Here is a 72,089-nt window from a genome sequence, read left to right as displayed (position 1 = left end):
AGTGGGTGCGTTACTTCTAGCCATCAGTTTGCACTCCAGCACTCAGCAGATAATGTAATGTTGTTATGTATAATCCTGCACTGTTCTTTTCACACAGTACATTAAACCAATCTAGCTTGCAGTTCTGTCTTGCATGCACTTTGTCAATATTAGGGCCTAGGGGTCATATTTGACACATATTCATACAACCGTAGACAGAAAGCAACCTTGTGACAGTTCAGGAATGGGTAAGGGCATGTATATACCATACTTTGATTATTTCTGTAGAATCCAGTATTTTCCTAGCACACAAACAGTCATCTACAGAGGCCACAGCATTGGTCACTGTGAACCATCTCTGTAAGGAAATGGCCATTGTCACACTTGGTAATATGCATTAGCTCAAGAGCACTCCATTTCCTTTAACTCAAGATGCGTATCTACAGAGTACCACAGACGTCTTCACTCAGACCCACTCATTGTGTACTTGTACAAACTCCTCTGTCAATATTCATTCAGACCCAGCTCGCACATTGATGGCACCCAGATCATACATTGGCTCTCAGAAGACACTAACATCACCACCATTTGTTACATCCTGCCATTTATATACATGACTACCTATATTTTAGAGTAATGGCTGTTTCTGAACCTCACAAGACAGTAGTGAGGATATTTTTTAACAAGTATATACCTTGGTTATCCACATGACTAAGCTCACACACCTCACCCTTTAACCATCTGAGAAACCTGCCCCTCATCCAGCACATCTACCCCACCCTAACACTTCCGAATTCCCTATTTCATCTTCACCTGCTTTGACATATTTTGCATAGTGTGATTTATTGTTCTTATGACTCCCTTCTGACACCTGTTAGACCATCACCCAGACCCTCATCAGATGTTTATGACCCAAAGAACAAAAGGTCAAGGCCTAAAGACTTGCACTAGTATGTATGTACTTCCATTAATTTAAGCAAAATGGGTAGTGCAGGAGCTGGGAACCTGACCTTCCTAATTCCCTGGACTTCCAAGGCAATGATGGCTATGACTTTGTATTGTATTTTAAATGAATGATCGTCTGTCCAACAATCGAATAAAGAAGAAAACAAATATTTTCATGTATAAATTTGGAGCTTCATATATTTTCTTTGGGGGATTTGTTTATGTTTGTGAATAAGATTGAACTTGTGAATACTTAATTTACGATATATATTATGAATAGATAATATGGAGGTATGTGCTGAACCTCATCAAATGTTGACTGTAGCACCAATGCCCTCTACCAAGGCTACTCTGCGCAGCTGCTACACAAATGGTGATACACTTGGGACCTTTGGAGAAATGGATAAATTAGGATTATGATTGGTTATCTATGATTGGCATATTTGATTTACTGGTAAGTCACTAGTAGAGTGCATTGAGTGTGCACAGGGCCTGCAAATCAAATGCTACTAGCAGGCTTAATGCTAGGAGCTCTGACCTGCCAGGAGTGGCCTACTCCAATTCTGGGCCTCTGGAGGTTGTCCCTGTTGCTGGGAGCTGTAAAAGCTTGAAGAAACCAAAGAAATAGAAACATCACCCTTCCAGTGGCTGTTTTTTCAGTGCAATACTGTTAAGCGGGTGAAATTCCCACACTCTTCCACTGTGCAGCCTAAGAATCGATGCAGCGCCTGCAGCGCCTAAGAAATATGCTGCATGCCGAGTCCTGTGCGCCGGTCTCTGAAGTGCGAGATCACCGCACTGATTCAGACGGAGGCTCTGCTGAGCTGCTGAAAGAACTGATGCATCGTGGGAACGTGGCTGAAGAAATCGACGCAGCGCCTCTTTGCTGCCGCTGAATCAACCTCCAATGCATACTGGATTTCCACACATAACACCTGTGCGGCACGTTCTTTGACGCATCACCTGCAGACTAGAAACATCTTGGAATCGATGCATCACTTTCCCCTACAGTCTGGATTCATCGCATCACTTCTCCTGTGTGCAGCAGAACTGTTGCATCCCATTCCCAGAGACTCAGGAACTAATGCATTGCTGTGTTTTCTGGTACTTCCCTCCTCTGTGGCTGTTTTGCCTTGTAGATTTTGACACATTTGAGGTACATTGTGTAAAAGTCAAGAATTCATAGTTTTCTATGGACAGAATTGCTTGAAACCTTTTAAAAATCATATTTTGAATTCTGTATGTTGGATTTTTTGTTGATTTGGTCTAGTTTGGTTTAGATAAAGATATTTTATTTTTCCAAACTGGTGTGGGGTCCATTTGTAGTTTTTTCACTGTGTTACTTTGTGTCTTGGTGCAAATACCGCTCATGCCAACTAACATAATTCAAGGCACATGCATTACACAATTCCAATTATACATTTTTCTACAACTTCAAATCATACAACAATGGTGAATATCTTGTTCTTCTCCTTATTCTTTATTTTCTTTCTAGCCTTCTGCCAATGCATTTCGTCTCTGTGGGAATGTATCCCTTACGACTTCCTCAGGGCTACAAGATACCAAATGTAACTGCGGTGTCATATACACAAAAGGACTTGATGTCCATATTCATTAATTCAATCACCCAGTGCAAAGGCATAATAAAGCATGCCAATTAAATGAGTTTTGAATAGTGACATTCTCCACCTCCACCTCATTTACATTACCACAGAGTATTCAAAGCAGTGTGAGTCATCACCCTTATAGCTTTACTCCAAGCTCTAGTATACAATACATTTTATCAAAACATTCTTTAACCAATTATTTTCTCAATTTTTTTACACTGATTCCGCGAACTAGCAACCGTTTCACAAAGCCCCACCAGCCTATCCTTTATGTTACTAAATATATATTTCTGACAGTATTCATTCCCTGTTTTTAAAGCTTGGCACCCCTGTATTTGACCACCTGTCACCAGCCCTCATGCGACCATAACCAAACAAAAAAATGTACCTTACAGCTTTTTTTGGGTGCCCCAGAATCAGGAACCCTATTGAGTCAGAAGGAGAGCACAGGATATCAGCACAAGGTCAGTTTCCGTACCGAGGATAACAACGATTTAAGTTTTGCAACAGTCTTATGTGCAACTTATATATGTCTCTGGGCTTACCTCCTACTAAACGAGTATAATCTGAAGAAAGCGCAGCCCACTCAGTCACTCCACACGTCCAATTAATTTTGTATCTCCTCTGCAATCTCCTTGAGTATTCACAAATATCTGAATAGCCACCAACACAAAGAAAACAATCGCCAATATAACCTACTCCTATTGTGTACGCCTCACAGTACCATCTATGTTGTTAACTCTGTATTTCCTAACTTTCAACTACTCACCTAAAATAATATGTTCCCATTCTGAAATCTCCTAAATCACTCATTACTGGACGGGGGGACTAATCATCTCCTCCCGATTCCCGCACTCCGTATCTCATGTACTCTTGCAAAGTAATGAATAATGTAAATTGCCCCTCTTGGTTGTCCATGCCATACAAACAAATTCTTAGTGCTCCCACTTCCCTTCCTTACCATGAAAATCTTCTGTTGCCTCAGTGTAACGCCTCCTCAGCCCAAATACATGTGTCGAGTTCAAAATCCTGCTGCCTCTTAATCTATTTCTGGTATAAACACTGACGTTGGACTACACAACTCCTTACCACACATGTGGGCGCCATCTTACAGTAACATCAATCACCCTTACTCAGCTTCTCCTCTCAGTTTTTAATTAAGTATTTAACCTTAATAATGTTTTTCCAGTTAATTCAATTCATTAAGTCTTTATTGCGATTTTTCATCATAAAAGACAAACATTTCTAAAAATAAAACAGTTTTAAATCATTTATAAAATACACCCTCATACTCTAAATCTAAAACTTATACCACAACAACAATAATTAATAAGGTAATATATATATAAGACATGTTAAAAGAGTTCTTAAAAAAGCATTAAATATGTTATTTGGCAAAAAGGCTTAATCTTCATCAGTTAATTCACAAACGTTAATCAACTTATAAACCACAAAATACATTAATATTCAGGCTATATCTGCTACTAAAGGGTCCCATATTCCATCACTGACCATCTATTTTGCCCCCCCCCATTTTATTGCGTAAGGCCCATGCCCAGCTCATAAACTTTGTTACACCAATTACGACAAGGTTTTTAGTGTCTGATTTCAGTATTCCCTTAGCAACCATTGCCGATCTTGTATTCAGAGTCAAGCATACTGGTTTCAACCAAACACTCCTCGGCTGGTGATAAACAGGGCATACAAATAAGAAATGGTCAATGCTTTCACTAAAATCGAAGCAAAATATGCATTTATCGCTACTTGCCGAATTCCATTTGCTTGTAAACCACCGTAGAGGTAATGTACCTATTCTAAACTGGTGGCACAATTTACGGTCATGAGGCTTTGTAATAAGATCCCAGTATTCTTCCATGAAAGTTTCATCCTTTAATTCAAGAAAATCTCTTGACAGCGACTGGGAGATATGAGAAGAGAATCTCTTGTATTTACCTACCTCCCAGCAAGCTGCTCTACAGGACATTTTCGGGTGAAATTGTGCAACATCTGGGTGGTCCCATAAATTCTTCATCCCCATGTCAGCCAACAAGAGCCTTATTGCAGACAACCATAGGATCTTATATGATCTACTCAACCCCCTCACTTCTAATAGAGCCTGAGCGTACAATGAGTGTTCCGGGGTGGTCCATAGACACCTCTAAAAAGCAATTGGTCTGTAGCGTGCTACGTCTGCAAGTGCGTGACAGCCAAGGTCAAGAAACAGTGGTAAGAGTGGGGACGATTACGGCAAACCTATTATCAATCTCATAAACTTATTTTGGGCTAAAGAAAGTGGAGATAAATTTCTAAAACCCCAAATTTCAGCACGATATAATAAGGCTGGACTAATTTTAGTTGTATATATCTTTACAATAGGGGCTATAGTTTTAATTAAGGACAACCCATGCTCCTTAACCAAGGCACCGGCCAACTGGGCATGCTTTAAAGCTAGCATTTCAACTTGGGGCTTCCAACTTAATTTGTCATTAAATGTAAGACGCAAGTAGGTAAAGACATCTGTCTGCTCCAGTAAGGCGCCGTCCATATAAACGCTCGCCTTAACTGGCTTGGACCTGTGGAGCACCATAAACTTGGTCTTTCCTACATTGACCAACAGCTCATGTTCACGGCTGTTAAAACTTAGGCTGCAACGTCAACATTATCGGCGCCATCTTGCCCCCTTTCGAACCCATTCGTGCGCGTAAGCGGCAGCCATTTTGAGTACCATGGCCTCTCTGCCCCTCGCTGATAGCCAGCGCGTCTCTCTCTCTCCCTCCTAACCTCGCAAGCATCCCCCACACGCTGACAACCCCCACTCTCACATGCCTTGGGTCATAAACCCCTCTTCAGTGCAGCTCTTTCTCGGAACCCCATCCTGTTCCCAGCACGACACCTCCCTTCATTCCTCTCATGGTCCCGGGTCCTTTGATAAAACCCCCTTTTCCTGTGTGCCCGTTTGTCTTCCTCGTTCCCAGGCCGCCACCTGGCCCTGCGGATACTGTTTATTGCCCCCCCCTGTACAGTAGGAAGCTTCCCCCATCAAAGGACCCTCGAGCTGATCAAAGCCCCCACCCTATGAGATCCGATCAACCCCACACATTCCGTGAATCGGCGGAATATCCAGCTGCGCGATAATCATCACCTGTTGTGACCGGGGTGGGGACTCCAACTGTAAATGTGTGTGGGAACGGGCCTGAAGGGGGGATTCCGAGGATGTCTTTCCGTACATCAAAGGGTTGACAGAGATGTGTTTCATACAATAAAGCAATAAACTCGTGTATAAGAGGCCAGGCCTCAGAGATGCGGGGAGAGCACCTCGAGAAGATACCCTGTTGTCTGATTTGATGTGTTCTGCTCCGTCGGAATAAAACTTCAGTTCCCTGCCTTCCAGTCTCCAGCGCCTGCCTCTTTGTTTGGTAACTTGAGTGGGTATAGAGGCGTTTAACGCCGGGCAACTCCGAAAAAGGTCATCGGCCCTACCTTTTTCCACAATTGGCGTCCCAAACGTGGGGCCCATCAGCGACTCGTGGATCCAGTGGGAGAGGTCCTGACGACAGAGTGAACGACTGCAACGATCGGGAGTGCACCTGTCCGATAGACCCTCGTCTGACAGCCGATCATCCGAACTTCACTGGTTCCGAACAGACCTCTCTCGAGTGATCTACGGTCCTGACTGGGAACCATCAGGAGTGCCGCAAGGATCACGAAGAATAGAGGACGATCGGGCGCTGGATTCGGAAGACAAGAAACTGTCCATGCGGTCCGGGTAAGGTCGTGTAAACACGACGAATTGCGAAATGATTGTTTGATTGTTTGGAAAATACTAGTATTACTCTTTTGTTGATTTGTTTGGAGATTCACTGTCTGCAAACGGAGAAACAACAGGCTCTCTCTCTTTGCAAGCAGTGAAGGATAGGTAACGCAGACTTTTGTCCCCATTGTAATCCGTCGTGCCTATCTTCCTCCCCCACTGATTGATTGTTTGGCCCGAACTGCTGTTCGTGGATTGTTCTCTGGAGATTCTCTGTCTGCAAACAGGGAAGAACAGGTTCTCTCTTTGCAGGTAGTGAAAAGGTAGGTAACGCAGACTTTTGTCCCCGTTGTAACCCGTTGTGCCTACTTATTCTCCCCATTGATTGTTTGATTGACCGAACATTGACTGTTCAATATTGGTTCTTTTTGAGGTATTCACCGCCTGCAAACAACGTAGAATAGAAATATTCTGCCTAGTCTTTGCACGCAGTGATAAGATAGGTAGTGCAGACTTTTGTCCCCGTTGTAATCCGTCATGCCTGTCTTCTCCCCACTGATTGGTAGCCTGTTTAGCCCGGACCGCTTATTAGAAATGAACCATCCGGCTCCACTGGAAGGCACCCCTAATAAGGACATGTTCATGAAGCATGGACTGATCGCTATAGCTTATAGCAAGCTGTGGCATAAATATACGAAAAAGGATCGAGAAAGTCAGTGGCCACTGATAGGATCCTTTGATGAGGATAAAATAAGCACGCTAGAAACAGCCCTTGGTAAACACAATTCAGAAAAGGGGGTGGTGATGAACAGAGTGTCTGAATTAAGCAGACCACTCTTACCCAGTCCAAAGATCAGGGCTTGATCCATCACCGTTATTTATCTCACTGCCCCATCCCAGCTCAGAACCTGGCTATATGCAAATCAGTCTGTCCCTGGCCCAGTGTATCATGGGAACAGGGCAGACTAAACTACCAAGCCAATTCTTCACCAGAAAGGAGACAAGCTACCGGGGACCGGTTTCTGGCATTTCAGCCGTCTTCGGCCCGGCTTGCTTGAATCCTGATGGAGCAGTGAGAAAGGGACTCATGTCTGAGTATACCCTGCCACACCTATAGTGGCCAAAAACGATTCAGAAAAGGGGGTGGTGATGAACAGAGTGTCTGAATTAAGCAGACCACTCTTACCCAGTCCAAAGATCAGGGCTTGATCCATCACCGTTATTTATCTCACTGCCCCATCCCAGCTCAGAACCTGGCTATATGCAAATCAGTCTGTCCCTGGCCCAGTGTATCATGGGAACAGGGCAGACTAAACTACCAAGCCAATTCTTCACCAGAAAGGAGACAAGCTACCGGGGACCGGTTTCTGGCATTTCAGCCGTCTTCGGCCCGGCTTGCTTGAATCCTGATGGAGCAGTGAGAAAGGGACTCATGTCTGAGTATACCCTGCCACACCTATAGTGGCCAAAAACGATTCAGAAAAGTGGGTGGTGATGAACAGAGTGTCTGAATTAAGCAGACCACTCTTACCCAGTCCAAAGATCAGGGCTTGATCCATCACCGTTATTTATCTCACTGCCCCATCCCAGCTCAGAACCTGGCTATATGCAAATCAGTCTGTCCCTGGCCCCCCTTGTTGTAAATATTTTTGTCCACCCTAAGCGTGGAAGGGTATTCTCAGATGTGAGACCCTTGCTCATTGCACCATCAGGATTCAAGCAAACCGGGCCGAAGACGGCTGTAATGCCAGAAACCGGTCCCCGGGAGCTTGTTTCCTTCCCAGTGTAAGAATTGGCTTTTGTAGTTTGGTTTGCCCTGTTCCCATCATGCACTGGGACAGGAACAGACTAATTTGCATACAGCCAGGTTCTGAAACTGGGATGGTGCAGTGAGCTAAAAAACGGTGTTGGATCTAGCCCTGATCTCTTGACTGGGTGAGAGCTTTCTGCTTAATTCAGAGACTCTGTCCCTCACCACCCCTTGTTGTAAATATTTTTGTCCACCCTAAGCGTGGAAGGGTATTCTCAGATGTGAGACCCTTGCTCATTGCACCATCAGGATTCAAGCAAACCGGGCCGAAGACGGCTGTAATGCCAGAAACCGGTCCCCGGGAGCTTGTTTCCTTCCCAGTGTAAGAATTGGCTTTTGTAGTTTGGTTTGCCCTGTTCCCATCATGCACTGGGACAGGAACAGACTAATTTGCATACAGCCAGGTTCTGAAACTGGGATGGTGCAGTGAGCTAAAAAACGGTGTTGGATCTAGCCCTGATCCCTTGACTGGGTGAGAGCTTTCTGCTTAATTCAGAGACTCTGTCCCTCACCACCCCTTGTTGTAAATATTTTTGTCCACCCTAAGCGTGGAAGGGTATTCTCAGATGTGAGACCCTTGCTCATTGCACCATCAGGATTCAAGCAAACCGGGCCGAAGACGGCTGTAATGCCAGAAACCGGTCCCCGGGAGCTTGTTTCCTTCCCAGTGTAAGAATTGGCTTTTGTAGTTTGGTTTGCCCTGTTCCCATCATGCACTGGGACAGGAACAGACTAATTTGCATACAGCCAGGTTCTGAAACTGGGATGGTGCAGTGAGCTAAAAAACGGTGTTGGATCTAGCCCTGATCTCTTGACTGGGTGAGAGCTTTCTGCTTAATTCAGAGACTCTGTCCCTCACCACCCCTTGTTGTAAATATTTTTGTCCACCCTAAGCGTGGAAGGGTATTCTCAGATGTGAGACCCTTGCTCATTGCACCATCAGGATTCAAGCAAACCGGGCCGAAGACGGCTGTAATGCCAGAAACCGGTCCCCGGGAGCTTGTTTCCTTCCCAGTGTAAGAATTGGCTTTTGTAGTTTGGTTTGCCCTGTTCCCATCATGCACTGGGACAGGAACAGACTAATTTGCATACAGCCAGGTTCTGAAACTGGGATGGTGCAGTGAGCTAAAAAACGGTGTTGGATCTAGCCCTGATCTCTTGACTGGGTGAGAGCTTTCTGCTTAATTCAGAGACTCTGTCCCTCACCACCCCTTGTTGTAAATATTTTTGTCCACCCTAAGCGTGGAAGGGTATTCTCAGATGTGAGACCCTTGCTCATTGCACCATCAGGATTCAAGCAAACCGGGCCGAAGACGGCTGTAATGCCAGAAACCGGTCCCCGGGAGCTTGTTTCCTTCCCAGTGTAAGAATTGGCTTTTGTAGTTTGGTTTGCCCTGTTCCCATCATGCACTGGGACAGGAACAGACTAATTTGCATACAGCCAGGTTCTGAAACTGGGATGGTGCAGTGAGCTAAAAAATGGTGTTGGATCTAGCCCTGATCTCTTGACTGGGTGAGAGCTTTCTGCTTAATTCAGAGACTCTGTCCCTCACCACCCCTTGTTGTAAATACTTGGTAAACACAAGACAACGCCCACTATGCTTGATAGTCTCGGCATGTGGCGCAAAGAAACCAAACAACGTAAAAAGAGAACTGAGAGTAGGTTGGGAAAAGAGCTGCGAAAAGCAGCCCACCTAGCTGCTCAGAAACTAGAAGAAGAGATTAAGGAAAGAGAGGAAGCCAAACAGAAACTAGAGATGGAAACATCAAGCCAGTGTCCGGTTAGAACACCCTCCACGCTCTATCCTGAATTACCCTTGAAACAGCGAGCCAGCGATGATCTGCTGTTAGGTCCTCCGATCATCTACATGCCCCCTCCATATGCCCCTTCCCAACCCTTAGCACAGCACCCACCACCCCTAAGCACAGGCGAGAGTAGCACCAGAGCTTTGGCCCCCGTGGCCTCTGTGCCGGCCGAACCCCTTGTATTAGGTACAGCACAAGCGACAGTGTTAAGTGACCCAGAGACCCGGAAGGCTGATTCTGCAAGAACGAATAGATTAAGCAAGGATGAGCGAGCAGGGATTGACAAGGTAGTGAGGACATTAGTAGAAAGAAAGGAAAGTGAAGAGCACGTCACGGACATGTTCAACACGTATACAGGGAGCCACAGACGACATTTTACCGTACGACTGTGTTACCATATCTTGAATGCATACGAGGACCGATATCAAGAAAAGGGTCCTGAGAGCCTTACGACTCTATACAGAAAGGTCGATATCGGGGATGAGAGTGAGTGTGATGTGACGAACCTCCTTATGCGTACGCTTGAGGTTTTCCGCCACCTCACTGAACAAGAATCAGAAACTAAACCCCCGACACCCGTAGCAACCGAACCCCAAACTGAGCGAGCTAGCACCATGATGCCAATTAGAGAGGCTGCTCCCTACTGGGTTCCTCCACGAGGTCTAGGAACTCACGATGACGTCAACCACAAAGATGCAAGAGGGAGGGTAGTGTATAATTGGGTCTACCAACCATGGGATCGGCAGGATATTCTGACGTTCCGAAAATCTCTGCCTGATTTACGTAAAAACCCCACTGCCTTCTATACTGAATTAGGTACAGCCCTAGGTTCAACGATCATGACCCTGGCTGATATCGATTTGTTTTTCGGGCTATGTCTCCCAGCTGATGTGTGGAAGCAAATCCGGAAAGTCGACCACCTTGAGCTGTTCGGACATACCTGGTCACAACTCGACGACATAGATAAGCAACGAGAGCCTGGACAGAAACCCTTGAAATCCATTTTAGACCTCCCAGATAAGATCGTACAGAAATTGAAAACCCTGATTCCAGAAAAGAAAGTGGACTGGTCGATAGTAACGGCTTGTCGTCAGAAACCCCAGGAGGATGTATCGGAATACTTCTCCCGGTTTGAAACGGTGTTCTCCGATTACAGCGGCCAGGACATGACCACTGCAACCGAACACCATCTGTTTGTCCAAAATTACGTTAAAGGTTTGTCACCGGAGGTCTCCCAGAAACTGCAGGCCAGCGAGAGTAGTTGGGCTGCCTCCAAACCTGCGGCTATCCTCCAGATGGCCCAATATTACGAACACCAGAAAAACGAAAACGATAGAGCAACAGAGAAAAAGAAGAAAGACTTAAAAGAGAGGGTGATGATTGCACAATTGCAAGGGGTGACTATAGGACAAGAGCAATACAAAGGAAGCTATCAGACGAATGTCCCTAAGAACGCACCTCCTAAAGACCGCACCTCGACACCCCACATTGGACGTACAGACATTAGAGAGGACCAGTGCACTTTCTGTAAAGGATTCGGCCATTGGAAATCCCAGTGCCCGGTTCTTTCAGAGATGAACAGAAATAGGGACCCCAAGGACGTAGTGGGTGGACCAAGAAATAGAGGGCAGCAACGGGGGCCCACAAATGACATGACTAACGATAGATCAAACAGACCGAATACATTTGACCGACCCAGACAGAATCAGTACCAACAGTCTGACTGCGACGATGCCCACGACTTTGCATAGGACTGCCAAGGGCAAGGGAGGGATCCAGTCGAGCTCTATGTTGACCAGCAAGGTCCTTATGTCACTGCTAAGGTCCTGGGTACAAGGTCTCCATTTCTGGTAGACACTGGCGCAACACGTAGTGCGTTATCTAAACGACTGATTCCAAGGGCACCCTTGTCTGGCTCACTTGTGACATCGATAGGTTTCGATGGAATGCCCTCCACTAACCCTTTGTCCGCTCCCATCCCCTTCGACTTAGAAAACAATTCCACTGACACAACGTTTTTGCTCTCCTCCAATACTCCTGACGCCATTATGGGACTTGACTTACTGAAACACTTCCGAGCGACCATTAGATGTTCCCAAGACGGAGTTCGAGTTTTCCTGTACAACAACCCCATTCTGCTTAGACATTGCCCCTCCCGACGCATGTTTTCTATCAATGACGCTGACACATCCCTGCTTGACACTCTGCCTCCATATCTGTGGGCCAAGGCTGATTCGGACGTAGGGCGCATGATGATTGACCCAGTGTACATTACTGTCCGACCAGACGCAACACTCCCAAAACCTCCACAATATCGGATATCGCCTGAGAGCGAGAAGGCATTGGTAAAGATTATTCAGTCACTGATAGACGCAGGAGTGGTAGAGGAAGTGGTTAGCAACGTTTGCAACAGTCCTATCTTGCCCATCATCAAGAAACAAGGAGAGGGGGATGAGAAAGCATACCGCTTTATCATCGACCTTCGAGAGATCAACAAAGTGGTTGTACCCCAGTACCCCGTGGTCTCCGACATCACCACTATCCTGACCTTGATTCCTTCCACTGCCCCCACCTTCACTGTCATTGACCTCAAAAACGCATTTTTCTCTATCCCCATCCACCCAGACAGCCGATATCTCTTCGGCTTCACCCTAAAAGCCCGCTCATATAGGTTCTGCCGAACACCCCAAGGCTACACTGAAAGCCCCAGTATCTACAGTCAGGCCCTCAAGAGACAACTGGATCAGGTCCAGTTACCTGATGGAGTGGTGTTAGTACAATACGTCGATGACATCCTTTTGGCGGCCGACACCACTCCACTGGCAGTCACAGCCACCATTCAACTCCTGCACTTCCTTGCGGAAAATGGCCACAAGGTCTCCAAAAAGAAGTTGCAATTCTGCCAACCCCAGGTCACTTACTTAGGCCACCTCCTGTCCAAAGACGGAAGGAAACTTACTCCCGACCGGATCCAAACCATTCTTGAAACCCCTGTCCCCAAGACTCAGAAACAGGTCCGCTCCCGACTAGGCCTCACCTCTTTCTGCCGACAGTGGTTACCAAACTTCAGCCTCATTGTGAAACCGCTGCTTTCTCTGCTAGCTAAAGATGTCCCCTTCCCACTCCCTTGGACTCCTGACTGCCAAACCTCCTTCACGGAATACGAGATGCCCTTTGTTCGGCCCCTGTCCTAGGTACCCCCGACTACACAAAGCCCTTCTCCCTCTACACTCACGAAAGGGAGGGGTGCGCTTTATCTGTCCTAACCCAGTCCATTGGCCCAAAGCAACGACCGTGCGCTTACTTCTCTGCCACTCTTGACCCTGTAGCCAGAGCCTTACCTGCCTGCCTTCGAGCTGTAGCTGCCGCTGCTATCTCTATCCGACAGAGTGAGGGGATCGTGCTCTCGAATTCCCTCACGGTACTAGTACCCCATGCAGTTGACACCTTCCTGAACCAAACCAAGACGCAACACCTGACGAGTGCACGACTGACTGGATACGAGCTGACTTTGCTTGCACCCCATATCACCCTGAAAAGATGCACCACGCTGAACCCAGCAACTTTGCTACCCCTACCAGAGAACGATCCCAATGTGCCCCCTGTACACGACTGTATGACTCTCACGGACGAACAGACTAGAAGTAGGGTTGACCTCAGAGACACGGCTTTTCCTGACCCTGACGGAGAGCTGTGGGTGGACGGCTCTTGCATCAAACTCCCCGATGGCACCACTTCAGCTGCCTACGCAGTCACCACGGCTCGAACCGTAGTCGAGACAGCCCGCATCACACAACGATCTGCCCAGGCAGCGGAACTGATTGCCCTGACACGAGCATGCATCCTAGCAGCAGGTACCACAGCGAACATTTACACCGACAGCCAGTATGCCTTCGGGGTGGTTCACCATTTTGGGCTCCTTTGGAAGGAAAGGGGATTCTTGACCTAACACGGCACCCCTATCTTGCATGGAGATTTAGTCTCCGCCTTGATCGAAGCTGTCCTTCTCCCCAAAAGACTTGCGGTCATCAAATGCCAGGCACACAAGAAAGTGACAGACATTATTGGACAGGGAAATGCACTAGCGGACCTCACTGCTCGAACGACAGCTGAAAATAGGACGACAACACGCATGTATGTGACCAGGTCACAAGCAGAAAAATGGACCGACGCTAGGGACACTATTAGGGATATTCAAATGGCTAGCACACAACGCGAACTGACTGAATGGGCACGGGTGGGATTAAAGGACGATGAAGGCTGCTGGCGGACAAAAGACGCAAACAAATGGTTGTTACCTGACTCATACCTGATTCCCATACTGACTATGGCACACTCCCCTGCTCACATAGGATCAGCCCCCATGATTGAACTTGTCTCCAGAGTTTGGCATCACGGACTCCGCCAAACGTCTGGTCCAACAATGCCTGATATGCCTGCAACATAACCCTGGGAAAGGAACTGTGGTCCCCCGGGGAGGGTTTGGGGTTCCCAATCACCCATTTGAAGTCCTACAGATGGACTACATCCAACTAGACAGATGCCAAGGCCTGAAATATGTGCTTGTAGTGGTGTGTGCATTTAGCAAGTGGGTGGAGGCATACCCAACCCGTGATAACACTGCTATGGCCACTGCAAAAGTACTGCTAAAAGAATTCTTCCCTCGCTACGGCCTTTGTCGAATTTTATGGAGCGACAATGGCCCCCACTTCATAGCCGAAGTCATCCAGCTCATCTTAAAGGGGCTGGGTATCACACAAAAGTTCCACGCAGTCTTCCACCCCCAGTCTGCTGGATTGGTCGAGCGACACAATGCCACACAGAAGTTAAAATTAGCCAAGATAGTGGCTACCACGCGACTGAAATGGCCAGACGCTCTCCCACTGGCATTGCTATCAATGCGTTCCACCCCCACCAAACACCACCTGACACCATACGAGGTCGTTTTCAGCCGGCCCATGAGCGTCTGGTCTGCGCCTAAACCAACCTCCATTCATGACGTCCCGGACGTCCTAATGTCTGATTATTTGTACAAGTTAACTGAAACTCTGTCTGTCATTCATCAGCAGGTGCAGCAGGCCATCCCCGATGCTTCCAGGGGTCCGGGCCACGACATCCAACCGGGGGACTATGTACTAGTCCAGAATTTTCAGCGGGAGAAGAGTTTGGAACCCCGGTGGACGGGCCCCTGGCAAGTGCTGATCACCACCCGGACGGCGCTTCGAGTGGAGGGGAAACGGCACTGGCTGCACGCACACCACTGTAAGAAGGTCTCCTCGACCCTGGCCACGACAGAAAACATCGACAACCAAGAAGAGCTCCTGAACAAGGATCGACCATCACTGAACTGCTATCCTGACACCGAGGCACTTGAACTTGCCAAATTCTCTGATCCCACTGTGCCAACCAGGGAAGGGTATTTCCTGCGTCGAAAGGAGGGAGCTTCGGCTAAGTAGACCACGGACTGAGTTAAATCTCAGAACGGTGACCTAAACGCTACCAAGGGTTACCCGGAGAGAAGCTAAATAAAGTCTGTGGTTCTGCCCGCTACCGAGCACCTTGAAGATGATGGAAGCGCCAGATAAGAAGATGATGGAAGCAACAGGAAATACCCATTACAGGAACCCAAAGACTGACAATATGCACAAATCAAAGACAATCGCCTTCTTCATTGTCTTCCTCTTTTGCCTCCTCCTTATGACTTCCTTCTGGATCCTGGAAGAGAGCATGCCTGCCCATCAGATACTGTTAACCACTGCACAGCCTACCACCATGAAAGAACATTATTTGATCTCACTATCTCCTCAACTCAGAGAAAGGCGAAAGGAGTTCTGGAACAACTCTTTTGTGCAGCTACTTCACCAGCACAATCTCGCCACCAATGCCACCAACTGCTGGATCTGTGGGTTGCTACCCCACGCCACTGGACACTCGATACCTTTCATCCCTTCACCCTTCTCAATTCACGGCTCCTGCCTTGCTTGGCTGATCCTCCTGCAAGAAAGCTATAAAGACAATGCCACCTCCAGCAAAACCATGACGCACTTCTTTCATGAGGTCTGGCGAAACAAAACAAAGACACACTTCTGCCCGCAGACCTCCAACGACTCAATCCACATGGACATCCCTACTAAAGAACGAATTGAAATGCAGGTGTTCAACAATCCAACCAGACCCACCTTCTCCTACCTGCAGAAACGAACGGCTGCCACTCTGACTGTAGCCCTGTCAGTCATCAACGTCACCGGCCACATGTGCATAGAAGGGCTTGGGACACAGCTGGTAGGCCGCAGCACCTGCCGTTTCACTAGAACTTTGGACTCCACCGATCCACCTTCCTTTGTATCCTCTCCAAATATGTATTTCGTTTGTGGCACAAAGGCTTACACCTGGCTCCCCAAAGGCTGGGGGGGCACGTGTTTCATCTCCTTCATTCTTCCTCCGACCTATGTGGCCCCAGCAAACCACCATAGACAAAAGCGAGCCAAGGATATTGAACAAGCCGACTCAACAGGAGCACAGTTCCTCGATGCTATGAAGGGACTTGTTCCACTCTGGGGCCCGATGGCAAACAGCCGTGCCATCTGACATCTGACTCAGGCAGTCGAGACAACAATGAACATCACAGCTGGTATTCTTGCTAATAACACCGCCGAACTTCAAGCGGTCCGCCTGGTGGCTCTCCAGAACCGCCTGGTTCTAGATGTGGTTCTTGCGGACCGTGGTGGAGCATGCCGCATCATTGGGTCCAGCTGTTGTACATATATACCGGACAATTCACCCTCAGTATACAAGGCCATCGAACACCTCCACAGACTCTCTTCAGAAGTCCACCAGGAACAGGAAGAATGGTCGCTTGGTGGTTGGTTCTGGAACACCGTTAAGAACTGGGGCTGGAGACTGTTTACGATTATCCTGATTCCTGTAGTTGTTATATGTGGGTTGTGCTTAGGAATCCAATGCCTGCCGCCTTTGTGTTCCTTATGTATGAATTGTATTTGCCCTAAGACTGTGGACTTTGGAAATGAACGCATGGGAGCATTATATGATGCCGAGGTTAGGAATTTGATGAAGATTGACATTGAGTAGGCAAGTTGGCTAGATATGTTGAAAAGGGAGGACTGTTAAGACTTAGGCTGCAACGTCAACATTATCGGCGCCATCTTGCCCCCTTTCGAGCCCATTCGTGCGCGTAAGTGGCAGTTATTTTGAGTACCATGGCCTCTCTGCCCCTCGCTGATAGCCAGCGCGTCTCTCTCTCTCCCTCCTAACCTCGCAAGCATCCCCCGCACGCTGACAACCCCCACTCTCACATGCCTTGGGTCATAAACCCCTCTTCAGTGCAGCTCTGCCTCGGAACCCCATCCCGTTCCCAGCACGACACCTCCCTTCATTCCTCTCATGGTCCCGGGTCCTTTGATAAAACCCCCTTTTCCTGTGTGCCCGTTTGTCTTCCTCGTTCCCAGGCCGCCACCTGGCCCTGCGGATACTGTTTATTGCCCCCCCCCCTGTACAGTAGGAAGCTTCCCCCATCAAAGGACCCTCGAGCTGATCAAAGCCCCCACCCTATGAGATCCGATCAACCCCACACATTCCGTGAATCGGCGGAATATCCAGCTGCGCGATAATCATCACCTGTTGTGACCGGGGTGGGGACTCCAACTGTAAATGTGTGTGGGAACGGGCCTGAAGGGGGGATTCCGAGGATGTCTTTCCATACATCAAAGGGTTGACAGAGATGTGTTTCATACAATAAAGCAATAAACTCGTGTATAAGAGGCCAGGCCTCAGAGATGCGGGGAGAGCACCTCGAGAAGATACCCTGTTGTCTGATTTGATGTGTTCTGCTCCGTCAGAATAAAACTTCTGTTCCCTGCCTTCCAGTCTCCAGCGCCTGCCTCTTTGTTTGGTAACTTGAGTGGGTATAGAGGCGTTTAACGCCGGGCAACTCCGAAAAAGGTCATCGGCCCTACCTTTTTCCACACGGCAGAACACCTCAAAACGAGACAGTGCCCGCTGTAATTCCTGTCTCGTTTTGAGGTGTCGTCCACAAACATGAGCAGTGGAACTTTCATGCCAACTTATATTGGTGCATCAGTTGGGTGGTTTTTAAAAGTACTGGACCATCCCATTTATAAATAAGGAAAACAGGGTGGGAGCCAGCACACACCACTGGCGAACCCCTTTAGTCACCTTGAACCTTTCTGTGGTTTCGCCTAGTTTGCCCCAACGAACCTGTCCATAAGTATGTTCATGTAATTTATCCAAGATGGCAACCAAACAGTGAGGCATCCCCATTTTCAATAATGTCCTCCATAATTTCTCCCTTGGAACGAGATCGAATGCGGATTTTAAATCCACAAACGCCGCAAAAAGCAACCCCCCCCCATAAAACCACCGCCTTCCAATAAATTAATACGAATCTGAAAGCCTGGTTAATAGTCCCTATATGAGACCGAAACGCTTCCTGTAAGGGTGTTAGGATGTCCCCTTCAATTATCCATCCCTGGATTCTCCCCAGCACTAGTCTCGCCACTATCTTTTGGGCAGCGTCAATTATACTGATGGGCCTATAATTTTCAGGTGCAGAGCGATCCCCCTTCTTATAGATCGGTATGATCTCTGCACCGGACCAGGATGCTGGAAGCGGAGCACCACTAGCTATGGCGTTTGCTAATAAGTTTAAATAGGGGACCCATAGATCTTGATTTTGTTTAAACAGATCTGCAGGGATGCAGTCTGGCCCTGGGGCCTTACCACTTGGAACTAGTTTCAACACAGACTTCACCTCTCTGCATGAAAACTTCAATGGTTCTTCAGATAAGGTAAGAGGAACGATCTCATCGCTGCTAATTGATGCCCTAAACTGAGCTTCAAAAAACGACACCCATTGTTTGGGTCTGACATGGTTACATGGGATCTATTGCTGTGGAATATTCCCCCATTTGAGTAGGTGCCAAAACTGGGTCATGTTTCTCCCTTTGCATGCCTGCAACAGGTCTTTTCATCTATCTTCATGCCACTCTCTCTTGGCTTGTCTCTAGAAGGCTTTATAGATGGCTCTACACTGTTTAATATCGCACTGTGACCTTGACCTAATAGCTACCACAAGGGCTTTGTACGCCAATCTACAGGTTTTGTTGTACCATGAACTTAACTTAGGCGGTCGAGACTTGTTACAAGGACTATTTTTAATAAAGAACTTTTTCAGGCCTAAAAAGAGTTTGTTGTGAACACCCAATAAAATAGAATTTAAATCCTTCTGATCCTTACTGTCAGAGAGTGACGTCAAGGCACCCGAAACCAAAACCCTAATCTGTTTAATATTACTCTCATTATTGGCTACCCTTGCCCACCGGACCCTTATTTGATCTTTTGCAATAGATACTGTTTCTTGGATTATATCACCTTCCCTCTGCAAAAGACTACAAAAACGTCTATCATTAACTTTTAAAATCAGAGGGTTGTGATTGCTCTCTGGCCTCATCTGAACCTCCATATCTAACACTGATGGCCATAATTCCACATTGACAAGAATGTAGTCTATACGAATACCCGTTCTACCATTGTCAAATGTATTTGCTCCCTGCCTATCAGACTGCGTTCTCCCGTTAACCGCCCTCAAGCCTCTTTCCAAACAGAGCTCCTTCAACTGGATGGCAGCCTCAGACCATTTCCTTATTGGTTTGAGGTCCAGCTGTGGTATGCCCCATATAGCATCCACCTCTTCACTCAGCTGTCCATCTTCGCGACCTAAGGGTTCAAAGCAAGTAATAAAATCCCCGGCTATAATCAAGCTACTAGTGTTTGTTTCAGAAATCAGATGTCTTTCAAGAGCTGTTATAATGTTAGAGCTCCTACCGCCTGGTTGACCCCACAAATAGACGTTATATAATATTAGGTCTAGCCCATTTAATGAACTAACTTGTATAGCCATTATGTCCGGGCAATCAATAGTCAGCTCCTCCACCCTTACCTCCTCAGTTTGTCTTATCCAGCAGGTCAACCTGCCAACTGGCCGACCCCTCAAACCCCTAGTTGCTGCTTTAAAGAAGTTTAAGTAGCCTGGATTAAAAACTCCCTCCACTACCCATATCTCCTAAATCGCCCACACCTCAGTTGACTCAATGTATAGTGACCAATCTGTGGACATTATTTTAGTTTCTAATCCAGCTACATTCCAGGAAGATAGGGTCAGGCATGGCTTCAAGGGGCTGGGACCTTTGATCCTATAGCTTCTCTGACCCTCTTCAACATTCCCAATAACTGGTGGTGACTTGCCTTTCGTAGGTGTTTCTACTGAGTGCTGGGCAATAAAATTAATAGGAGTGACCTGTGGATCATTGGCCATGCGGTCACTCCTTCTGCCAGCTAACGGCGTAGCACATGGGAGTACATTCTCACTTCCCAGCAAGTGACCAATGTATTTTGCCTGGTTTCCTGGTTTCCGTCTATCACTTTTTTAGACCATCTGCCTGCAAACTGTGGTATGTTATCCCTCCCTCCCAGTCAGTCATTATCTTCTAGGGTTGATAGTGGCTCAAACCGGTTGTTAGTTTGTACCGGGTAGTTAACCGGGTAAAGCCACCGTTATGAGCCCTCAATTCTCTATATCGGGACATGTTCCGTGGTTTATAAAAGTACCCCAAAGGAAGTATTCTAATTTCCTTGGCTACTGGGAAGTAGTGACCAGACATCTCATGAATGTATTGGACCAGGGAAGGAGACCTGAAGCTCAGAACCACACAGTCACCAACCATCGATTTACATGAGTGACCTACCCAGTGAATTTGACGCACCATTTTAAACTCGTCGAACAGTTGGGGCCAGATGTAGGTGGCAATTTACCGGCCGGTAACAGCCGATTTCAGCCGTTACCGAACGGTAAATGGGTTTTTGGGATGTAGGGGGCCAATTTTACTGATTCAGTAAATTTACCGAATCGGTAAATTTACCGAATCGGTAAAATACTGAATCAGTATTTTTACCGATTCGGTAACTTCCAGATGTAGGTGGGACTCTTCTGAGTCCCAAAGGCTTTTCAGATTCGATATTTTACCACCCAATCCAATCGGGTGGTAAAATACCGAATCCAGGTGTGCATGCACATGTGTGCATGCACACCTATGCCATGTGACAGATAGACATGCCCTTAGGCACACATGCCTGTATTTGGGGTGCTAGAGGGTGTCAAAGTGACACCCCCTGCACCCTTGCCGGAATCGGTATTTACCGAATCGGTAAATACCGATTCAGTAATGCCCATTGATTCCTATGGGCTTCAATGCCCATAGGAATCAATGGGCATTACCGAATAGGTATTTACAGAATCGGTAAATACCGAATCTTAACGATTCGGTATTTACCGATTCTGTAATACCTACATCCCCCCCCTCTATTTTACCCCTTCTTTAATACCGAATCGGTAAAATTCGGTATTTAAGAAGTGGTAAAATAAAATTACCAGGCCTTTGTATCTAATACCTGTCTTTTTGCTCACTAAATGGAGAGCCTTATTTTTAAGTGTCGACCAGTGCTCACGGGTACCCGTGGGAAGAGCGGGTACATTAGCTAAAACATCAGTATATGGGGTGGCTTCAGGGGGTAGATGGAGCATGTTAGTGTCCCCTTCCATTCCCTGAGCAGCCTGTCCCCCTCTATTACCTTCGTCCCCACTTGGCTGTACCACCAGTGCATGGGTTCCATTGTTTAAACTAGAGGTGGGGAGGCTAGATAGATTTGTCCCAGGTTGTACCGTACCAAGACTTTTTTGTACATTTACCAAGTTTCCCCGCTGCATACTTGGTACAGCCACTGGGGTGTTGCATCAGATTGCATCAGACTGTCCCATTAGCATGGGTGGTAGATTGGTCGGTATTCCTTGGCTTGCTATTGTATAGACTTTGTTCTATCTTTTCTAGCCTTTCAAACACTAAATCCAATCTCTTGGATATTGGGTCGATAAGAGCTGCTAATTGTTTACATATTAGTGAGCAGAGTTCCTCTACATTAGGCTGAGTGTTGGAACAGGTTACCTGCTTAGGTTGGGAATTTAAGAAAGTTGATGCTAGATTGGTGACAGAATTAACAACCGAGGTAGTGGCATCCGACTTCCCAAAAACATGTACCCTATTGAATTCCTTAGTGTTAGCTGGTGAGTTGTGTTTGACTAATGGTCGACCTTTCCTTTTTTTCGTTGGCGGTTCAGCCATTTGACCCCCCATGGCTTTCTTTCCCCTAGTTGTTACCCTAACAGGGCTTTGTATCCCAGCCTGGACTTGCGGATTACCCGTAGTGGGAGACGAGGACACTTCATGAGACAGACTAAGAGGAGTTATGTCACAGGCTGGTTCTAAATCATTAATTGGCAAATTTTGAGGTATCTAGGCACAGGGCAGGGAACTTCCCCAGGGAGGTAAAGGTTCCAATGATAGCCTTCGCTCGGTAGCCTGAATCTCATGCATTAAAACAGATTCTGTGCTATTTAAAAAAGCATCAAGAGTGCCCACCACCCTATCCCCGACCTTCCTTTTGCTCATATTTAAAAGGGCCTCAGAGCCGACAGTTAGCTACAAACAATCGAGTTTACAAATAATAGAGACCCTAAAGAGTGAATGAAATGCTTACAGTTCAGCACAAAATGTCAATAACGTGGCCCCTCCTCCTCTGGCCTCTGACGGGTGCGGACAGGCCTACCCTTGGCCCGGGCAAAACACGGGCAGCGCCTGGGCACGCCCACGAGCGTTCCCGTGCTGTGGGTGGCCTCATGTGGCTTTGAGCGCCTCCTGGCGCTGTGTTCTGATGCGGCAAACCGCGCCACTGAAAGATTCTGGGGATTGTAGTCCCCGTCCAAATCTCGGCGCGGTGATGGCAGTGGTAGTCAGAGAAACCAAACAGCAGTTCCACCCAGGCTTTGCACTCCGACCAGCAAGGCAGCAACAAGAGTCCTCAGGAGAAAGGTACGAATTAGCAGAGCATCCCGCGCTGCGGGAGGCCTCAGGTGATTTTGAGCGCCTCCTGACTCTGTGGTCTGACGCGGCAAACCGTGCCCCTGAAGGATTCTGGGGGTTGTAGTCCCCGTCCAAATCCCGGCACGGTGATGGCAGTGGCGGTCAGAGAAACCAAACAGCAGTCCCTCCCAGCAGAGCGTCCCATCCAGTCTTAATTCATCTAAATAATTTCCACTGTAATAGATTGCAGTCCTAATTTCTAGCAGTTCCTACTTGACAATAAATTCTCCCCTATTATCTCTATATGGGCTCCATCGTAGACTGGTCAAAACGGCAGGCCTGGCCACATCAAGTCCTATTGTGTATATGACAACGCAGTTATTTTTGGTATCTTGTAGACCTGAGGAAGTTGTAAGGGATACATTCCCACAGCGATGAAACGCTTTGGCGCAAGGCTGTAAAGAAAATAAAGAATAAGGAGAAGAACAAGAAATTCAGCATCGTTGTATGATCTGAACTTGTAGAAAAACTTTTTAATTGGAATTGTGTCATGCGTGTGCCTTGAATTGTGTTAATTATCATTTCAATTCCTTTGGATTGTGTATTGGGAGGAGTGGTGTGTAACTCCCCCTCAAGAATAGAATAGAAGGTGAATAGATAAAAAGTGGTGTAAACCCATGTTCAGTGCCAGAAGACTAGTATACCCAAACCAGTTGTACTGCTCATGCCAAGCTATCAAGAGAGTGAGTGGGGGTTGTCTAAAATGTGTAACTTCCTCATCCTGACTACAAGCAAGGGTCTCTACTTGGACAAAAGGCATACCTCTGCCAAATAAAGATGCCCATTTCTAACAAGTGCCAAATGTGTAACACAGCAGGGTCAGCCTACCTTGTGGCACACACATCACACCTCACCTCCGTAAGATACTCAGACACACTGTTAGTTCAAGATGCTCAGGCACATCTACAAGGCACTACACTATCAGGGGCCCACCTATCTCATACACCATCTAAGCTTTTAACAAACCATCATGGACCTCTGCTGTGCATCGTTTGTATTCACCCTCACCCTCAGCATCCATCACCTAGACAGGAGGCAGTGTGGTATCTTACATGCAGCCAACACCTGATACAATTTACCCAGCAGATCAGGACAGCTGCATGCAAAATGGTTTAGTGATACTGACTGTACAACTGGCTCTTCACATGATCCTACTTAGAGAGCCTTCCCATACTTGCCACCTGGATCCCCTCTCGGGTGAAGTGGGCACCCTCCGGCACACAGAATTCTGTTCCATTCCTTTCCATTCCACTCTTGGCTGCCTGACACCTGAGGAAGCACACTTGCTTCAGGGTTCAAGGTCGACTGCATTTTCCAGACATATCTGCAAACTTTACAAGGTCCATGCATGATGTGCTGCACCAGTCCAGGGTTTTTTCTTGGGATTGTGGGACTTGTAGTCCTGATCAATCATGTACATTACACTGCAAGACCCATGATTCAATTGAAAACCTGGACTGGTCCAGCACATCCCGCATGACCTTGAGAAATGTTCTAGGGCTGGACTGGGCTGAATGTAATAGTATGACCCAAGTGAATGACTTTTATGTGATGTATGATTTAACATGTGAAAAATTCCTGCCCTTTCCCTTGAACACAACGCAGTGCAGTAAAGTATGTTGCTGTGCTGCACATCAGAACAGCTTTGACAATATATTCACTTGTTTTCACTTACCCTGTAGTTCTTCTTGGTCCTTGACTGTAGCACTGTCCTGCCTTCCCACTCCTGCCACCAATGCTTTTGGGATGATGGATGCCACCTGGTCCTCCAATGGGTCCAGCTCCTCCTGGAGATTGATTCCTCCTCTGGTACTCATACTTGCCCTCAGGTTCTTGGCCAGCTTCTCTTTGGTTCTGCGCTTATAATCATGCCATCCCCTCTTGCACTCCACCACTGTCTTTTTTGTTTTCCCTACACTGTTGTTTTTATCCACTATGGACTGCCAAATGACTTCCTTTTTCACAAATGTCAATTTCGACGGTGAGAAAGAGAAGGTGTTTCTTCTTTGTCACCTCGGCTATTAATATCTGGTACTCCCCCTCACTGAAATTGGTCTGCCTCTTCATCCTGAGCTGCTGTCTGGTCATCTTGACTGGGTTTGGTGTTGATGTCCTCTATTTAAGAGCATTATTATGATCCTGTAATCTAGAGGATTCCAATGTGTCATTTTTTCTAGCTACTACATCGCTTTACAGCACGCAAATCAGCCAGCATCACATAGGTCGGGGTTGAGTTACAACACTTTACATAGTCTTACTTTCGGATGCGTCAGATACCTTCGGCGCTTGCAGTGCCATGCACCGTACCATAAGTACAGTATACTCTTGTTGCACAGAAGTAACGCAATGCAGTGCACCTTTCTGTGACTTAAGCTGCTGAAACGCAGGTTTGCGTCAGTTCTTGTAAATATGCTGCAAATGTGTCAGTCTAACCCCTGCTTGACTTACTTAGCAGGGCTGTTAAAAGCCGAGAATAAAAGGTGCATGTTTTCCTTTGTGAAGACACCTTCTATCAGACCCCAAGGACAATGCTCCTTAGTTTAGTAAAATGCACTACTCAAATTCTTAAAATGGGCATGCAACCTTAGAAGCATTATTACAAAACTATTCTTAGATCAACTACTTCTAAGTGGAATAACTCTACCTTTTACATTTTTCAATCACATGCAGCGCCTCAAAATCTTTACTGAATTTCTAGAAATAAACATGCACAACTTTCTGAAATTGTCTATACCACTCTATTACAGCTATTTAACATAGGCATGTGCCTAGATATAAATTGGTGCTTAATGTATTGTCAACAGCAACTTTTGCCTTTCTCACAGATTTTTTAGAACTGCCAAAGTATGATATTCTGTAGTCATTGTTAAGATATGATATTCCCTGACAAATATTATTACCGTATCACTTTGCAAAAGATGTGGACCCTGCACAAACTGCAAGGAACAAAAGAGAGAGCAAGGAAGGAGAAAGGATGGGTATGTCCTCTTCCCTTAGTCAGTCCTTAAATAACAACGTAGACGGACCCGTAGTTTAGGACTAGTATTTTCCGACTTAGAGTATAGTGCCTAAGAGCTCAAAAATCCACTGGATTTGTTAAAAGAACCCTCACCCATCAACCTAGTTGGTGACATGCTTCATCATTGGGTTCCCAGCTGGGCCTCCGAGTGCAACCCAGCTGTGCTCTAGTGCCTGGACTACAGCGGAGCTGTTTTTTTGGGATTGTCAATGTGCTTAAAAAAGTGGTGCTGTTTAAAAGTATCTCTAGGATGCTCAACCTGGCACTGATTTATTCAGAGAGTCCTAGGACATGTTAAGAAACAAAGTGAGATATTGTCAAGATAAAAATGCTTTTCTATATCTCTTCAATCATGGTTGACATGTTTCAGCCTTGCTAGTGTTAATGAGGCTTTCTTCAGGACCAAAGGTGGTGATGTGGCTGCGCAAACAGCATATGCTGCCATCCGCATAGTAGGGACCCCCTTTTTTTGTCTCCCAAGCGTCCATATAGACCATTTTGCAATACAAAATGAGGTGCCCCATCTAGCATCAGCTATGCATTCAAATGTGGGGGCTTTCTTATTTGCATGGTGTAAGGTTTCTTGCAAATGACCCATGTTACTGAAGTAGGCACATTATTCTTGTAAGTATGCACAGAATGCGCATATGGTGCCCTTTGGCAGAAGGAAAAAATATTATTGAAGGCCATCTTCACAGTAGCCCAATGAGTGGTGTGGGTAGCCACAGAACCTCTTTGTGAGTTCCACATACAAATAGGGCCGAGTTTATGGCATTTTGGCAAAGGCAGCGCAGCAAGACACCTTGCTGAACTGCCCTATGCCATAGTGAAAGGGCAGGAATGCACTGTATTTTAGCAATATAGTGCATCTCCATCCTTTCTGCCTGCGCTGGCGTTTTTTTGGCTGCCTAGTGCCAACTGAGGCATCATTGTACCATGGAGCAAGGTTGCCTCCTTTGCATGCAGGATTATTTTTCTGCAGGAAGGAGAACCGTCCTGCACAAAAACAATACTCTGAGGCGTTTTCCTCTTTCTATGAAAGAGAAAAAAAACGAGGAGAAATAAATATATTCCTCCTCTTTATGTTTCACCTCAGGAGGCTTTGATGCTTCTCCAGGTTACATGAGAGGCCGCCGATAATCCAGCTTGATAAACAGCCCTGTAGCAACACTTTATTTTCCTGCCTACACTCACTCGCAGATCTGGCAGGACTGCTTCCTTCTGGTCTCAACTTGTGCCCTGTCCCTTAGGGGAGCCCTACGCCTCGAAAAGGGTGGGTGAAGCCCGATACTGAACCCATGTCCGGGGCTATTCTTGGCTCGCGGAAGCGTCAGACCAATGCACACCACCTCGGACCTGCGGGTGAAGTACACATTCATATGTGCTTTCCCTACGGCAGCACGCGGGCAGGCTACTGCACTACTGTCTGCATACATTGGCCCTCAAGCCTGGTCAACATGGGAGGAACCTTATTTTTTACATTTGATAATGGGGCCTCATATACATTTCCAGGCTATATTTTTATATATTTTAAAGTCCTGCTGCGAAATTTAAAAGAACACAATGCTACGAATCAAATATACTGAAATGCGCAAAGAATGAATACGGTACTGTTCAAATTAAAACATTTAACATATCAAATGGAGCTCTTGCACTATAGTGAGAGAACAGTAATTATTCGCTACTAACATAGCATGGGATTGTACACTTGAATTTCCACAAGGTGGCAGTATGATTTAAACATTTCTTGGCTATGTAATATCTTGAAGAACTAGTTTTATGTAAAATCAATCAAATAGAATATTTAGTACAAGAAGGCATGCAGTGAATATTTTATTCGATGATAATAGATATAGGGGGTTTATTTTGTTCCATACTTTGATAATTATAAATGTACAGAATTGACTCTTAAATTCGAAGATGCTAAACATTGTGAATTGTTTGTAGTCAAATATTTTATTGGTGAAGTAATTAAGGTTGGTTAGCATTGCATGAAATTCACTGCTTGAAATAAAGACAATAGCATTATTTCCGAGTCATGTTCTCCTTATCCTTTCTGATATTCATATAGGCTAGAATCAGAGCCAACAAATTATTTCAGTACAAAAGTGTCGTTGCAGTCAGTATATCTTGATTGAGTTAACAACAGTCATGAAAAAGCCATTAGTGCCCTCTAGCGTGAACAACGATTATTTGACAACACACTTCACGAAAATATTCCAGATGTGAAATTGTATTTCTCTTTTTCCTGGCTTGCTGATGGTCTCATATCTGAAGTTATTTCAAACTTCGGTTTTACCCTTGGCTTTATCTTAACCTTCAATTGCTAGGAGAAAAATGTATCCACATTTCGGGAAAATGTGGATCCCACCCGAATTTCATTCTGAAGCTGAGCCTTGTTGCAATGTTGCAACTAATTATATCCTTCTAGGCATTTGCTGTACTCTAAAAATTGTGTGGTTTTGTTACATAATCATATTTTCTTCACAGAGTAGGGTCTAATTAGTAGTGGCGTCAGGATGTGGTGGACGTAAAGAAGACAGTTTTTTTTTTTAAATAAACACCCAGGGCCGGACTGGGAACGAAAACCGGCCTTGGCAAAGTGCTCGCTCCCCCCCCCCCCTGGGGAGGGGAGGGGGTGGGGTGAGCGAGTTTTTTGTCAAGGCCGCTTCTCGGCCGATTTTGTTACAGGGTCGGTTTTGCGGCCCTGTTACAAAAACGGCCCCAGGGGCCCAAAACCATCCCCCACCCTTGCCGCGCACCGGGGGATTGCCCAGTGCCCGCAACTGCCAGTCCGGGTCTGTAAACACTAACCTTGCCGTCGGGTCCCACGACTCTGCTCCTGCTCTCCTTTGTCAAGCTCCAGGAACAGGAAGCACAGCCAGAATCCCTTGACTAATCACAATGCTGTAATGCAGAGTTGTGATTGGTAAGCACCTAGGCTCCCCTGACAAATCACAAAGCTGCAACGCGGCATTGTGATTGGTCTGACCGTTGTGGTTCGATGCTCAGCCAGGGAATGAGGGCCTAGGCATGTTCTCCATGCAGTCTGTAATGCAGCCTGCATGGAGAACAGGGAAAGGGCACATGACTGTTTGACCAGTCCCGCAGGGCCGGGCAAACAGTCATGTGCCTTAAGAGTTGGCAAACCACTCCTCCCCTGCCCTGCCATGAGAGCAGAGCAGCCCACCTGCCTGCAAAGCAGCACAGAAACATAAAATTATGATTACTCAAAGTTATTATCATTTATGTTTCCTTTATTTCCGCTGTTTAAAGGCAATGGAGCTGTCACTGCTAATTAGAAGTGGAGCAGTAACAAAGGGGTGTCTCTATAGACAATCATGAACTTTGCAGCTTTTGAGTGGTCCCCAAAGATAAACTTGCCAATAAAGTTGGTTTTAAATGAACTCAAATGATACAACATTTACAAGCAAACTATGGGTATGCTTACAGAAGACTATCACCAGAAGTGGCATCACTTGGCAATATGTCCCTGAAATATCACATAATGGGTGTACTGTGTATTTAATATTGTTTACATACTAAAGCTTCTAATGTTGCCATCAAAATTACATGTGATTAGTATTCGCAGTACCAATAGGTGGAGGCTGAGGGCCTCATCTATGAAAAGTGTTGCATTGCTGCGATAAAACAGCGATGCAGCACTTTCAATGTGCACTCCGTGTGACATCATGGATGCACTGTATTCACTGTACGTCGCTCCATGCCGCAAGGATTGACGAATGTGTCATGAATCCTGACGTATCTGGCAGCACAAAACTCATGCATAGCTGGAGTTGTGTCGTAAGCATGACGCAGCTCCAGCAATGCATGAGGAGGCCTACACCTATCGCCTTGCGTCACCCTTATGCCTGGTATGAGGCAGGCGTGAGGTTTTAAGGCATTGGTGTCCTAGAAGTGACGCAGTTAAAGCTGATAAATTTCACTGTGTCACTTCTACAAGGTTTTCTTGCGGGGGAATGCCAACCCTGCATACATTATACCTGACACAGGAATAATGGGTATGCAACTGTTACCACGCATCTTTTACCACGCATAATGTTACCACGCATAGCATTACAACGCAGGATCCTTTACAACGCATACCTTTACAACGCAAGACATTACAACGCAGATACTATTACAATGCATGCCATTACAACGTAAGTATAGGTAAGTATATCATTATAGTAATTTTATATATAGGGTTCAGGCTGGGTTTGGGTTTTGGGGTACAGGGGTATTTTTAGGGTTCAGGGGTAGGTTTGGGTTTTGGGGTACAGGGGTATTTTTAGGGTTCAGGGCTGGGTTTGGGTTTTGGGGTACAGGGTATTTTTAGGGTTCAGGGCTAGGTTTGGGTTTTGGGGTACAGGGGTATTTTTAGGGTTCAGGGCTGGGTTTGGGTTTTGGGGTACTGGGGTATTTTTAGGGTTCAGGGCTGGGTTTTTTGTTTTGGGGGACAGGGGTATTTTTAGGGTTTAGTTTTATAAAAATACTTACATTAAATTAATTAAATTTATTTTCCTAATTTTAATATTTATTTAAAAAAGTTGTTTATATATATATAATTTTAAAATTACAATGACATTAATATAAAATGTATTTAATAAATCAAATTAATTAAATTTGTATTAATTACATTTTTTTAAATATAATATGCTTACCTATACTTACGTTGTAATGGTATGCGTTGTAATAGTATCTGCGATGTAATGTCATGCGTTGTAAAGGTATTCATTGTAAAAGATCCTGCGTTGTAAAAATTGCGTTCTAATGGTATGCGTGGTAAAAGTATGCGTTTTAACGTCATACATCCTTATCATGTGCTGCAGGGGTTTACAAAGTGACACTTCTTCAAGATCCACAGAACACTGAGCCTAGACAACAGAGCTCTTTTTCATTGCATGATCTAAATTGATTATTGCCTCAGGCCACAGAGCCCATTCAGGTCTCAGTAGCAAGATGCCAGGTCCCAAGCGTAAGCCTAAGCCTCACCTAGTAAAGGAATTCTGAAAGAGTCTAAGAAAACTTTATGTTGTCAAGACAACATTCTGATCTATGGCTCCATTGAGGCAGAACATAATAATCATCTGAGGGACCTCTTAGAAAAACTGGGTAAAGCAGGTCTCACTATAAACGAATGTAAATACAAAATCAGATACCTATCCGTGGACTATCTCGGATACACAATCTCACATGAAGGGTTCAAACCCAAATTAGATCTGGTAGAATCAGTTCACAAGGTGCCCACCCTGACTAATAAAGACGAAGTATAATCATTCTTGGGCTTGGCAGAATACATGTCCAAATTTATAAAGAATTTTGCAGATTTAGCCCGGCCCATCAGGGGCTTCTTAAAAAAGGTGCACCTTTTATGTGGGAGAGAGGTAAACATACCAATACATTCAACAACATAAATATAACCATTGCCAATGCCCCGGACATAGGGAATGTCAATGTGAACCACACAACTATATTGACCAATGATGTAAGTAACAAAGGGATAGGTGCCACTCTGTCACTGATGGTTGAAGGCTAGGACAGAATAGTGGCATTAACATCTAGAACATTGATCAGTTCAGAGGAGAACTATTCGACAACACAGAAAGAAGCCTTAGCATGCCATTGGGTAATCATTCACTTCAAGTTGTACCTCTGGGGCCTACATTTTGTGTGAAGAACAGATCAAAACACTTGTCAGTTTTATCTAAGAAGGATATTAAGAAAACCACAGCCAGGATTTCTAAATGGGTTATAGGTCTTCAAGGATATAATCATAAGGTTGAATCGGTTCCTGGAGCAAAAAAATGTGTAGCAATCTTTTTATTCAGGTTACCCTTAGAAAATAGAAGGGACATCAAGATCCTGAAAGGCCCATTCTTCGTATATGAGTTCCAGCCAGTTTAGAGCCTGAATGGGCAGAGTACCGGCATAAAGATCACACCCTAAATTCAGTGAGTCATAGAATAGCAGAAGGTTGACTCAAAAAATGTAATGAGCTTTCCAATGATAAATAACCATTTTGGAATGAAAGGGATGAATTATCTTAAGGGCAGGTAAAATAATACCCCCAACAGGTTTGAGGGAACACATTTCTAAGATTGCATATGGAGTAAGCATGGGCGAATTTTGCGAATCTGGCGTTCGCGAATTTAGCGAATTTGCGAACTCGCAATCCGCAAAATCCGTAAATTCCCACGAATTTGCGGATTTTTTATTTTTTTTGTGTTCGCAAGTGTTTCTGCCAGTTCGCGAGGATTTGGTACTGGTTCGCAATTGCGAACTTACTTGTCGGCTCGCAACGGTCGCGACTATGTGGTTTCTACGTCTGGTTCATCATCACAGCCTCCCAGCACCCTCTGTTTCACCACTGCCACCCTCTCTTTGACCCATGCCACCCTCTGTTACATCAATGCCACCCTCTTGTTCATCATCACTGTAGAAGATGGGGGGAAAAGCAAGCACACCTGCCCTGCTTCAACTGACATGAATTAATTTGGGGTTAGTTTATTAACAACACCTGCCCTGCCCCAACTGACAATAATGAATTAGGGGCTAAATAATGTGTCACTGAATTTGAAGTTCCAGCCTGATACCTGCTTGTCTGCTCCCTTAGCTGTAAATCTGGACCTTTGTGGCATACAGTTAAGGTCAGAGCAGGGTCACACAATAGTTGCAAGCAGGCAACCGAATTCTGGAGGGCCCCCTCAGGAAGCACAACAGGGAATCGTTACAAATCATGAGATTGACCTTTTGCACCTGCTCATTTGTTTTGCTTTTGCAAAAATCGTTTTTCGGTAATTTCGCGCTATTTGCGAGGCTCGGCGTCGTGCGAAACCGACGCGGAAGCCGCCAATTCGTGCGAATGAGCTTTATATTTTTTTGAGGTGTGTTATTTCGCGAGTTTTTTTGCAGTATTCGCGAGCCGCTTGCAGCGCAACATGCGAATTTACCCCAAGGTCGAGTACGGGCGCGGCCATTTTGTTTGCGTGACGTATTTCCGTTTCGGCCCGCTATGTATAATCTCGCGAAGTAAGCGCATTGCGAGTACAAGTTCGCACGAGATCGCAAGGAAAATCGCGTGCGAACTTACTTTCGCGCTCGTGAACAGGCGGCCATCTTGTTTTTCATTCATTTCCTGTGTCTGGGAATTGTGTTTATCCTCTTGCTATCTTTGCCATCCTTTGCTTGTTTTCAGGTTTTTTTCGAACGATTTTGCTTCTTATCTATCCCTCTCTTTTCCTAGCTGTATATTTTTGTCTTTTCTGCTATTTTTGTTTACTTACAAACTACTTTTTTAAACTCTTTTCTTTTCTTCTTCCCTAACCTATTCTTTCTTAATTTTCTACTTCCTACCTTTCCTGCCCAGACCATGGTGAAGCCAGGCGCCGTGAAGCTGCCCAGGCACTTAAGGGCCGCAGCGGCGGCGGGGAGGAGGAGTCCTGGACCCCGTGCCAGGACAGCATGCGGGCGATTGAGGGGGGAGCAGGTGATGCGACGGGAGATCTTCAGCCCGGAGGAAGTGGGTGCGCTGGTCTACTTCGTCCAGCGCCGCCTGCCCAGGACCATCGCGGGAGGCGGCAGGATCGCGGCAGGCTACAACATCCGGGAGCGCCGGAAGCGGTGGCAGAAGGTGTGCTGGGCCATGTCCCAACTCGCCGGGGTCCAGCGCACCTACAGCCAGGCCACCCACCGCTGGACGGACCTCCTGGACCGGGAGCGCGACCTGCTGGACCAGCTCGGCTTGGAGATCCCCGGGCTTGGTGAGTAGTAGTAGCTATTTCATCACTCACTACTATGTTTTCTCCTGCTCTGTGTTGTTGTATTGCAAATATTTTTTACATGGAGCAAGCCAATAATGCTGCTGACGATTACATTGTAGTTAAATTATATTTCAAAATCTTCTGTGCATTTCAGGTGCACTGCTCTCCTTCTCAGTGGCGTTGCTACTATGCTTATTTGTTTTCTATTTTGTGGTCTCATTGGCCTAAGTAACTATTATGTATGAGTTTACTTTACAGAACTGCGTAATGCTAGACACTAGGGGGCAGATTACATTTACAAGCCCCTTGCGCCACGTTTACGTTGCCTTGCGTGACGCAACAGCGGCGTAAACGTGGTGCATCCCTGCGAGTCATTTACAGCGTGACGCATCTAGGGAGATGCGTCACGTTATAAAGCCATGGGCCTGCGCCACAATGGATGCGTTCCTAGTACGCAGGGTGGGCGGTCCGGCGGCTGTGCGCCTCGCAAAAGTGCCTGCGTGAAATCTACAAGATTTAACGCAGGCACTTCTGCGACGCTGCTACGTCAATTCAATTCCTTATGCCTGCTTGAAGCAGGCGTAAGGACTGACACAGCATGTCAAGTATTGGGTGGCCCTGAGCATTACTGGAGATGCATTGCGTTGGCGACGTGACTCCAGCGATGCGCCGCTCTTACGTGACGAGATGCGTCACGCAAGTGCCTACCCTTGCGCCAGGGCGCGCCGCATTGTAAATGAGGCGCATCTGTCGTGTCGCAAGGGTAGTTTTGCGTGACGCATTGGATCTGGCGCATCTCTGGAGATGCGCCAGAACGCGTAAGTAAGTATGCCCCTAAGGGGCAGAATTGCAATTACCGTTGCATCCCTGCAAAGTAGCAGGGATGCGCCAGTAATTGTGCGGCCCGCTACCACCACCAATCATGGTGCGCCGTATTTGCAATGCGGCGCACCATGGGCCCAAAACGTCACCGAAGCTTTACTGCTGGAGTTGCGTCGCAACGATGGCGCAGCTCCAGCAATGCTCTGGGGTACCTTATCTCCCCAATGCTGGGTCAAGCCGTACGTCTGCTTCAAGCAGTTGCAGGGTTTGTGTGACGCATCATTGTCCTAAAGGTGACTGATTGAAATTTTGTAGATTTCCCTCAGCCACTTTTAGGATGTGTTCCAGCGCAGGAATGCCCTCCCTTGCGCCGGAACGCCCCCTGATGGCGCAGGGCTTTATAACGGGATGCATCTCCCAAATGCGTCACGTTGTTATAATATTATACGCCGCACCATGGCGCCTCTTTTGTTTAGCTGCTGCGTCACAAAAGTCACGCAAGAACGGAGCAAAAGAGCCGCAAGGGGCTTAAATCTGCCCCTTCCTTTGTACCCCTGACAATAAGAAAAATAGTGGCGGTGGATTGATAGTTTGACTATTTAAATGACTGGTTATGTAGCAGGCAACTGTTAGTGTTGTCACTGATCTGACTGAAATCACAATGGAGTTTGTCTGTCATTTTGCGTCTTGCCTGAGGACTGCTGCCTGCCAGTCCTAGGTGAACCTTTCAGTACTTTGTTTAGTGAGTTACGTGACTTTCGAAGTCGTAGGTCCGCAAATCAATGAAAACTAACCCTAATCAATATAATTTCGCAGAAATATTTTGTTATTGTTGTTTTGAAATGTTTGATTTGGTTGACATTGACAAGCAACAATCATCCATGTTTTCTGTTCTTTCTTTCATTTTGTACGTCAGCTCCCCCCAGGGGCGAGGGGACACAGGAGCAGCAGGCGGCGGCGGATGCTGTTGAACAGGGCCAGGATCGGGCAGGCGAGGGCTCCTTTGCTGGGCCCAGTACGTTTTCATTTTAGACTAGTACCTATTTTTCCTAGCGTTCCTCATTTCATTTTTTCAAAATCGTCTTTGATCTTCTTGTAGACTGTATCTAAATTCTTATCCTGCCTCTACTATGACTCCCTGTGGTATTACTAGATTATTCTTATTAGTCTGTCTGTGTAGCTAACTAAGATTGCACGGTTGGCGAAACTCCCATTCTAGTCAGCAATAGCTCTATCAACTTAGTGCAGTCCTCTGGGATTGTCCATAATGTCTTTTGAAGTGTTCTATCTGCTTTGAAAATTCCCAACTATAAAATGTGAATGACCACCAAGAAAGAACAAGATACTACCTTTTGGTTTGGATAGGAGGACAATCCATACCACTACTGTTGCGGGGACAATTCTTCTGCAGAAACAGAACTATGGACAATAAATAGTGCATTGCTTATCAATTATAATAGGCGCTGTTAGAGTTTCCACATACCTCTGTGATAACAGACTTTGAACCCCCAATGTCCTTACTGACTGACTACATAGTGTGGCACAGTCATTTACCTCCCGAATTCATCGATGATTGATCCCCAATGATGATTATCCAACGTAGCTCAAGAGTACGGAGTCAGAGTCAAGAAGTGTCAGAGGCACGGACTCATGCTTGCAAAAATTGCAAAACCTTTCGCTCAGTCACTCTAGTCTGGACCAAAAAACACAGAGTCTATTTAAGTTTAAAAGCTTTATTAAAAGTAAACACATTTATTAAAATGAAGTCATAATAAAAAAACTAAACGTTTAACTGAGAATGGAAAAGTGGTTAGTGCTGACGATTAATTGAAGACATTTCTTGTGGTCGAGCCAAGCTCTCACCTGGTTTCAACTTGATCTTGTTGTGAGAAGTCCATCTTCTGTCTGTGTGGAGAAAAATGGTGCGTGTTAAAAAGCCAGCCTTCATCAGTTGTGCCAAAAAGTGCAGCAAGACAACACCCTTCCCTGGAAAAAGGGACATTTTTTTTTACTTTAGAGTAGACAGTCACAAATTACATTGTTTTCACATGTCTTCATTCCTAGACCAAATACTAGTGAGTGGTTTATTCTAACATTCTTACATGTACTTTGTAGGTGGAACATCTGGTGGCGGGGCCAGCGCGGAGGTGGTGGTGCTCGACACGGAGGCGGAGGGCAATTCTTCAGGGGAGGAGGCGGCGGCTCCAGTGCCGGATGTGAGAGTTGAGACGGTGGTGGTGGCGGGCAGAGGTAAGCTCTCATATATTCCTTACTTATTGAGATTGAAGACGTGGCTGGGAAGGAAAGAATATGAGATGCATGGCCGGGTGAATGATGAAGCAATGATTGGTGGAAGGACAACAGCCTGGGTGGGTGACACAGAAACTGTATGTGTCCATAATATACCTGGATCATGCTACTATCTGACTCTTAGATAGCATATGTGTATCTAGAGCAGGGGTACTCATAGTACGGCCGGCGGGCCGGTGGCGGCCCGGCAAGCCTTTCTTGGCGGTGCGCAGACCTTGCAGACAATCACTGCTCCCCCGGCCCCCACAGAGCAGAGGCTTTGTTGTATTTCACCTGTTAGCGCCCCTGCATCTCCACTCTGACAATCACTGCTCCCCCGGCCCCCACAGAGCAGAGTGGAGAGGCAGGGCCACAAAGGGGTGAAATAGAACAAAGCCTCTGCTCTGTGGGGCCGGGCAAGCAGTGATTGTCAGGGTGGAGATGCAGGGGCGCTACAACAAACAAAGCCTCAATAATATGTTAATGGTCTTTTAAAGACCTGTTAAGTACTTTGGTGTGGCTGTCTGTGTGTGCGCGTTGAGGAAGCTGTCTCAGCCCGGGCTGAAGGCTGACAGACAGACACACACACAGTGAGATGACAGAGGGGGAGGGAGAGGGAGGGCAGGAGGGAGAGAGAGATGGAGAGGGAGGGCAGGAGGGAGAGCAGGAGGGAGAGAGATGTATGTAAATGCTGGGTCTGGTGGCTCAGTGGATGAAGGCATCTGCTGCAGGGACCTGTGTGCAACCTCATGGTCACAAGTTTTCGTTTTGCTTTAGCCCCGCCCCCTCTGACTCCGCCCCCACCAGTGCGGCCCTCGGCCACAAACTACACTGTAAATTTAGCCCCTGAGAGAAAGTTTGTGAGTACCCATGATCTAGAGAGAGTAGACGGTCAGTGGATGAACTAAGTGTAACTTTGAAGAGCATGTAACACTGCACCCGCACGTCCGTTCCAGTGTAGGAAAGGCAAGGAATAGAAGTTTTAATTTTGTCCAAATACTACCATCAATAGTAGCAGTAGTTTGTATTGCAAGCACAGCATAGATCCGGTTATTACGGTGGCCACTCCCTACCTCTCTTAATAAGTTTAGTAGTACTCAGTCATTCATGTGTGGATGTATCACTGGTCACTCAATAAAAAGCAAAGCACCTAAAGTCATCCCGTATGTAAGCAAAAACATCCCATGTGAAGTGATAGATAATCAGAGTATTTATCTTCTTCATTTTCCATTTCTAGTACTCATTTGCACTGTAGGGTGAAAGTTAAATTAATTAAGCAGTAGCCCTTGTAACAGAGTATTCTCAGTGCCACCCGTAATAGAAAAGTAAGAGCTTCACCACCTGCATGTACTGGACCGGTACAGTAACGCAAGTCTAGGTCACTCATCATGGCGTGCGTCTCTTTTTCTCGGGTGCAAGTTCACTGCGCTGGCATTATGCCGGCTTGCAGAAGATAACGTACCAATTTTCCTAAACAAGAGACAAGAAGAAGAAGAAGACTGGTGTACTTTCATAGTCGACTCCAATGGAAGTCCATGGTGCTCGTAGAATTTGTTCCTTAAAATCCCACTAATGTTAGAGCAAGGATGAAGAAGTGGGAGGTTAGATAGATACTGGCCTCAATAGTTATGTAATGCGCTTGCAAGTTGCTAGTTGTACTGCAACACAAATTTCTGGTGAATGATTGAGTTAATCTTAAAGAGCATTGGTTACAGACTATGTCTTTCTTTCTTCATATAGATGCTCCTTCCAAACCAACAAGGAGGAAGGAGCTGGCTAGAGCGGCCCGGCAACTGAGGATCGATGCCACTGTTGCAGAATATCGGCGGCTGGTGGACCTGGAGGACGACGAAAGTGCGCAGTCGACCACGACAACAACGTCGGCTGCATCGGCCTCCGTGCCCCCACGGGCTGCCACCCAGCACAGTGCTCCAGCCAGACTGAGACGGGCTGCCAAAGCCAAACGCCGACGCCGAGCAGCAAGGACAACAGCTGCCTCTCACAGCCATTGCAACTGCAAGGCACGCCTGCGCCGCAGTACCCTGAGGGTGTCCCGCCTTCAGCAGGAGCTCCACCACTTTACCAACGTGTTGGAGGGGCTCCGCTTAGAGCACGCCTTGCTCCGCGAGGAGTATGATGCCCTGGCCCAAAAAGTAAACAGCATCCACCCATAGTGTCCCTTGCCCCTTTTTTAGAGACTTTTGGGGGGTGGGAATCGGGAGTTGGGTTTGGGACTTTTAAAGGACAACCGTTGGGGTTAGGGAGGGTCTTGCGGGAGATTATTTTGTTAGGGCTATGAAAATATACTTTTTGAAACTTTATCTGACCATACCTGTTTTTACTGCTTGCCTGGTGGGTGGGGGTTTAACAGTAACTTTGTTTTCCTGAAAGTTTAGTTCCATTTTCTTCCTTTAAGTGTAAATGCCCAAACAAGAGTCCTAGGACTTTAGTAGTACTACCGTCAGTCTCTCGTCTCTCCTAATACTCCATTATACTCCCTCCCACCAAACGCTTATCTTACCTGTAATTTGTGTTTCAAAGTAGGGCTAGGCACAGGGCTGGCTCCACGGGAAATGGCGATTAAGGTTGGCAATGCTGGGCGGATGAAATTTCCTCATAGCGGTGGTACTAGTGGTGTGACACAGTGGCAGTTGCATTCCTATAAAAAAAAGAAAATGAAATCTGGTCTGTCCTCCTGAGCAATACAACGGTACAATAGAGAATATAGCAGGTGACAGTACAGTAGAACAGTGCCACATTGTAGCCTAACAAATGGTAAAGTATAACTACTAATTCGGTTGAAGTTCTTTGACATTAGCCATGGGTCTTTGTCAAGCAGAGTAAGAATATATCCTGGGATTTCTTGACCAGCCTGTTGCTATCACCTTATCCTCCCCAGCAAGTGTGTGGATTTATTGCTGTAATTTAGTCACACATCAATCAAAACCACACAGCCCGGGGGAAGAGGGTTAGGGTTTGAAAAATGGATGGGTACGGGGGGTTTTGGGAAAGGTTTTGGGAGACAAGAAAAAATAGCACAGCATGGACAAACAATTGTGAACATAAACAAATCTTTGGGTACAAACCTATCCATCAATCTTTGAAAGTGCATGCACTACTGCATGCATGTCAGTGAAAAGTAAGTAGTACTTTCGACAACTGTGGAAGAAATAATGCGACAGTACAGGGCGTGTGTGGAAATATTGATAACTATATTCAACATAACGTCTCTGTTGCCAGATACCTGAGAGCCTTGCTGGTCACTATAAATCCATTCACAACACTCAATGGGGTTGGTCTGGAAGGTATAGTAGATAGAAAAAGAGAAATTGCTCTTTTTCTAGGTGTCCACTCACTCACCAGGGTTGCCCCTTGGTGACATGCTTCATCATTGGGGCCATCCCAGTCCTCTACGGGCTGGGGCGTGCTGCGACTTGCGAATTGCGTAGGAGCACTTACAAATGACTATGTGTGGTGCAGATGTGATAGTGGAGTGGACTAAGTGATGTGTTAAGGGATCAATTTAGAAGCAGAGAGAGATCCAATAAATGCAGTCACAGTCATAGAAAAAAACAATGGGTACTGTATCTGTATGTTGTTGTAGTTGTCCTGTTGAAATTGGTAAGTAAGTTGCATGCAGAAAAAAATTCCTCTTATTAGCGGCACTCCTCCATTGCAGCTGAGGCTTCATCCATCAATGTTGGTGACCAGAAGACACCCTGTAAAAAAAGCACAGCATGGACAAACAATTGAACATAAACAAATCATTGGGTACAAACCTATCCATCAATCTTTAAAAGTGCATGCACTACTGCATGCATGTCAGTGAAAAGTAAGTAGTACTTTCGACAACTGTGGAAGAAAGAATGCGACAGTACAGGGCGTGTGTGGAATTATTGATAACTATATTCAACATAAGGTCTCTGTTGCCAGATACCTGAGAGCCTTGCTGGTCACTATAAATCCATTCACAACACTCAATGGGGTTGGTCTGGAAGGTATAGTAGATAGAAAAGGAGAAATTGCTCTTTTTCTAGGTGTCCCCTGACTCACCAGTAAGTTTATTATGCATAGTTAATTAAAACCAGTGCAAAGCGTATTACAATCAGAAACATAAGAAAAAAGTAAAATAATATATACATTAAAAAATCATTAAGATTTGTGCATTATTCTCATCGTTAAAAAGCGTACACAGAAAAACCCAGTCTGATTAGCAAGGAGCAGTTGTCTTTAAGGCGGGGCAGCGTATTCCTGTGAGTCCTGTAGGCCGCCTACATGTTATCTATGACAATTTTTGCTCGATCATTGCAAGGAACTTAACGTATCTGCAATTCAGTTGCGTGTTCGAAGGGTTCAGGCAGGCGAGAACCGCTTGCCTTCTTGTGCAAGTTCCTAGCTGCTTAAGCTGGGCCTTTAAGAGCTGTTGACGGGCTGGCCGTAGCTCTTCGCAAAGGCAGGTCAGATGAAGTATATCGCCCTTGTCTGTTTTGCAAAAAGGACAGACTTCGTGGCCGTTTCTCCTGAGCCATGGTGGAAGATACTCTCCGCTGGGCAGAACCCCTAGTCTGTGTTTCAAGAACTTCAGTTTTATTGTCTTAGGATAACCCTGGCTGAAGTAGGGTTGTGGTATCAGCGTTTTATAAGAGTTTAATGACATCCAGGCATGGTTTCTTTTAGCGAATGTGGCCTTGTCCTCTAGTAAGGATAGTGTTTTAACGGTTTTCCAGACTAGTTTTTTAAATGAGTTGTGCCCGAGTTGCATGTCCCAAATCGCAGTTAGATTAGTGGCCACCAGAGCAGTCTTCAGGTAGGATCTTGCCTGAGATTTATCCCTATTTTGGACGTCTTGCCATAACATCGAGCTTAGAGTGTTGGTGGGGGCCGAGCGGAGTTTGTGGCAGCAGTTGATGTATGCTCCCTGTCTGGCAAGGGCTTGTTTTTGCAATCCAAATTCCAGCCTAAGTTGGGCCGGCGATGTGTAGGACGGAAGGGAAAACATTGTTCTGTAGGCTTTTGTCTGGATTGTGTCCAGGTTCTTGGAGTCTCTCCCACGCAGCGCCTCGCTGCCATAGCAGATAGAGGGGAGTAGCTTGGCCTGGATAACTCTCAGATAGGGGGTTAGAATTGGCCCCATCAGCTGATTGGCTATGTTTTTTAGTGTGACAGCGATGCACGCCCCTCTCCTTTTTGCTTCCTGCTTTTGTTGTGCAAAGGTGCCATCTCTGTCGAAGAGAACTCCCAGGTATTTATAAACAAATGCCGACTCTATTTTTTGACAGCCTAATGCCCATGTCTTCTGAGACTTCTTCTTGGTGTTGATCGACATGGTGCGTGTCTTGCTCAGATTTATTTTAAGCTTGTTTTCGGTGGCATAGCTGTGCATTTGGATCAGAAGCTGCTGGAGGCCGATGTAGGTGTGGCTAAGTAGCACAACGTCGTCTGCATACAGCAGGTTACTCAAAGTTTTCCCCCCCAGCCTCGGGGAGTCGGAGTTGCAAATGTTGAGTGTGTCTGATAGATCTGCCATAAACAGATTGAATAATATTGGGGCAAGCACGCACCCTTGCTTCAGGCCTTTGGTGGTACGAACTTTGGATGACAGGTGTGTGCCGCCTCCTAGCTTCACCTGCACCCAGGTGTCAGAGTGTAGGAGCTTCAGCATGCTTAGAATCGGCTGCGGTATTCCCAATTGTGTCAGTTTCCCCCAAAGTCTGCCTCTCTCGATGTTATCAAACGCTGCACTGAAGTCGATGTAGCACATGTGCAGCGGCAGTTTTTTTGTTTTTGCTGCATCGATCATTAGAGAGATGGCCAGAATGTTGGTAGCTGTTCCAGTGTTTTTCCGGAAACCGGTCTGGTTCAATGGTATTATCTGATTTGTATCTGCCCATTGGGCAATTTCCTCTAAAAGAGTTCCCGCAAAGTATTTTGCCTCGTTATCGAGGAGGGCTACTAGTCGGTAGTTATTATGGTCCGTTTTGTCGCCTTTTTTGAATATGGGGACAATCGTCGACCCTCTCCAAGATTCTGGGATTTTGTTTAAGAGTCTTACTTCCGCAAATAGCGGTTGCATATTGGTAGCCCATTCTGTGATTTTTTCCTTGAATAGGGCTGGCGGAATGCCGTTTGGACCCGGAGCGCCTTCCTTCCTGCCCTTGCGAATCTGTTTTTTTATGATTGCTATTTGCTGGTCGGCTGTTGTATCCAAGATGTTTTTGGGTGGGCTTTGCTCTCTCTTGGTCAAAGCCTTCAGTACGAACGTTGAGGAGTTAGGCTCTGTGGTGTTCGTTATTTGCGCTCCTGCGTATTCCGGCTGGTCATTAAAGTGGCTAGAGAGGTAAGTAATCCATGACTCTTCCAGAATATGCGAGCCTAGTTCTTTATGCTGTGGTCGTAGGATCATGTTTGCTGATTGCCAGAAGCGTGCGCTGTTGCTACTTTTGCTGTCGTGTAGTAATTTTGCCCATGTCTCATTTTCAACATCTTTCTTTATGTTCCATTTAATGCTTTTGAGCTCAGTTCTTTGTTTCTTCAACACTGCCCGAAGCTGAGTGTTGTCAGGGGCTGATCTGAGCATTCGTAAGGTCGAATTTACTAGCCTTTTATGTTGCCTTAATTCCATTCTTGGTCCTTTTTTTGAGTTCGTTTTACTGCTCACATTGTGCAAGTTAGTTTTTGCCGGGGTCTTGGTTGCCAGTTCGTTTAGCAAAGATCTTGTATATTGCTCCCAGTGTGGGATATGCCCAGCCGCAATTGGTTTGTGTATATTGTATCGTTGGAGGGCAGTGTCGGCCAGAGTTGTTAGGTTAGATGGTGTGCATTTGATCCTTTTTCGGTTGATGGTGTAGATCGCCCCTAGCATTTTGTCTGGCGTAATTGTAATAGGCAGCTTTATTGTCAGGTGGCATTCCTGGGGACGATGGTCACTTTCTCCCTTGTCCCCCATTCTAAATTCCAAGATGTAGGGGAAGAGTGCTAGACTGGCAAATGTATAGTCCAAGATGGAGCTGGCTGTATGTGAGTAGAATGTTTCTATTGGAGGACGATTTGTCACGAATCTGCCATTTAGTGCCCGGAGATTTAAGTGTTCTAAGTCTTTGAGAAAGGGATTATGTTGGTGCTTTCTCCTGTTTTGCGGGGAGCTTTGTGATGGTATGGTGTAAATTTTATTCAGAGCCAGAACCTCTTCCTCTACTGATGAACCAAGGAGATTTTGGTTGAAGTCCCCTGACAGGAGAATGAGTGGCTTTTCCATCTGGGAGGTATACTCCGTGAGTTGATTGGAAATTGTGTTGGAGTCTTTACCCCTGTGTTTGGGGTGGACGTATGCATTGACAAGGCATATCTCTTCTTCTGTGTTACCGAGCTTCAGTTTTATTTTTACTGTTAAGGTTGAGGATGTGGACGAGTTCATGAGGACTGCCGACGATATTGTTGTGTTTGATATGTATGTAGCCAGGCCTCCTGACTGGTGGCCAAATCTATTGGTTCTAACTGCTGCTGTTGAAAAGCCAGTGAAGCCTGTGATGTGTTGGGTGGATGTGAGCCAGGTTTCCTGCAGCATTACTATATCAAATAGAGAGATGTACTTTTGGAAATCTGGGTCATCCATTTTTGAGGTTAGGCCGTTTATATTCCAAGAGCAGATGCCTATGGATGGTGCACTGCCCTTTATTCCATCTCTCATTTGTTGATGGCATCAGGCCTCCTCGGGGCGTATGAAGATCGTTCGAGAGAGAGTTTCTCTTGTTAGTGCTCGGTTTTGATGTAGCGCCCCCCCTGTGCTCGCTTCTGTCCATCCCCGAGGGCTACGTGTATTTTTTTATTGGCGGACTTCCTCTCAGGGGCTTAGTCATGATAGGAGTGCGGATCTGATGGTGCCTTTGAACTGGGCTTCTCCCGCTTGATGTGAGTGCTAGTTCAGAGCCCATTAACGCCCTCGGCCTGTCTTCCGGACGCTGCCAGTGTATCATCTCTCTTTTCTTGGGCGAGCTTCCCAAGGCGCCTTTAAGGACGCTAAGGGTGTTTGCCTGTCTTGCCTCCAGTTTTGAGCTTGTCCTCTTCTGGAAGGGTGACGGGTAGGCTGTTTTTAGTATGGGTTCTAGCTTGATGCCCCAGGTCTTAAATTGCTCTGCTTCCGCTGCAATGGAATCTGCAACATTATTGGAGGACCAAGTGGTCTTGGTCCCCTCCGGGCTATTTGGATTGGCGGCAGGCAAGAATTCAACCGAGATTAAGTCCTTGGTACTTATCCCCTCCAGGCTGGGAATATGTCCCATTAGTTTCAGGATGTTACCACGGTTGAGCGTGTCATGTTGCCCTTGTGACTTATATTCTGGAAAGAAGATCAACATCTCTGTTGTTTGTTTGGTACTTCCTCCCTCCTTGTATTGTGTATGATGAGCTTGAGCTAATGATGCGTGGCCTGTGTGAATTTCGCGAGGTGCGGAGGTTGAACCTTCCCCTGGCATGTCAGCAGTGATGGTTGATACTTTGAGTGAAGTTGTTTGCTTTGTTATAATTCGTGTTTCAGATGGCCATTTTGCTTGGGACCGCTCAATTTGTTTAGAAGCAGAGTGATTGATGAAGTCCGATGTATCTGTGGCGTGGGCTCCGTGAATTTGGCTTGGCGATGGTCCAAGTTTTCCGTTCCTATCCCCCACCTCAACATTTAGCCTGTGAGGGTGGTTGTTAACGTTTGTTGATGACAAATCTTGATTGGTAGTTAATTTTGATGTTCCCCTTTCCATTTGGTGAGGAGACTCCTTGCTTTGCTGTGTTGAGACTCCCGCTTGCTCCTCAGAGACCCTTGCTGTCTTGTTCTTGGCACAGTTTGGTGGAGTGAGGTGGTTGATCTTTACTGCCGCCTCTCTTCCTCCGGCTGTTTGTTCCGACTGGTCTCTTGCCCGTGGTCCTTGGGACCCTTGCCCTTCTTGTTTCGGCTGGCTACTGTTTGTTTGGTGCTGCTGCTGATTTGTGCCTATGGGCGAGTGGTATTCGCTGTCTGTTGGGTTGGCATTGTTTGCGTTATCCCAAAATCTCTCCTTTGTGTTGTAGAAGATGGGAAAATATTTAGACGTAGATGTTTCAGTTTTTTGCTTGCGCCCTTTTCTTTTTTGTTGACGACGCTGTTTGGCGTTGAGTTTTTGCAAGGGCTCCTGTCCCGTTAGGGTTGTCTCTTCGTTTGAGGGTACGGAGTGGATGGTTGGCTCTGCCGTGATCCTGGATGCTTCACTTCTGATGTCTCCTGCTTCAGGGTTAGTGGTGCCCATTTCTTTAATTGCGTTTCCTCTGTGTAGGGACTTTATATCTCCTATTAGGTCAGTTAGCATTGAGGGCAGTGAGGCTACTTTGTCTAATGCCTGGCTGCAATTGCAATTGCAGCTCAGGTAGGTGTTTGTTTGTGCTCTCAGAATCAGGTTGTTTAGGTTGCCTAGCTTGTCGTCGATGCCAGCTGTAAAAACTGCCAGTGTATTGAGAAGATTGAGTTGGAGCTCCATTTTCTCTGATTGGTATTGTAGGGTATCTACTGCTAGTTGGATTGTATTTAGCAGTGAATTCCACGTTCCGATGTTTTGTTCCTTTCTCCGCTCACTCTCTTTAAAGTCATTGCCAGGCATGTTTGGGTTTTTAGCTGCCGAAGGTAGATCAGGGGCATGAGTCCCTTTGGGATCAGGTGTACAAGTGGCTAGCCTATCTTCCCGTTCTTGTGTGTTGAGATTGGACGCTAGTGCTCTTGCTTCGGCTTTGCTATTGGTTTCGTCGTGAGAACTTACAGCCTCCCCACCATAGGCTCTTTTTGCTGGATTTTGGGTTTCCTGGTCTGTGATTGATAGAGCGCGCTCAGCTGTTAGATAAGACTTGATGGGTGTGCTATGGGTAAGGCTCTTCAGTTGCAAGTCCAGCTCCGAACATGGTGCGGTTTCTTTTGCTAGAACCGATGCTGATGTCTGTAGGCCTGCCCCAGGAGCCTTTTCAGTGGGACAGCTGTCTAGTTCGTCAGCGGGTATTTGGGCTGAAATGAGTTTCTCATTCTGGTTGGCTTTGGGGTCATCTAGTGGGGATGGTAATATGTTTTCCTGGCTGTAAAAGACCAAACCAGCTGGGTATACGCACGGAGTCTTCTGGTTGTAGGCGGCGAAGTTAGAAGACTTCCTCCTTTCGCTCAAGGTCTCCAGAGGAGTGCTAGCGCTCCCGTGCCCCGCGGTGCTGCCCTGTGCAGGATCCGATGAAGGGCCACCTTGTGTCAGTGAGCCTTCGGGTGCAAGCAGTGGTGGCGAAGGGCATGCTGGTCCCAAGACAGCCGGAAGCAGTGGTGATTGCAGACCGGACAGGTGCCTGTTGCTCGAGAATATTGCTGCACCCGCGTCCTTTAGGAATTCAAACTTTGTGAATATTTTGGGTTGATGGAGTTTTTTGGCGGTTTGAGATGTGCTTGCTGCGGTCTCTGGTATCAAGGCCGATCCTTGCTCTGTTGTATTATAGCTCAGTTCCAGTGCCTGATCTGATGCGGAGAGATTCAGCACCGTGCTGGTAGTCGAGTTAGCGCTCATTTTCCTTTTCTTTTTCTTATGCCCCTTCCCGTTTCCCTGTTTTTCGTTCGTTTTTGCGGTAGGCTTTGGTTTGACTACCAGAGACCCCCTGGCCTTGCCTGACTTCATGTCGTTAGTGGCGATGTTGGAAGACTCGCTAGTCTTCTGTCCGTGGTTAGGCTGGATGTGAGGTGGCTGCGTTTAGGGTTGAGCGGAGCGCGCAAAGGGGCCGCAGATCAGTCCGACCTAGTCTGCCTGTCAGACCCCCTGGGCTCTTTCTTTGCGACCGCCTCTACCGGCTCTGCCGGCAGCCGCGCTCACGCTTGTAGGTTCGCCCTGTTACCTTGGGCGATTTTAGTCCCAATGTTTACTCCTTGTGTCCTCTGCGCTTAGGCCTTCCCAGCCGAGCCAACCGCAGCAGCCTGGGCTTCGCTGTCACCAGGCCCTCACACAGGCAGACTGCCAATACGACTCTATGCACCCCCAAGGGAGTCCTCGCGACAGTACTGCTCCCTGATACCAGGCGGAAAGGGCAGTGCCTGTTGCTGTCGCTGCTGTTGCTTTATCTGGGCTTTGCGCTTTGCGCTTCTGCTTTTCGCTGCTTCCTTCCGCTGGGAGTTATGTCTAACCCAGTGCCCAATGCCCAATGCCCAATGCGGTACCTGGTGAGTGCCGGGCTCCTCTTACTCCACTTGCAGCGTCTCCCTCATTTCGCTGTCTCAGGTCGTTCCTGCCACTGCACCACCTCTTTGTCGTGGTTTGGAAACTGTTCCCGATGCCGCCGGTCTCTCCCGTTCTCATGCACTCCACCGGCCATCCACGGGTGCAGAAGCAGTGCAGAAGCAGTCCGATGCAGTCCGATGCAGGGCGGAGAGGGAGGGGTCACGCTACTGCCTTTGCTGGTGCCTTTGCCGGTGTGCCGTGGAGCGTGAAGCGGTTTTTGCAGCTCAGCGGGTTTTGCAGCTCACGTTGGTGTGCCCCTCACAGCTTCGGGGCACATCTTGCAGATGTTAGGGAACCAGCAGCGGAGGAATGTGTAAGCAGCTGGGGCAGTCCAGGCGGCTCGTAGAGGAGCGGTTTCTTCGGCGTCCCCCGCTCCCGCCCCTGCTCTGCTCTGCTACTGCTACCGCTGAGGCTCGTCGGGTTCCGGTTCGTGCAAAAAGCAGGACTGGAGACTGGAAACTATCAGTGATGCCCCTTGGTGACATGCTTCATCATTGGGGCCATCCCAGTCCTCTACGGGCTGGGGCGTGCTGCGACTTGCGAATTATGTAGGAGCACTTACAAATGACTATGTGTGGTGCAGATGTGATAGTGGAGTGGACTAAGTGATGTGTTAAGGGATCAATTTAGAAGCAGAGAGAGATCCAAGAAATGCAGTCACAGTCATAGAAAAAAACAATGGATACTGTATCTGTATGTATGTTGTAGTTGTCCTGTTGAATTTGGTAAGTAAGTTGCATGCAGAAAAAAATTCCTCTTATTAGCGGCACTCCTCCATTCCATCTGACGCTTCGTCCATCAATGTTGGTGACCAGAAGACACCCTGTCCACTGCCTGCCTGGCGGATGCTGAATTGCGGCTCGCTAATGTGAAGCCTGACTCCATCCTTTTTTCCCCATTGCACAGACTGAAACCCGGCCTGTAATTATTCAACGAAAAACAGGAAGTGATATAATATTACAACACCACTGATAAATAAATATAAGGTATGTAGGCTGTGGAGTGCAAAAAGTCACACTTTGATTTTCCTAGTAGACAGTACAATATTTTTGAAAGTGCGTACTCTGTCTGAGTCACCTTTTGAAGGATAAATAAGTATGGGCAAATTAATGTAGCGGATCTTTCCCCTCAAGCTAGGTGTACTGTAAACTGTGTTTTAGAACACAATTAGATCTTCCCAGCAGTGCTCCCACCCAGACCCTTATTAAAGCCAGTCGCAAAAATGTAGAAGACCCCCAATCAAATCTCAAAAAACGAGGCCTATAAGAAAACTGGTGACAAAACGAACTTTGAAAGTAAAAGTAGGCCCAAATACCCCCTTACCCACCGTGGATTGTATTCAAACCGCTTGCAAGCAACCAAGCAAAAGTATCCATAGCCAGCATCGCTCCAAGACTCGAAAACCCCCCCACCCAAACACATGCAATAGAAATACTGCTAACCCTAATGAACCCTAAGTTAAGAAAAGTGGCAAAGGCTTTCTTTAACTATGCCAAATCCCCCCTTTCCCACCATGGATTTTCTTCAAATGACTTGCAACCAAAATTACACATTCTCGCGAGTGCTCTAAGACCCCAGAACTCAGTTGCAAAAATCTAGAACACCCCGAAACACATGCAATCCTGCTGCTAGGGCTAACCCTAACAAACCCTAAGTTACAAAAAGTGCCAAAAGGCTTTTCCGCATGGATTTTGTCCCAACCACTTCTACCCGGTATTAGACCTTCCCAGGAATGCCCCAAGACCCGCCAACTCACCCGCCAAAAAGCATAACACCCCCAAACAGGCCAAAAGCAAAATCTCATACTTACAATATTTCTCGGCCTTCGGTCCAAACGCGCTGTGTAGCTAGGCCATAAGTCCGGTTTACCACCACGGATTTCCTGAAAAGCAAATGCAATCAAGATTAGAGTGTCCCAGCAGTGCTCCCAGACCCCGAAACTCACCCACAAACAGCCGGAACCCCCCAAAGAGCACCTTAAAGGCAAGCAAGTCAGCAAAAACACCAACAAATTTCCACCTCGGATTTGGTCCAAACCACTTTTATCCGGGAATTAGAGCTTCCCAGCAATGGCCCCAGAGCAGTCAACCCAGGAGAAAACAAGTAGAAGACCCCCAAACAGCCAAAGAGCAAAAGTACAAAAATGGGGACTTAGTCATTTTTTGCCAATTTCCCAAATCACTCCGCGCGCGCTCTGCAGCTAGGCCCTAACTCCCCTCTGCCACCATGGATTTGCTTCAAACCTCTTGCAAAGTAAAGTATCCATAGCCAGCAGTGCTCCCAGACCCCGAAACCCACCCACAAACACCAGGAAGCCCCCCAAACAGGCCCCCGAAAACGCTACATTGAGCAAAATGTCAGAAATAGCAACAAAAAAAATAAGCGTGGATTTTGTCCCAACCACTTCTATCCGGTATTAGACCTTCCCAGGAATGCCCCAAGACCCGCCAACCCACCCGCCAAAAAGCATAACACACCCAAACAGGCCAAAAGCAAAATCTCATACTTACAATATTTCTCGGCCTTCGGTCCCAACACGCTGTGTAGCTAGGCCATAAGTCCGGTTTACCACCACGGATTTCCTGAAAAGCAAATGCAATCAAGATTAGAGTGTCCCAGCAGTGCTCCCAGACCCCGAAACCCACCCACAAACACCAGGAAGCCCCCCAAACAGGCCCCCGAAAACGCTACTTTGAGCAAAATGTCAGAAATAGCAAAAAAAAAATCAGCGTGGATTTTGTCCCAACCACTTCTATCCGGTATTAGACCTTCCCAGGAATGCCCCAAGACCCGCCAACCCACCCGCCAAAAAGCATAACACACCCAAACAGGCCAAAAGCAAAATCTCATACTTACAATATTTCTCGGCCTTCGGTCCCAACGCGCTGTGTAGCTAGGCCATAAGTCCGGTTTACCACCATGGATTTCCTGAAAAGCAAATGCAATCAAGATTAGAGTGTCCCAGCAGTGCTCCCAGACCCCGAAACCCACCCACAAACACCAGGAAGCCCCCCAAACAGGCCCCCGAAAACGCTACTTTGAGCAAAATGTCAGAAATAGCAAAAAAAAAATCAGCGTGGATTTTGTCCCAACCACTTCTACCCGGTATTAGACCTTCCCAGGAATGCCCCAAGACCCGCCAACCCACCCGCCAAAAAGCATAACACCCCCAAACAGGCCAAAAGCAAAATCTCATACTTACAATATTTCTCGGCCTTCGGTCCAAACGCGCTGTGTAGCTAGGCCATAAGTCTGGTTTACCACCACGGATTTCCTGAAAAGCAAATGCAATCAAGATTAGAGTGTCCCAGCAGTGCTCCCAGACCCCGAAACTCACCCACAAACAGCCGGAACCCCCCCAAAGAGCACCTCAAAGGCAAGCAAGTCAGCAAAAACACCAAAAAATGTCCGCCTCGGATTTGGTCCAAACCACTTTTATCCGGTATTAGAGCTTCCCAGCAATGGCCCCAGAGACGTCAACCCTGGAGAAAACGAGTAGAAGACCCCCAAACAGCCAAAGAGCAAAAGTACAAAAATGGGGACTTAGTCATTTTTTTGCCAATTTCCCAAATCACTCCGCGCGCGCTCTGCAGCTAGGCCCTAACTCCCCTCTGCCACCATGGATTTGCTTCAAACCTCTTGCAAAGTATCCATAGCCAGCAGTGCTTCCAGACCCCGAAACCCACCCACAAACACCAGGAAGCCCCCCAAACAGGCCCCCGAAAACGCTACATTGAGCAAAATGTCAGAAATAGCAACAAAAAAATCAGCGTGGATTTTGTCCCAACCACTTCTATCCGGTATTAGACCTTCCCAGGAATGCCCCAAGACCCGCCAACCCACCCGCCAAAAAGCATAACACACCCAAACAGGCCAAAAGCAAAATCTCATACTTACAATATTTCTCGGCCTTCGGTCCAAACGCGGTGTGTAGCTAGGCCATAAGTCCGGTTTACCACCACAGATTTCCTGAAAAGCAAATGCAATCAAGATTAGAGTGTCCCAGCAGTGCTCCCAGACCCCGAAACTCACCCACAAACAGCCGGAACTTCCCCAAAGAGCACCTCAAAGGCAAGCAAGTCAGCAAAAACACCAAAAAATTTCCACCTCGGATTTGGTCCAAACCACTTTTATCCGGTATTAGAGCTTCCCAGCAATGGCCCCAGAGCCGTCAACTCACCCGCAAAGAGGTAGAACAACACCCCCACAAGTGCTGAGTCTTTCTTCATTGGGCGTAAACCAGCCCTCTGCTTTGATGGAAATAGGAGTCTGGAGGAGGAGGATAGAGGAGCATGTTCTTCTGAACTTGTGAACCTGAGGAATGCAGACTGCGGCACCTTCAAATCAATAAGCAAACAAGTGAAGACAGTTCTGCTGATGGGCTTGTTTTTGTGATTAGGTGATTAAAGTTTGAATTATATTAACTGTGCACAACAAAGAAAGACAGACACACAGGAATAAAAGTGAATAAGGACGAAAAAGAAAGTTATTGATTCATTGTCTCATTTTCAGGGCTCGGTGTCACGGTCCAAGAATAAGAATAAGGCTTCGTCATCATACTCCGCGAATTCAGGCAGGGTGAGCTCAGTGTCACCTGACAGAGAAGAAATTCCCTCATCTATGTTGCTGTCCACCTCGTCTTCATCCGGCGTGCTTTCTCTGTAATCTGGTGGTATGAGGTGCTGATTCATCTTGATCATTGTTAACCTCTCCACATTTTTGGGCGAGAGGCGGCTCCGTTTGGAAGTTACAATGCCACCAGCAGCACTGAAAACACGTTCAGAAGACACACTTGCGAGTGGGCAAGACAAGTAGTTTAAAGCCAGGTTGGAGAGCTGTGGCCACAATTCTTTTTTCCCATGCCAATACGCCCATGGGTCAGCATTAACATAGACCTCTGTTGAGTCATTCAGATAGTCCTTCACCATCGACTCAAGGTTCTCCTCCAAGGTTCCTCCACTTTGCTTAGCTGTTGCTGTGACCTTTTGAGAACCAAACCCAAGCCGAGCTAGCCAATCCTCTTCAGCCTCCAATGTTACTGTTGTGTCTGGTGGTGCAGATGATCCGGTTGCCGGTCTCTTTAACGGCTGAGAGGTCACTTGTGCCACAGGTGCAGAAGTGGATTGTTGTGACTGGGGATGGCCTGCTGATGCTGATGTACTGCCTTTTCCTTCAATTTTCTGCCGTTCTCTTTCAAACCTCTTGGCTGAGAAGGCTAGCCACTGTTTGTACTTTGTAACATCTTCATCAGCAAAAGGAAAGAATGCTTGGCCTGCCAGCGCCTTTTTGTAGCGTGGATCCAGAATAGTAGCACAAATGTAATGCTGGTTTGAGTGGATCATTTTAAGACGTTCATCACCTTGTAGGCGCTCTAATAATTTCTCCGCCAGAACAAAAGGGTCTTGGTTTTCTTCATATTTTTGAAACACAGAACACACCTCCTTCAGTTGGTGCTCCAGCATGTACAACAATGGGATAGCTTTTCCCAAATTACAGTCCTCCTTGCTGACTACACGCGTGAAGAACTCAAAAGGACGAAGCATGCGTGTCAGGCTTTTAACTATGTCCCGTTGCGCCGCACCCATCCTCAGGTCCTCCTTCTGAGCTGTACCCTGTGTTAAGAAATAGTGATCGAGTACCGTATACTGCTCATACAGACGCTCAAGCATGTAGAAGGTTGAGTTCCAACGTGTTGCCACCTCCTGGATGAGTGCTTTCACTGGCATTTGACGTTCATATAGCAGGCTCCTCAGATGCTTCCGGGCCTTAAAAGAATGGCTGAAATGTTTGCACATTTTTCGGCAGGTGTCCACTACCCTGTACGCTGCACTGTCTTTATCACTCAAGAATTTTTTGACAACCAGGTTTATACAGAGCGCCAAACACGGCACTCTGAAATATTCACCCAGCTCCATGGCCTTAACTACATTGGCGCCATTATCCGTGGAAATATAACCAACCTGGTGTTTTTTTGGGGACAGCCAGTCAAGGACCTTTGTGTTAAACACATCCAAAATGTTTTCTGCTGTGTGACGTTTCTCAAACCAAACATGGCTAGTGTTGCATGTTTCCGAGCAGCTTTAAAAACTTGGTCCGGGTCAACACCTGCGTTTAGCTTTGCTTTAACGCCTGAAAAAGAGACCCAGTGTGCAGTGATGCACATGTAATCAGCGCCTGCGCCACTGGTCCACATGTCTGTTGTCAGATGTATAGTGTGAACAGCAGTCTTCTGCAAAGCTGCCCCAATCACCTCCAGAACATCTTCATGTAGTGCTGGAACCGCAACTCGGGCAAAATAGAACCGGCTAGGAACCTTCCATTTAGGGCAGAGCACTGCCACTAATTCTAGAAAACCAACCCCTTCTACAAAAGAAAAAGGGAGAAGGTCCAGAGCTAGCATTTTAGCCAGCTTAGTGTTATACAGACGCGTCAGTGGGTGGTTGCGTTCATATTGCGCTTCTGTAAACAACATCTTTTTAATGTTGCCTTGGACCAAGGATTTACGGGATGATGATGATGATATCTTCGACCCAGTTACGCTCGCTGATGAACTTTTTTGCATTGGTGTATCACTCTCTCCCACACTCTTAGTGTGGCTCACATGGGGTGTGCTGCTGACAGGGGTACTGAGTGTAAGTGAAGTGTTTGACACATCTTCTTCCTCCTCGTCATCATCAGATGAAACATCAACGTTTTCATTACGTGCAATTCGGGCTTCCTTGATCGCCTGTAGGTGTGCAAACCATTGGACAGTGTGCTGTCTCCTAAGATGACCTCTCTGGCCTCCGGTACCATAGTTGGTACCAAACTTACCACGACTAACTCGAAGCTTACAAATGCTACAAATGGCTACGTTTTCCTTTTTTGGGCAAACACTAAAGAAGTCCCAAACTGCAGACTTGAAATGTCTTTGGGGGCCGGAGGAGGCGGCGATACTGGTGGTGGTGGTCCTGCTGCTAATGCCAGACGAAGTGGAGGATGTGGATTGCCGAACTTCAGTACGTTTTGCACTTTCACCACCACTAATTAAGGTCGAGGTGGATGGAGGTCCTTTCTTGCGAGGAAGAAATATGGAAGCGGTAGGTGTTGGTGTACTAGTTAACTCCAATGATTGTTGCGTTTCCAATGCCTCCTCGTCGACATCATCATCACGCTCAGCAGCTTCTCGGGATAGGGTCAAAATGTCTCTTTGCTGCATGCCCGCTGGGGCTGCAGTGACCTTTATGATGACTGGCTTGTCGTCGTGAGAGGCTTCATCAGCAGCAGTATCCGTCACTTCTTGTAGCCTCATCACACTCCATAGCTATGAGTTTTTCGACGACCTTCCTTTTACGCTTAGGTATCTTTGTCAGATCATGGTGTGCCTCACTCTCAGACTGCCGTGATGGTTCCCAATCTTCATCCAGATCATCAGAAGGAGGTGGGCTTGAAGAAGATGTAGACACCCCCCTTGATCTTTTCCTTGCTAGGGATGTGGAAGACAATGAATGATCATCAGGAGGAGTGGCTTCCTCAAATGATACCTCGGTTTGATTGTCAATTTCCTGATGTGCCCCTACTTCGGGAGGAACAACTATCGTGGGCACTTGAGACCATCCATGCACCTCTGCTTGCGCATGTCCTTGCGCTGCCTCTCCTTCCACATGTACTTGGGCTTGTACTTGCACATGTTGTTGTTGCGGCTGTGGTTGTTCAACACTTGTCAGATGAGTTACAACAACCTGTGTTGATTCAGGGACATTGCTGCTACTTTCTTGCGATGAGTTAACATCACTGGTCGATGGTGATTGAAGAAGTACACTGACTGCCTCTGAAGCACTCAAGGGCTTTGACTTAAGTTGGCGTGGTGGTGGAGGCACTGAGCCCAATGGAGCGGGGGTGCTGCTCCCAGCTTGGTCCCCAGCAGATCCCGCTGCTGCTGCAGGCGTACTTTTTTTTTTACTCCCAAAAAACGCGGCGGACGGCACACCAGCCTCCTTGGTAACTTGCTTCTTCTGCTCCTTACTAGCAACTTTCTTGCTAGAGGAGCTACGGAGAACTTTTTTTGGGGTCATCTTCTTCAGAGCAGGTCAGAACAGCAGGCTGCAGTTGTACGAGTTGCAGAGTTGTCTGAGGCCAGACGTGATGTCGCGTGATGTTATGCTGCACACACACACCGCTGCAGGACTTCTTCCTGGCACTGGTGGTTCTCTTGAGTCTTGTGCACCTAAAAGCAATGGAAGGCAGAGGAACATCAGTTCAGTTTTACACCCCAAAAAAATCGAAAAAAAAATGAAAAATCAGCACAATCCCATGCCCTCCATGATGATTAAATTCAAGACACCCCACAGAAAGACTAGGCCCATGCAACACTCACTAGTCACTACCCCTGGTGAAAAGGCCACAACAACAGGCCAAAAAAACGAAAATCACAGAAAAATCAGCACAATCCCAAGCCATCCAGCCCCTCCATGATGTTTAAATTCAAGAAGACAACCCACAGAAAGACTAGGCCCATGCACCACTCACTACCCCTGGGCATAATGGATGAAAGCTAGGCAAAATGGGTGAAGGCCTGGAAACACTGCCTGCATTCAAAATGGCCCCCTCCCTCACAGCACATGGCCAGGGCCTGTAGCAGCACTCAAAATGGCCCCCAACCACATGGTCTGTCCACAACAGGCCAAAAAAACGAAAATCACAGAAAAATCAGCACAATCCCAAAGCATCCAGCCCCTCCATGATGTTTAAATTCAAGAAGACAACCCACAGAAACACTAGGCCCATGCACCACTCACTACCCCTGGGCATAATGGATGAAAGCTAGGCAAAATGGGTGCAGGCCTGAGAACACTGCCTGCATTCAAAATGCCCCCCTCACTCACAGCACATGGCCAGGGCCTGTAGCAGCACTCAAAATGGCCCCCAACCACATGGCCTGTCCACAACAGGCCAAAAAAACGAAAATCACAGAAAAATCAGCACAATCCCAAGCCATCCAGCCCCTCCATGATGTTTAAATTCAAGACAACCCACAGAAAGACTAGGCACATGCACCACTCACTACCCCCTGGTGAAAAGGCCACAACAGGCCAAAAAAACGAAAATCACAATAAAATCAGCACAATCCCAAGCCATCCAGCCCCTCCATGATGTTTAAATTCAAGACAACCCACAGAAAGAATAGGCACATGCACCACTCACTACCCCTGGGCATAATGGATGAAATCTAGGCAAAATGGGTGCAGGCCTGAGAACACTGCCTGTATTCAAAATGGCCCCCTCCCTCACAGCACATGGCCAGGGCCTGTAGCAGCACTCAAAATGGCCCCCAACCACATGGCCTGTCCACAACAGGCCAAAAAAACGAAAATCACAGAAAAATCAGCACAATCCCAAGCCATCCAGCCCCTCCATGATGTTTAAATTCAAGACAATCCACAGAAAGACTAGGCACATGCACCACTCACTACCCCCTGGTGAAAAGGCCACAACAGGCCAAAAAAACGAAAATCACAGAAAAATCAGCACAATCCCAAGCCATCCAGCCCCTCCATGATGTTTAAATTCAAGACAGCCCACAGAAAGAATAGGCACTTGCACCACTCACTACCCCTGGGCATAATGGATGAAAGCTAGGCAAAATGGGTGCAGGCCTGAGAACACTGCCTGCATTCAAAATGGCCCCCTCCCTCACAGCACATGGCCAGGGCCTGTAGCAGCACTCAAAATGGCCCCCAACCACATGGCCTGTCCACAACAGGCCAAAAAAACGAAAATCACAGAAAAATCAGCACAATCCCAAGCCATCCAGCCCCTCGATGATGTTTAAATTCAAGACAACCCACAGAAAGACTAGGCACATGCACCACTCACTACCCCCTGGTGAAAAGGCCACAACAGGCCAAAAAAACGAAAATCACAGAAAAATCAGCACAATCCCAAGCCATCCAGCCCCTCCATGATGTTTAAATTCAAAACACCCCACAGAAAGACTCAGTGCACCCACCACTGAGTACCCCTGGGCAAAAGGCCCCAAAACAGCCCAAAAATCGAAAATTCCAAAATTGTAGTTGCAGCAACTGTAATGCCCCAAGCAAACTTACTTGTGAAATTTCTAATCCAAAAGTGATCCAAAGAAAGTCAAAAAGGCCTCAAATCCAAATATCCAGCAGCATCCACAAAAAGTAATCCTTCCAGCTCCAGATCCAAATGAAAAGTGACCAGGAGATGGACAAAGCACTGGGAGGAGCCTGCTGGACAGGAACAGGAAGTTGAAGACTGTGGGGCACTTCCTTCCTCCCACCCCCCCCTCCCCAAAATGGACTCCTTGCAAAAAAAGTGCAGGCAAATGTCAACCTGAGGAGTTATTCAGATAAAAATCATCATTTCCAGAAGGTTTATGCTGCTTGTTGGTGGATTTCTTGTGCAGAATTGCACATTTTGTATTTTCGCGAGTGCGAGATTGTTGCTGCTCGCCGCATCTCCAAGCTCGCAATTGCGAAGTACCGCGATACGTGATCACGGCGTACTCGCGTTGGCAAACTCTCGCTGTACAAGTTGGCAAGCCGCGATTACGTAATCGCGCTTGCAAAATTCCCGCGGGATCCCGCAGCAAGATCCAAAATGGCGCAGCACTCGCAAAATATCAAGAAAAATAACTCTGCAAACGATGAATGACGGGAAGTAAACGCCGCGCGCCGCAAAATTGTATCACCAAGAAAAAAAAAATCCGCTGCGTGCGAATTTGCGGATTTTGAGGGAAATTCGCAAATCTCGCGGATTGCGAATTTACCGAAAATCCGCAAAATCCGCGAGCGGAACGGATTTTACGCCCATGCTTAATATGGAGCCCATTTAGGAAGAAATCTCACCAAAGCCAAGGTGAGAACAGATTAGTGTTTCCTTACATGGATTCCATACTAGAAGAAATAATAAAGGTTTGTCACACTTGTAGCCTAAGTGACAAATCCAAGAACAATCGCAAGACACTGTTTACCCCATCAAGGTACCCTCCATCCTGTGGGACAAGTTAGGGTTGGTGTTAGACCTGGCCCCATTGGTGTGGGTCTCCCTTCCCTTTTGTTGCTGTTGCCTTCTGTGTTTTGGCTGGTCTTGATGCTTTGGGCCCTTTTCCACTGCTGTTCACTTCCAAAGTGCAAGTGCTCCCTTTGTAAATTGCTGTTACGGATTAGTTATTGAATGATTGGCATATTTGATTTACTTGTCAGACCCTAGCATAGTGCACTGTGTGTGCCCAGGGCCTGTAAATCAAATTCTGCTAGTGGGCTGCAGCACTGATTGTTCCACCCACAGAAGCAGCCTTTGAAATGTAACTCTGGCCTGCCATTGCAGAGCCTGTGTGCAGTCTGGGACTGCTATGTCGACTTGGCAAGTGCGCCCACTTGCCAGTCCCTAAACCTTTCCTTTTCTACATATTAGTCACCCCTAAGGTCAGCCCAAGGTACCCCTATGGGCAGGGTGCATTGTATGTGAAAGGTATGACATGCCCTGATGTGTGTGTCATGTTCTGATAGTGAAACACTGCCAATTTCGTTTTTTCACTTTTGAAAGGCTACCTGTTCCCATAGGACATAATAGTGAGTCTGTTTATAACATCTTATAAACATAACTGGCCCTGGGAACAATGTAGAAAAATAAAGTGCAGTATGCCTGAACTCAGACTGTTAAAATGCATCTTTTAGTGAGGGTAATGCTTACATTCTGTGTTTGAAAATACCACTTTTAGAAAGTAGGTATTTTCTTGCCTAACCATCCAGTGTGCCTCTGCTAGGTTTGTGTATTGCATATCTGGCTTTTGGATTACATGGCTTTAGAGGAGCAGCAGTTCCAGAAGTCAGATGAGTCAGGCCTGGGCTGAATAGACCTAGGCTGCATTTAGAGTAGGGGGAGGAGATTTCCTTTCACCTGAACGGGCCTGGTTTGCCTTCAACAATGCTGTCTCCACCTCCTGCCAGGAAGCAGCACCAGTGATGACAGAACTGGTTTTGGCTGGGTACAGACAATCTCTGCCTTCATAGAACAACGGATTTTTGTGTATAAAAAGTTGGGCCCAGACCCCAGACATTTAGATCACTTATGGGAAATCAAGAGAAACTTTTGCCAAGTAGAAGAGCCGAACAAGCTGAGGAGGAATACTGCCTGCAGTGGCTGCTTGCTGCCAAGGAAAGGAGAAAAGGACTTTGCTGTTTGCTTTGTCATCTTGAGGAAGATCCCCAAGGGCTTGGAATTGAGCTTGCCTCCTGTTCTGAAGTCTCAGATTCACAAAGACTTCACCACCAGCTCCCCTGAGTTTCCTTGCTGGGAATTCCATCCTGCAAAGAGGTGCCTGCTGCTGTTTAGGACCTCTGGAGACTGTCGCTGACATCTGGAAAATCAACACAACATCGAAATAGCGCGACACATCCGTACCTGTTTCCGATGCATCACCGAAGAAACAGTTGCCACGTCTGCCGCAGCTCGAAAAATCGCCGCACGACGCATCGGGTGTAACGAACTCCAAAGTCTGAGATCGCTGCACCGACTCCAATGCAAACCTGCTGTGCAGCTGCACGAAACCCCGCATCATACTGGAACAATACATCAATTCGAGGTGCCAAGACTGTTGCATCATTGATGGCCACAGTAAGAAACAGACGCATCAACAGACGCATCAACTCCCCACACAGTAAGGAATCAACGCATCACCTCCCCTGTGCTGCAATAAGAACCAACACATCACCTTCCCTGAGTGTATGGAACCAATGCATCACCTTCCCTGCGGCCATTTAGTTTTTTTGACATGACGCATCCAAGGTTCTTTATGAGAAAAGTGTTGCATTTCCAACTTGCATTGTAGTGAACTATTTCTACCATTTGATAGCCTTATTTTTAATACTGTATTGTTGATTTTTGGCGTTTGGTCTTGTTTCATTTAGATAAAGATTACTTATTTTTCTAAACAGGTGTGGTGTCCATTTGTGAACAAATGCTTTGCACACTGCCTCTGAGATAGGCCTGTCTGCCTGTGCCAAGCTACCAAGGGGGTGAGTAGCGGTTATTTTAGAAGTGTATCCCCCTTACCCTGACTAGAAGCAAGGGCACCTATTTGGAAAAAGGTACCTACCTCTGCCAACTAGAAACCCACATTTCTAACAGTTGAAAATTGTTGGTCCCATCTATGTGTGAGGTTTACAAAACAAAGATATCCTTGCACTCATCAATTATTTTTCACATTGGATTATTATGACATTTGTAAATCCTATTTACACTAAGACCCTCAACAATGTCTTATCTGAAAGTATCCCAAGCACTTTAATTACTGACAATGGTAACCAATTTGTGTAACAGGAGATGAAAGATTTTCATCAGATATATAATGACCCCTTTGTACCGTCCTTGAGCAAACGGTATGGTGGAAAGGGTTAATAGAATGATCTAAGAAATGGTACAGTTACAGTCAAGATGTGCTTTGGTCTTACCATGCCACACCCAATAGTGTCACTGGTTTATCTACATTTGTGATGCTTAGAAGCAGAGACGAGGGACAAAATTATCTCCCAATTGGCTATCTGATAACAAAGAGATTTCTATAAATAAAGATTAGTTGAGGGAGATGGTGGTAAAACATTAAGCGAAGTACAAAGAGTGGCACAATAAAAAAATTGGGAGTTGGAAAACTTGAATGGAAAGTTGGGCAGTGAGTTTTGGTAAAATAAATTGAATAGTAGTCAGAACAAGTTTTGAAAATATCACAAACCAGCAAAAATCAAAGAAGTTAAAAACAGTGTAACAATGCTAGAAAAATGTAGCATGCAGAGTATGGGAAGATTAACACCATGTTCCAGAACCATGTCATACACCAACGATTAAGTGGGGGGAAAATAGGAGGAAACAAACAATTACAAACCCAGCAGAAGAGAGAAAAGGGGTATTCATACGCTGGGGTGGCACAAAGACTGTTAGGTAAATAATGTTTAGACTTCTTAGACATCACTGATTATATTTTCTTTCCCTACAGTTTATGGACTTTTTTTTAGAAATAAATTATTGTAGTTCTGTTTAAAGCAGAGTCTTTCCTCACAGGTTATTTCCCCCATAGATCCTAGTTACTTGTGTTAATAAATAATAATAACCATAATAAAATAATTTATAAAGTGCCTGGTTACACCAACTGGTGTGTCACCGCGCTAGGAGCAGCTATGTAAGAGGCTAAGAAGAGGAATGAGCCCTACCCCAGTGGCCGATACGGGCAAACGGAACTCATGACTGGAAAAGCCAGGGTTTCAATCCTTTCCAGAAAGCCTTTTCTGATGGTTCAGCACGAGGAGAAGGAGGGAGGGTGTTCCAGTTTTTGGCTGTCAGATAGCCGAATGAGCGCGCACCCATTCTCGCTCTTTGGATTTTAAGGACTTTGAGTAGGTGAGCTCCTGTTGATTTAATGTGACATGTCTGGTTGTAGGGGTTCAGAAGATCATGCAGGTAACTGGGTCCCTTGCCCTGCAAACACCTGGTGGCAAAATCATAAGGCTTTAAAGAGGATACGTTTGTCAACAGGCAGCCAATTCAGGGTGTCAAGGGCTTTCACTGGGGAAGATCCTTTTGGTAGATTGAGAACTAGGTGGGCTGCCACAATTGAATGCGTTGCAACCTTTGGAGACTCTTTTTGTTGCTCCCAGGTAGAGGACAATTTCATAGTCCAGTTGAGATATAACAAGAGTGTGAACTAGGGTTTTCCTGGCTGAAATGGGGAGGATATCCAAAGTTTTCTTTAACATTTTGAGAATTCCAAAACATTTCCCTGTAACCTTCCTACTGTGGGTGTTAAAGGATAGTTTGGAGTCAAGCTAGGCTCCCAGATTTTTAACTTCTTCTTTAGGGATAGACGTGGGACCCAGCATCTGGTGCCACTAAGCTGAGCACCAGATGGAACGAGACTTCCCTACAACCATAACCTCAGTTTTACTGCCGTTCAGCTTGAGGCAATTGCTTGAGATCCAGGAGGTGAGGTTTTTCAAACAGGAAGAAAACCGGGTAGCTGCCTCATCTGAGTTGTGGGATAGAGTGGCAACAAGCTGCATGTCATCCGCATAGCACACAATAGTGATATTGTGGTTGTTCAAAATCTCCGCCAGGGGTATGATGTAAGGGCTTTTTGGAGTGAGGTGCTTTTGGACATCTTTGGACGCTGCACAACCTGAAACCTTTGATCCTGTAGGAAGGAGGTCATCCACTTAGAGCTGCTCCATCCAGCCCGCCTGACCAGAGTCGCTACAGGAACAATTTGTGGGATTCCGCGTCAAAAGCTTTGGTCCGACAAGACCAAAGCTATAGTCTGACCAGCATCTGCACGCCTGCATAATGTCTAAGTAGTGCATAGTGTAGCGAGGAGTATCGCTGACTCCATAGAGTACGTGGCTCTGAAGTCTGATTGTGTAGGGTGGAATAGATTATGCAGGTTAATATGTGCAACCATTTCTCATATTTCATGTTTCTTTCTTTCTAGAGCCTTTGCTTTGTTGAAATTCTTTACTTTCATTATTATAGGAGTTGTATTATAAGGTTCCTTAATCAGACTATATGCTGTTGTACCTGCTCCCCCTTGCTCTCCATCTATTGGGATAAACCTTGGAGCCTTAAGGTAGAGCTGAATTACAATGTTGGCTCCTGTCAGAGGCAAAGGTGCAGTAGCAATTGCCAAGACAGGAGACGTCTGAGAATACATATCTGAATAAAAGACTCATGCTTCATAGTCATCTTTGAAAATGTGTGTTGGCCTTAAAGAGGCAATGTGTTTATGAGGACCTCCGCCACTGGCGGGCCTCATTCATTTCAGATATATGGGTGTTGCATTTGTTTAAAGTGGTCATTTAGTTCTTGATGTTTATAATTCTATTTGTTTAAGAATATCAATAAATACAAGTCCTTGACATTTTGCTGTTTAATTATTGATCTCTTCCAGAATATATACTTGACGAAGCCAAACATTTTAGCCTTTGTATTTTACCTCTTTCTCTCGCTCCCTCTTTTTCACATACACACGCGCAGCGTACACGCGACAACAGTAAAAGCTTCCTAACACACAAACAAGTAGAAGACTAGCAGTAGTGCAAATGCTCATCTTTTATCAAAAACAGATACAGCATAGTGAGCAGAAAGTCTCCTAGTACACATATCAGGTACACAAGCTTCCTTATGGATGGAGATATTTCATACAAGACAAATACTGTTCACCACATGTAGACGAAATGTATATGCCTCTCAATGACCCAGAATCATCAATTAGAAAAGGACAAAAGATGGAAGCAAATGATAAATCTGTTCTACAAATCATCAACACCGGTAAATGTACTGCAGGACCAGGTAGCTACGACTGCACACACTAATCCTTAATCCCTTAGAATGGATACGACATTAGGTTGCAACACACGTACCCCTACAACATCTGCATTGCACATGCAAGCTCATCCCAGACTCAACGTAACAGGGTGCAATACACATGCCCCTACAGCCTCTGTATGACTCATGCAGACTCAACACAGCTTAGGGTTGAACACACATGCCCCTGCATCTTCTACTTAAAACCCACTAGGAAGGACACTTTGCAACACTAGGGTGTAACCCACACACTAACCTTATACTGCATCACACTTGCCGCACACCTTACAGGACCAGGAGGTACATGAACATATCATCCGCCTACTGTCAGCGAGGCAAAACACATACGAAAACCATCTTATATTGCATAAGACTCCAAGGCATTAAAATGCAGGCTACAAGGAATACCCCCATCTGCGTACACTTAGCAGGACCAGGGGTATCTACTACCTTCTGCATACAGCTAGCAGGACCAGGGCACATCCCCCCTTCGACCTAAACAACAGGACCGGGGTGAATATTCATAGTGACGCTACACCCAGACCCTTAAGTCGCAATTGCAAACAAGACTATGGCATAGAACCTCAAGCCTTTCTAAAATTCAGCACAGCAATAAAATTTCAGCACCTTATACACAGCACAATATACACAGGATGCAAATCCAGACTAGCAATGACAAATAAATGTAGTGGCCGATCACAAGTCTGGCAGTCCACGGACCACCAGTCTTGTGGGGGCGCAGCAGCGGTCTCCCAACCACCCTGTTACGATTAGGGCGGTCGGACCGGCATTGCCTCGCCACAGCCGCCAGGAAACTGCCATTCCCTGGCAGTGTTGGGGTGGTCAGGAGGCCACAATATGCTTGGGGGGACTGCTGCCATCACGCCAATCATATTACGAGTTTCCTCCCTGCCGGCGGTGTTATGGAGGTTCTTACTCCATGAACACTGTTGCGGACAGGAAATAAAGGGCGGCCTGCAGGGCCCCCAGTGCCTCATCCGCATGGGGATACATGTGGGAGGCACAACACGTGGCCCCCTGTGTGCATGCACCTCAGTTCCTTGAGGGCATGGACTTTTCAGTCCATGCAATGCAGGAACTGTTTTTGGCGTTCCCATGGCGGTGCCCATGTTTTGATGCACCGCCATGGAAGGCCAAAAACCAGACCACCAGGCAGGAGAAAACTCCTGGTCTGGCAGGTGGTCTGACCACAGCTTTGGCGGTGTGGTGGCGGTGCAGACCCAGTGTTGCACCACCAAAGTTATAATCAGGCCATTAGGCAGCAAACTCACATAGGATTAGAAAGGAGCCTTTATCAAGGCATAGTTTGAATAGAATTAAAACACTTGGTAGAATGAATACATTAAAAATGTTCCCACTGTCATGTAACTCGTCTGTCATCCCGGTGAGCGACTTCTCATCCAAACACATCTCAACTTACCTGAGGATAAGGAATCACAGAGTACTGTTCTGTTTCTCACTTTAAGTGAGGCCAAAATAGCCACATTGCTTGAATGCTCACAGTACCCAGGATGGAGCTGAAATCTATACTACTATTATAAAGAGAGAACTTGCACCTTTTGACAAGGTAAACTCAGGAACAACAGCGCCACTCTACACACCTGATACATCTATGAAAATGTCAGGGTGTGTAGATGGACATAGGCTATATAAATTACAAAAAAAAAGTAAATAAAAAAAATTACGTTTGTAAACAAAGTAGTCCCCCCAGAAAGTAGCGCCGGCCGGGACCTAGCGCTGGCCACGACGCGACGTGCATCATGACGACAAGGAGGAGGGCGGTGCAGTAATGCCTCAATTGCAGTCTGTCAGGATCGTGTCTCTCTTCTATGACTACGGCTCTGCAGCGAGCTGTGTGCGAGATGGCGACAACGGGGACTGCGGTGGAGCGGAGGGTCCGCACTTGAGCGCACTGAACGCGGCTCGGAGCTGCCGAAGATTGCGGGGCCCGAGGAAAGGTGTGGAGGCAGCAGTTTCGGAGGAGGTAGGGGCGCGAGTGAGTCTGGCCTGGAGGGAGGCGCGAGTAAGTCTGGGTGGGAGGGGGGCGCGAGTAAGTCTGGGCGGGAGGGGGGCACAAGTGAGTCTGGGCGGGAGGGGAGCGCAAGTGAGTCTGGGCGGGAGGGGGGCACGAGTGAGTCGGGGCGGGAGGGAGTCAGTGCGGGAGGGGGTTGGGGCGGGAGCGGGTGTACTGCCCCCAGCCCCTTTCTGCCCCAGGCAACGCTGGGGCGGGCTGCTAGTACAATATATTGTGACAATGTTGCCAAAGTGCACTCTCAAATATAACTGATTCAGGAGAAGTAATCAATTTCATCCATGTGAATTCCTGCTAGTGCGCCGGGTCCAAAAGGCACCTATTGAACAATGCAACAAGTATGCTGTGGTAACCTTCAGCTAATGTGCTCTCAAACTAGCCGGAACAGCTCACTTCAGCATTCAATGGGCATGCGGTTCCCAATCAGCATGGCCACTCACCATGCTGCTGTGCTAAGGCAATAGTATTCCTGCGTCTATGCACGATAGATGCAAAAGCAACAGTTGATGGAGAGAATGCAGAACAATGTCAAACATTCACCCAGTACAGCGATCTGGGCCTAAATGCATCGTTTTTTTGCTCACCATGCATTTCAGTTTTAACCCAGCAATGTGCAAATCATTCTTGACCCTGTGTCTCATGGGAACAGTTCAGCCCGAACTGCAAAGCCAGGTCCTCCCTGGACTGGAAACAAGCATTCTAGGACCGGTTTCAGGTTTTCACCCCTCCTCAGCCAGGATAGCTTGATTCCAGTGGCATGGAGAGCAGGGGACCCACATCTGGGCATAACAGTACCACTCTGTGTGACAAATGCAAAAACAAGAGTTGATGGACAGAATGCAGAACAATGTCATACATTCACCCCAGTATCCTGGCTGAAGAGGGATGAAACCCCGAAACCAGTCCTAGAATGCTTGGAGGACCAGGCTTAGCAGTTGAGGCTGGACTGTTCCCATGAGGCACAGAGTCAAGACTGATTTGCATATGGACAGGTGTAAACTGGGGTGGCATGGTGAGCAAAAGAATGTTGGATTTAATCCAGATCTCCTGACTGGGGGTGAATATTATGATCTGTTCTGCATTCCGTGCATCAATTGTGTGTCTTTTGCTTCTATGCACGATAGAAGCACCTGATGCGCTATCAAAAGAGTCGACTTGTTTAGCACAATAGACATGCTCACAGTTCCCTTAATTTACTGCATTGTGTAGTCCATGTTCTAGCTTTCCTGTCACTCTGCATCCTAGCTCCTGTGTGTAACGGAGCATGTAAAAATAAAGACACTGCTTGGAATGTGCCAGAGGTGCTGCTTGACCAGCAGGTTGCGGGTAATTTTACATGGCAACACCCAGCTTTAGGAAGCACGTGCTTCACTCCTCACAGTGTGGGGTAAGCCTTAAGTTTGCATTCAAAATGCAAAGTTCGGTGACAGTTAGAACACTAACCTTTTCAAAAAGGGTTCTGCAGCTCGGGCCCTATTAACAATGCTCTCATCCTGGCCCCCCTGCAGCTCATGCATCAGCACGTGCTCCAGTTAATAAACACACGTGCTCCAGATTTGGGGGTAATTTTTTACACTAAATTATCCTTTGAAGGTCAGATACATTCTGAAACTTCTTAGAGAGGTTTTGCTTTATATTCCTCTGACCTCGCATACAACGGTAGTCACAGCTCTAGTTACCTCCAAATAAAAGTTTGATAATGTATTGTTTACAACATTCAAAAATGCCTTTTGAACAAGCTACAGACGCTTCAAATGCAGTCATTCCCAGACAAATCTGCATCTCAAGCTTTGGTTCAGGTGCCTTGGCTTTTCATCAGAAAGAACATCCACTTTAAGGACCTCTGTATAGTCTTCAAACCCCTACATGGCCTTGGCCTAGCTTATCTGGCACAACATTCCAACTGATGCACCCCAATAAGATCTCTTCACTCTTTCACCAGTGGAAATCTTATAGTACCCAAATTCAAAAGGGTACAATGTGGTGGGAAGAGATTCATAGCCTGCACAGCAAGGCTGTGGAAGTCACTCCCCCCAGAACTCAAGAATAAACTAAACCTATTGGAACTTATGAAAAGTCTAAAAACCTACCTATTCAATAAGTAGTTTTGCATCCTCCAGATGCCATTATGTAGTGTTTTTTCTGTCAGCTTAGTGACTGGCCATCTCCGGGTAGTAGCCACACTTTGGAGATCTTATTTTCATTTTCATTTTCAGGTAATGGCTTCTCCTAAATGGTACAAATATTTTCTCATGCTGGAGCTCTCCAAGAATTAAATGTACACACAGTCTTAGTGCGAAACTCATGCTGCACGAGCCAATAAGCAGGTCCAAATGCCCTTCACACTTGAGTTGACCGCAGGCTGTATTGTTCAAAAGACACTGGTGGGGCTTCCAGGGCATTTTCTTATTGAAACTACAATTTATTTCTTCTTCCATTATTCTTAAAGTAGGTTTACTATAGCTCCAATCTCATTTCATGCATGGTTCTTTTCTGATGATTGTTGCTATACATCCTCTCCATAGTTCTCAAATTCCTGCTGCTCACTCAGTGTGTTTGGTCACAGAATGTTTATGAGTGCCTGGTTAGGGTGAATGTCAGTTGAAGAGAGAGGGCTGAGCCATTACAATTAATGGGGTAACCCAGTAACCCTCAGAACCTGGGTAAGAGATATAAACAACAAAATTGGTTCTGTTGGGGACACAATAGAATTGAAAACTTATTGAATACATATACCGAAAAAATATTTCCGTGACTTCTAAATCAGACCACTAATGGACACTGACCACAATAGACGAGAAGGTAAGTCTTTTAGTATTTAAATTGTCAGAATTGCATTGGGCAAGCTGTCCAGAACAAAACAATAAAAAAAATGAAATTACATTAAGTGAGTGAGTCATGACTGGTGACTTAGTGACAAAACAGTAGAACAAAGTACAGGCCAAATCATACACTTAGAACAAACAGTACATCAAAAATATATATATCCACTATTATTCGCAATAGGCCCAGGGGGCTTAAATCATTTCTTTAGTTCCCGGTGACTTTGTGTAGATGGATATATAGACAGAATGTCGACGTTTCGACCCTAGAAGTGATGCGCTGATTCAACAGGACTGGAATGGTATAGGACGGTATACAACGGTTAGCACGCATTTTTTACAACGCGGTGCTGTTACCACGCTACTTTTACCACGCAAGTCGTTACAACGACTTGCGCTGGGGGGCGCTCCAGGATAGTAAATAATTTAATTTACTATCCAACTCCTTCCCTAGGGTCCACGGGGACTGGAGTTGGAATAGTAAATTAAAAAATTTACTATCCAGCGCCCCTCCACGCAAGTCGTTGTAACGACTTGCGTGGTAAAAGTAGCGTTGTAACGGTATGCATTGTAAAAGTACGCGTGGTACCATCATATATCCGTATAGGACAGCCTATGGATGTAAAGTAAATCGTGGTCAGGGACTAGTATGTCAGTGTGGATAATAAGTCACGGGCATGAAAACCTTTTACAGCTCACCTCAATAGTAGTAGGTGTGTCTTTTAAAGCTTCTTCAACTTAGTGGAGGAGATTGTCAGCTGACTAATTCCAGCATCATGATTTGCACAAAATTCTAAAATGATCATTAAGGTGGGGCTCAGGTCTGGATTCCATTGTGATAATGTAAGTTCCATGGGATCCCGTTTTAAGTGTTAGCCTACCTTTAGTCTTTCTTTTAATCTTCAACACCATCCGGTGGGAAGATCCTGAAGGGCGTGGTCGCTGTGGCGATTGCCTTAAAACAAGGGATCCATTTTCAGTGGGAGATCTCCTAATGTCATATTAAGTACAAGGGTGTGGGACATACATTAAGGAAACCTCTGGTGTACATTCATGCAGTGGTTTTGTGGGAATGTAGACAAATATTTACTCTTCTGGCATTGGACTATGAAGGTCTATCCAGTATAGGACTTCCATCTCAGAGTGTGCCACGATGTGAGCTATGTCTTAGATTCTGAATTTACACAGTTTCAGATAACAACCAAGATGTTAAAGTGCCTAATGTGAATCAGAATTACGCGATGTATAACTGACAGTGATGACAGTGATGGAACTCTGTCGACTCGGGCGTGGTCTAGAGATATAGTCAGATAGTGTGGCAAATTATTTACCCTTAAGGTGAGTGCGAGAAGCAGTAACAGACAAGGTCTTGTATACACGCGGTAAATCTTGTCTGGATCGTGGGTGGTCTAGGGATGCTTCGTGTTTATTTATTTAATAAAGCCATGTGGCCATTTATTTACCATTACTGTGAGTGCGTGACCTATAACTAAGAAATTCCTACTTCAATGAAACCACATCCTGATCCTACAATCTAAGGGACTGATTATGATTTTGGTGGTGCGGTGTTGGGTCCGCACCACCCATTGCAGTACCTCCTGTCTGACAGTCTGGTTTTTGGTATTCCCATGGCGGTGCATCAGAAAACTTGTACTGCAATGGGAATGCCAAAAAAAGTTCCTGCATAGCATGGGCTGCAAAGTCCACGCCATGCAGGAACAAGTTTGCTTGTAAACAGGGGGGCACATATTGTGCCCCCCTGTGTCCATCCCCATGCGGAGGAGTGCCTGTACAGGGCCCCCTCTGTTTCTTCTCCGCCAGAGTGTTCATAGAGGAGGAACCTACATTACACCACCTGCAGAGAGGAAACGTGTGAAATATGCTTGGTGGGACTGCAGTGGTCCTGCCAAGTATATTGCGGCCTCCTGACCACCACAACACCACCAGGGAATGGTGGTTCCCTGGTAGATGCGGCAGAGCTGTGGTGGTCCGAACGCCTGAGTCATTAGAGGGCGGTCGGAAGACAGCCACTGCTGCACTCCGATAGGTCTAGTGGTCCGTGGACCGTCAGACTCACAATGGGGCCCTAAGAGACTTGACTACTTACCTACAAGAGTGTATCTTCATTTAAAACACAGGCAATGACTGGTGAATGAACCTACGCATGGAAGAAGATGGAAGAGTAGGTGAAATTATAGAAAAAGAAGAGAAGAGTGATTGGAAGAAAACAGACCTTTAAAGAGGAAAAGTGGACACCCTACGCCTCACCAGCGTTTCAAACCATCAGACAGCCTGCAGACTGTAAGGGTGGTCTACTTAACTGTTCAGTAGAAGAGAGTATGCAGTATTTGTGGTGATGAGTCAACCAGCATTTAGTGAAGCGCTGAAGTGCAACTTTATGGTGCACTGTGAGATGTTATGTTATATGGCTTGTAAAGCGTGCTAATACCTAAAAGGTGTCTTGATGCTAGTGTTATGAAATATGATATGGCAATTATTGATCTGTGTCCCAAGAGAGTAGGACTCTACAAATGTCCACACAGGATACTGGTGAGTTGAGAAAAGACAAGTTTTAAGGTATTTTTTAAACTTTAACAGATTGGGTTGATTTCTCAGATAAGAGGGTAAAGCATTCCACCACTTGAAGGTTGACAGAAAGAAACTTCTTCCTCCCCAATTAAAAAATGTCCTTAATTATGATTAGCAAATTGCGAACCGCAATTAAGGAAGCTCATAGGAATGAATAAGAAGACATTCTAAATTTGCGATTCGCAATTAGAGAATTGCAAATTGAGAATGTAA

Source organism: Lissotriton vulgaris, chromosome 2_2 (assembly GCF_964263255.1).
Source record: "Lissotriton vulgaris chromosome 2_2, aLisVul1.2, whole genome shotgun sequence".
Taxonomy (NCBI): domain Eukaryota; kingdom Metazoa; phylum Chordata; class Amphibia; order Caudata; family Salamandridae; genus Lissotriton; species Lissotriton vulgaris.
The sequence above is the reverse complement of the archived record's forward strand: the minus strand, read 5'-3'. Positions refer to the sequence as shown.